The sequence below is a fragment of the Gymnodraco acuticeps genome, unplaced genomic scaffold (assembly GCF_902827175.1).
Source record: "Gymnodraco acuticeps unplaced genomic scaffold, fGymAcu1.1, whole genome shotgun sequence".
In the NCBI taxonomy this organism is placed as follows: Eukaryota; Metazoa; Chordata; class Actinopteri; order Perciformes; family Bathydraconidae; genus Gymnodraco; species Gymnodraco acuticeps.
In genome coordinates this window covers 376,541-448,629 of record NW_022989790.1, presented here as the reverse complement: position 1 = coordinate 448,629, position 72,089 = coordinate 376,541, and the positions used below count along the sequence as shown (strand labels likewise).

The window sequence follows — 72,089 nt, the reverse complement described above, 5'->3', positions numbered from 1 at the left end:
AATAAAGCATGGAGATAAACATTGATAAGATGTTATGTAAGACAGCAGAACAGTGACCTTAGAAAAGAAGAGACCAATATATTATATATTATATTATATATATTATATTATCTGAGTTTACAGAAAATGCTCCATTTTAGTTGAACACACACAGTTAAGCTCACACACACTATTTAATGCACATATCGGTTCACCTGCTGAATTAAACATTTAGGAATTTCTACCTGGCCTTGTCGGTGTTTAAAATGGCAGGAATCGCCCAGGTTTGTACCCGTTTATATACACCTGCAAGCGTTTCTTATAACAGTAATGCAACCTGATATCCATTACTTTTGGATAAGCTCAATATCGAAGGCAATCTAAATAAAGACATATCAATAATGCTCCGTTTTAGTTTAACACATACAGTGAAGCTCACACACACTGCTTTATGAACACATAGGTTCACCTGCTGAATTAAAACCAGAACACATGAAGCAAAGAAAGTGAAAACCATGAAGCAGATTCAGGCAGTAGAAGATTCACTCTGAAAGTATTCTCCTACAGAACAGAACCGCTCACAGAGAAGAGATAACATCAGATCCTTTTACAACAAACACTATATGATGTTTTTAGTAACTGTGAGGGAATAGAATTATCTTCATGTATCCTGATTATCGTGTTACATGAGATCCGTTAAGCATCAAGCCTGCAGACTATACACACAAACAACTATAGCATCTGTTCTTTAAGCTAAAGTGAAAACGGTGAATGCACGCTGAGCGACTCCTGCTCCGAGAGTGACCCGTGGTCCAGGTCTGACAGAGCGGCCATCTGTTAGCTGTGGACCTCCAGCAGAAACCCCCTCCTGCATTCAGCCTCTGAAGATAACCTGCCTCCATGTTTGCCGTTCTATTAAAGCATAACTTATAATGCAAATATGTTTTGCACGCTGCATATTTAGTTGTTTTTGTCATCTGGGCTGTTAGTGATACATTCATCAACACATGTCTACAAGCCACGTTCAAATGGTATGGATTAAGGTGCCTTATAATTCTCTGCAATGACACTTCATCTATAGGCACTGCAGGAAATGGCTCAATTTAATTTAATTTAATTTTTCAACAGCATGAACAGGCCTTGAACTCTTTTAAAATGAACCATTGTGCTCGAGTATTGTAGTAAAGTACACACTTGATGCAGAGAACACACCTTTATATACGAGCTGAGTTTGAACATCGGCTTCAGAAAAGTATGAATGGTTAAGAAAATAACATTTATAGTCGTCTTTTTACACCCCAGTATGAATGTGTTCTATCGACAGTTAACTGGGTAATAAATGCAATCATAAAAACGCGGAACATGACGAACAATAATGACTTCATAGACCGGAGTCAGGTCAGCTGCATGGATATTGATTAGAGACTCGAAGCTGCACAGCTGAACACAATCAGGCTAATTACCCATTCAATTACAGCCTCTGATTGGCCACGTCTCCACGACTCGAGCAGAGAGCCAACTTCACCACGTCCCCGAAATCCACTGAAGCTGTCTTAGAGAAAAATGCAGCTCAGAATAAGAGATTCAAGTATTCTTAAATGAACCCAACAGAGCTGCCGAAACATTTAAAAAGCCATAGAGCAATAACAGGGCTTCGTCTTTAGTGCTGACAATAGGCCATCGTTACTTTTCTCTATTTCAGTCGCAACCTAAGAAGCATAATCAAACATTAGTGGTCTTACTCTTGTCCTTTTCCGTCCTGAGACAACTCATGTCGTACTGTCTCTAAAGTTGTATCTGTTAAACTCAGAGAAGCTAACCAACCTGTGACTTACAACAGGTTATAATACTGTTAATAAGTTAGCAACCTCAAGAGGAACTATCTTCACCCTCTGCGGGGAACACAGGGATTTTAGCCTTTGCAGACCATTTACATGCACTAAAACTTATATAACACACTACAGGAGCGGAAAACCCAAAAAACGATTAATAGGGACGTGAAAAATATACTTAAGTCAACTTTATTGTCAATCTTTCAGTTTGTGTGTACAGACAGAGAGATCGAAATACCGTTTCCCACAATCCCGAATGCAAATATATATAACAACATGCATACAAATATGTATATCCTATATACACAATCAACACAACACATGTATACATATGCACACATTAAGACATCAATTCTTTCACACACACATACGGGTATTGGGCCGAGGGCGACACCGTACTTCCAGTATCCGCCATTTTACGCGAGGTGCAAGTAGGCCGAGGGTTTAGCCGTACACCGTCTAGGTGTTGCTAAGCTTCCTGTACTGAATATCATAGTCTATTGCCTTAATCAATATCTAGTCAACTCTAAAATACCACATATATGCAATGGCATGATAATATTATTGTGACAAGTGGGGTATTCACCTGGTGTTTCCAGAAGATAGACGTAGATGCTGCCAAAATCGACCGAAGGCCACTTTCGAGGGTCGTTTTTCCATACATCTGCAGGCAGTCTGTAACAACCCACACAGCTCTAGTTTACGCTGGTAACGACCTAGAGCACACCCCTCAAGTCCAGAGATGTAATCCGAAGACATGCAGCGATTTCTTCGGTCGTTAATTCAGAAAAAAAACCTAGTGCGCTCTGCCTAGCTACGTTAGCTAGCTGTTTATATTAGCACCTCCAGGATATTTGCATCTCCATGAAAATGGCGTATTTATATATATATATATGGCGCGCGTTGCATTGTGGGTAGCTCGTGACGTCACTGTGTGTGAAAGAATAAAAGCACAACAATCAATGTATACAAAATAACAGTCACGTCACTTTAAGTGGGCTTCTTATTTCTTTTAGATTCTTACATTTGTCATGTTTGTTGTACAATTGTGGATTAAAGGGGACATTATTCTGTAAGCCTGACTTAGTTGACTGCATCTTTTCCACTTTAACGGTACGTCCACACGGCGGCGTGTGTTGAAGCTTGCAAAGCGACCACAATGCAGTTCGGCAAAACATTCAATGTGAATGGGCAGAAGCGTTGAAGCTTGAACGCACGCCGCCGTGTGGACAGGCCGTAAGTGTCAAGTAAGGGGTTCAGTTTCAAAGTACATCCCATTTCTGAGAGGTCATAACCAGGAAACATTTACATGTTCATGCCGAGTCCAATAGTTAACATGTCTTTCTCTTTCTTTGAGGATTTAAAACTGTTCTAGGGACACAGAGCACAGTTATATATAATGACTAACTCAGGTGATGTTTGAAGTCTTTTGCCATGAAACCAGAGAGTGGCAGTTCATAGTGGGAGTCTGCATCTGATATACACAGTTGGATTAAAAGCACAGTGAAAGCTTACTTCTGTCCAAAGCAAACAGTAACTGCATATTAGAGCTTGAGCAGTGAAAACAATAAATGAAATGAAATGTTTTCCATCTTCTCTGCCACCAAAGAAGAAACCTTATGCCCCTCATTCTCCGATTGTGAAAGGCAGAAATAATGATGTGCTATTTGGTATGCATTTTCCCGCCTCTCTGGTGGGATGTTGATTCATGGGGGGGGCAGAGAAGGCAGTGCCTTATTAAAAAGCCAGCTCTGCGTTCGCTATCTTATCAAATACAGAGACAAAATGTACGAAAACAAGCCGCTCTGTGCGTGAATGGCAAACAGGTGAATAATTAGCTCTCCCTGTCGATATTTTCGGTCTTTTGTAATGTAAAGTGTCTGAGCACCTCTGAGGGAAAGGTACTGCGCTGCTTCTGTAAACATCATTCCCTCCATTGCTCCCTTCCCTGGGACATCCAGTATTATCTCAGCGGCATTAAAAGTAAACGCCAGCTTCTATCATTCAATAAATGATGGGAGACGTTCGATCAGCTGAATCTGGCCTTGTGGAATAAGCTAGCTCTCATTACCATAGGAGGTATAACTGCAGTAAACACATTAATACAGCTGCCTTGTTGCCTGGATAATTACACAGTTAATTAAGCCTTGACTTCAATGAACCACTGATGATCAAAAGTAGAAAACACAATATGTATTTGTAACTGAATTGTACATCAGTGGAAGCGACAGTTAAAAATGTTCATCCATTTATATTTCAATGACAAGCCTTTCCTTTTCCATACTGATTTATAATTGAAGACGTATATCAGTATGTAGTGTCTCTACTTTAAAGAGTCCTCTCCTGCTGATGTTCAGGTGTATATCAGTATGTAGTGTCTCTACTTTAAAGAGTCCTCTCCTGCTGATGTTCAGGTGTATATCAGTATGTACTGTCTCTACTTTAAAGAGTTCTCTCCTGCTGATGTTCAGGGAGGCGTTTTTGGTACCTGGGTCAAACTCACATGGTTTGATGTCCTGAATTGAAAAACCATTACATTGACTTACATTGCATTTCCTGGAGACTTACCCTAAATCTTATCAAGTCTTCACCCTAAAATGAACGATTCCCCTCATGGGGACCTCCATTATGTCTCCACACGTGACTCTGTAAACAGATTCAGGTCCCACAAGTATAGTAATGCTAGGCCACACACACACACACACACACACACACACACACACACACACACACACACACACACACACACACACACACACACACACACACACACACACACACACACACACACACACACTCACACACACACACACACACACACACAATGGTGCGCATTTGTAAGATTAGTGGGTGTTATTAAAGAAAAGAAAAACAGGAAGAGCGTCTGAGCATAACTGCCCTATAAGAGCGTCTGTCTTGACATTCATTCTGCAATTCTAACTGAAATTACAGCACACATTCAAGTGAGATGCATATTCAGGTTCACGGAAAACAAAACCATTATAATGACCAGAGCAAAAGGAGCTTTGATTTAAAGCATTCATTTTACGACCACAGCAGCTGTGTTTCTGTCAGTCACATTCAACCTGTAAAGGAAAGTATTTGAATGAACTCTTAATGGCCTTCTAACATGAATGAATTGATCAGTTCATTTTACATTTTTGTAATAACACAAAAGCACAAGGTTACATACTGTACGGTACGCAGATGCCACATATTTCTATGGCGGCCACATCATTGAACCTTTTAAGATTGTGACTAATTGAAGTGTTTCTAAGAAGTTCACTTGGAACATTGAATGTAAAATGTATTCCTTATCCACGCTCAGTTTAACATCCAAACATGGGTGTAAATAGTAACTAATTTAGCTTTTTAGTTGTGTTTTGTGGGGTTATGTATTGGTTCGTTCCTAGGATTTGACTGGCCTGTTTAAATAAATAATGCAGAGACATTGCATTTGATTGAACGAGTGCATGGCTTGATAAAAATCATATATTTTCGATTGCTCGGACTAAAGCAGCTCACAAGAACTTCACACTCAACTCTGTGCTATCCCGGCGATACACCTGCCAATATAAGGTTGACTGAATAAACTAGTAGAAAGTAGAAATTATGAAGAAACACGATTATGTTTTCGTCGTAGTACCAGCTAGATGATTTGCATCCCGAGCGAAGCACAGCCCAAAAACTGGTGTGTGATTAAATAAATAAAATTCAGAGAGTTTGTTTTTTTTAATACCAGAATGAAATTGTGTTGAGCCAAACCTTTCTTGGCGCCGACAACGCTGTAGAGACTAGTTTATTAAAAGACACTTAGGCTTGATACTGAATTCTTTACATACTGTTGATGTTATTTTACATGCTGCTTAATTATTTATCATCCCTTTTTAATTCATTTAAAGCTTATAAACGTACATCTGCTCCACGGTTTACAGGCTGTACTGCAATCATTAGATGATGTTGCTGCTCGTGCATCGAAAGGATGCCAAGTTTCAGACTCCTGATTGTAAATAGAAAGTTCATAAATAGTGATTTCTCCTATCAATACACAGATCCATAGTTAAATGACTTTCGGTCAATAAAGGGGTTTAACTGGATGAATACGGTACATTTTTGCATAAACACAGGGATTATTTCCAAAGACAAAGCACTGTAGTAGTATATACTGTATGGATCATGTAAAAGATGCTGTTTTACATTATGATTCTTCTTTCTATGCCTTTTTTAAGTTAATTTAAACCTGCCTACCTACATGTATTCAACATTTACATCAGGGAGGTCAAACTCAAACACACAGTGGGCCAACATAGAAAAAATGGGTATAGTCGAGGGCCGGACTGGTTCAATGTTTATTACAGAGCTTATTGAAATGAACTTATTGCACATATTAAACCTGGAACTAACAAAGCTTCAATGATTGCCTATAAAAACAACATTAAACATTAAATAATCAGTTGCATTCATTTCTTATGGCTCTATTTGCAGCTTTTCCAGAGTCATTTCTTATGAGTACATTTCTCCACAGGCCAACAACAGCTTCAACAAAACTATTCCCCTCAGAGAGAAAACCAAACATGCCCTGTTGTCCTGAGAGAAAGTGCAGAAGGAAGCATCCATTGAACTCAGTGTGCTGCTCTGTGATGCTAGCTCAGATACCTGGCATCTCATCTTGGGTGCAAGGTCATCAATGTTTGGGGTCAGGCTCTGAGCTGAGGAGACCCTCAGGATGGAGTGAAGGTGTGAGAGCAATATACCGGAGGGCCAGATCTAATAGGAATTAGAAATTATCCTGCGGGCCGAAATTAAATCCACCAAGGGCCGGATTTGGCCCCCGGGCCTTGAGTTTGACACATGTGATTCACATTAACATTCAGTTGCTACTTTCTCTCTCTGTTTACTTCTTATACTTCAGAAACTCAAGGCATATCTAATATGAATAAATCAATGTGACAGTCAACAATGATTCCTTAAAAAGAAAACCGAACTGTCACAGCGACATGAGGGGTGGAGATAAATTAAGGATTAACAGACTATCGTTCATATTTTCTTTAAGACTTCAGTGACAGGACTCCATCTGTTCCACAACGTTACGCCACGCTTCAGTCCTTCGATGGATTCCACCGCACATCCTCAAATCCCACCGAGTTTGAATGACAGGGACCATCTTAGGAAACTAATACAGCACATGTTAGTTACCTCTAAAATGTAAAGTACATTTTAAAATGACGATATATCATTTGTTTAGTGTCGCAATACGGCTCACACACAAAGCAAGGTGGTGAGTTAAGTGTGGGATAACATTCAGGAGTCAAGGATGAGGATTGGAGCCTCAGGAGTTTCATTTCTTCTTGGAATTTCGACTTTCTTTCCCAGAATTCCGACTTTTTTCTCAGTAATTTTGACTTGATTTTTGATTACTCGAAGTCAAACGAGTAAAGCACATGTTAGTAACCCCAGAAATTAAATGATATGATATCATTTGTCTAGTGTTGCATGTGGTGAACTACCTTTGGGATAACATTTAGGAATACGGAAGAGGATTGAGGTCCTTTTTTGTTTCTTGAAATTCTGACTTTACTCCCAGAATTCTGACTTTTTTTCTCAGCAATTTTGACTTGAATCTAAAAATTCTGACCTTTCTCCGAGAATTCTGACTTTGTATTGTAACACGACATTAAATAAAGACTTACTGTAGTGTAGACACGCCACAGTATTATAAAGCTTATGTGAATTTATGTCATAAAACACATTGAAGACAGCGGTTAGTTTTTATTGTTATGAAAGCGTTTACGTAAATAATCAGTGCCATTATGTTGTCTTTGTATGCCGTGCTGTGGTCGTAAAATGAATGCTTTAAATCAAAGCTCCTTTTGCTCTGGTCATTATAATGGTTTTGTTTTCTGTGAACCTGAATATGCATCTCACTTGAATGTGTGCTGTAATTTCAGTTAGAATTGCAGAATGAATGTCAAGACGGACGCTCTTATAGGGCAGTTATGCTCAGACGCTCTTCCTGTTTTTATTTTCTTTAATAACACCCACTAATCTTACAAATGTGCACCATTGTGTGTGTGTGTGTGTGTGTGTGTGTGTGTGTGTGTGTGTGTGTGTGTGTGTGTGTGTGTGTGTGTGTGTGTGTGTGTGCTTGGACTGTACACCGCATTCTCTTCATTAGCTGCAAAAAGGATGTAATTGGAAATCTCAATAACAATAATATCAACACAGGCCTCACATCAGCAATATGTTCCAAGCTCACAATAACAAGTGTATCATGGCGTTTATATCCTTGGCAGCAACAGAATCCTGGTAAATTGCACTGCAAAGTCTTGTCATCTTGATAGCTTTTGTACTTGCACACATCTCTGTTTTTTTGCTCTTCGCTGGCTGAGATTAATTGCTCCAGCAGCCGGCACTGACAACAGCGTTTATTGAAGGAGGGCTACGGATATGGGATGCCTGTTATTTCAGGATATCTCCTTCTCTTGCTTTTTGTCATTCTCCCTGTGTCCCTCTTATTTACCACTTTGCTGTGCGCACCAGAGGGAAGGCACACAGGGAGCATGTGATGGGAATAAGGTAGATATGGCATGACAGGCCTGCAATTGGGATGTCTCAATTTATGATCCACCTCCAACATTCTCCTTAAATTCATCGCCCTAATACCGATTATTGCCATCCTACCACTGATAATGCCTTTGATGCCCACACATGTACACTGACTGTAATACTTAATAATAATAATAATAATATATACATTTTATATAGCGCTTTTCTGGACCCAAAGACGCTTTACATTTGGGAGGGGGGGTATACAAACAAAACAAAAAACAGAGACAAAGCCAAAAAGAAACAAAACACAACAGAAAAGCAGTCAGGAGGAAGTTGATTAAGAGGGCTTATAGATAAAGAGTTGAAGAGGTGGGTTTTGAGGCGGGACTGGAACAGGGTGAGGGACTCAGACTCACGGAGGTCTTGGGGGAGTGAGTTCCAGAGCTTCGGGGCTGCCACAGAGAAGGCTCTGTCCCCGAAGCTCCGGAGTTTGGCCTTGGGGATTGAAAGCAAACCGGCTGAGGTGGATCTGAGGGACCGGGGTGGTTGGTAGAGGGGTGAGGAGGTCAGTGAGGTAGGGGGGGGGCAGATGGTGGAGGGCTTTATAAGTGAGGACCAGGAGTTTGTAATTGATGCGGTGTGTAACGGGGAGCCATGTGTGGGTGATGTGATGCCATGATTTGGTGTGGGTGAGGAGTCTGGCGGCTGCGTTCTGGACACGCTGGAGTCTACTGAGGGAGGTGGAGCTGATGCCGTAAAGGAGGGAGTTGCAATAGTCAAGGCGGGAGGAGATGAAGGCGTGAATGAGTCGCTCAGCTGCAGGGCGGGTGAGAGAGGGACGGAGTTTGGCAATATTGCGGAGGTGGAAAAATGAGATTTTGACAACATGACGGATGTGGGGCTCAAGGGAGAGGGTGGGGTCAAATATCACGCCAAGGTTGCGTGCCTGGGTGGAGGGGGAAACAGGGGTGCCATCAATGGTGATTGTCAGGTTGGGGGTTTTGCTGAGGGTGGATTTTGATCCGATGAGGAGGAGTTCAGTTTTATTGCTGTTGAGTTTGAGGAAGTTGTGTTGCATCCAGGATTTTAATGCAGTCAGACAGGATTCGATGTGGGTGAGTGGGGGGTTGTTGGGGGATTTGGTGCTGAGGTAAATCTGGGTGTCGTCGGCATAGCAGTGAAAGTCCAGGTTGTATTTGCGGAGAATCTGACCAAGGGGGAGGATGTAGATGATGAAGAGGAGGGGGCCGAGTACTGAACCTTGGGGAACACCTTGGGTGACTGAAGCTGTGGAAGAGGAGTGGTTGTTGAGGGAGATGAAGTGGGATCTGTCGGAGAGGTAGGACTGGAGCCACCTGAGTGCAGTACCATCGATACCGATGTCCTGGAGTCGGGTAAGCAGGATGGTGTGGCTCACGGTATCGAAGGCTGCACTCAGGTCGAGGAGGATGAGGATGTTGAGGGAACCGGTGTCAGCAGAGGTGAGGAGGTCATTGAGGACTTTGATGAGGGCCGTTTCTGTGCTGTGGTGGGGACGAAAACCAGACTGAAGGGGTTCAAAAAGCTGGTTGGTTTGGAGATGGCGTGGAGTTGTTTGGAGATGATGCGTTCTATTGCTTTTGAGAGAAAGGGGAGGTTGGAGATGGGACGGTAGTTACTGAGGGAGGAGGGATCCAGACTGGGTTTCTTTAGGATGGGAGTGACAGCAGCAGTTTTGAAGGCAGAGGGAACGGTACCTTTAAGGGAGGAGCAGGGAGGAGTTGAAAAGGTTGACAAGGTAGGGGCAGAGGACGGGGAGACAGGACTTCAGTAGAGGGGTGGGTAGAGGGTCAAGGGAGCAGGTTGTGGGTTTGGAGGAGCTGATCAGTTTGAGTATTTCAGGGGGGGTAACCAGAGTGAACTGGGAGAGGCGGCCGTGGGGAGGAAGGCTCGGGAGGTCCAGGGAGATGGGGGGAGAAATTGTGGCGGTGGATGCTGGGGGAGATGTATGTGTGTCAGATGCAGTGGAAAGGGAGAGATTAATGGCAGTGATTTTGTCAGAGAAGAACTGGAGGAATGAACTTCATAAAGTGGAAGTAGAGGAAGGGAGGGTGTCGGCACGGGGTTTGAGGAGCTTTTTGACGGTGGAGAAGAGGGTCGTGGGGTTATGGGAGGGGTCGGTAAAGATGGTGGAGAGGTAGGCAGTTTTTGCGGCAGTGAGGGCGTCTCTGTAGGTAGTGAGATGGAGTTTGTAGGATTCATGGTGAACTGTGAGGGATGATTTATTGGTTAGGCGTTCAAGCTGGCGGCCGGTTTGCTTTAGCTTACGGAGTGCAGGGGTGAACCAGGGTGAGGAGGTTTTAAAAGTGACATTTTTCCTTTTGAGGGGGGCCAGGCTGTTGAGGGAGGAGAGTAGGGTGGAATTAAGGTGGTTGAGTAGTTCACTTCTCGAGAACTGGTTGAAATGCTTAAATTCAGCTTCCTTACCAAGACGTAGAGACAGTATGTGTTACAGTACAGCAAGTGCAAAAGGTTGAATCAAACCAAGTCCAAATTCTTCCTAAATGTGTCGCCCTAATACCACCGATTGCCATTATACCACTGATAATGCCTTTGACACCCACACATGTACACTGACACGGTTAAAATGCTTAAATGCAACTATCGCACTAAGACGTAGAGAAAGGATATGTATACAGGAAGTCCAAATTCTTCCTAAATGTGTCGCCCTAATACCACCTATTGCCATTATACCACTGATAATGCCTTCGACACCCACACATGTACTGACACGGTTAAAATGCTTAAATTGAGCTTCCTTACCAAGACGTAGAGAAAGTATATGTAACAGTAGCAACAAGTGCAAAAGGTTGAATCAAACCAAGTCCAAATTATTCCTAAATGTGTCGCCCTGATACCACCTTTTGCCATTTTACTACTCATAATACCTTCGACACCCACACATGTACTGACTGTAATATTTATCGAGAACTGGTTAAAATGCTTAAATGCAGCTATCGTACCAAGATGTAGAGAAAGTATATGTAACAGTACAGCAAGTGCAAAGGATTGAATCAAAAGACGCCCAAATGTGTTCCCACAGCAGTCAGACTGGAACGGTTAAAATGCTTAAATGTAACTGTCGTACAAAAACGTAGAGAAAGTATATGTATACAGCAAGTGCACATTCTTCCTAAATTCATCGCCCTAATACCACCTATTGCCATCCTACCACTGATAATGCCTTCGACACCTACGCAGGTGCACTGATTGTAATACTTCTCCAGAACCAGTTAAATGCTAAAGTTGCAGCTTCCTAACCTAGACCTAGAGAAAGTTCATGTTACAGTACAGTAAGTGCATAGGATTTAATCAAAAGAAGCCCAAATGTTTGCCCACAGCAGTCAGATTGGAGAGTAAAGGTTATAAAAACGGTCAGGATTCTCATAACGGTGACATTGACCTCATCTTCCTGACGCCATGGTGGGAAATCAGATTGGACAATGGAGCGAGAGTAGAGCCGACTACTCTCTGTTAATAATTCATCCATCGCTCCCAGGTGGGACTTAATCCGAGACACTGAAAGGTGTCTTTGGACCTGAATAGGTTTCATTCTCATCTGAATTAATTCTCCTTGAGCATTGTCCTGTTGTACGGTTCTTGAGAGGGACTCAGGGGATGAGGACTTTTTAAAATGCTTCAGGAATTCAATGTGCTTCAACATTGAGCTGATGATAGTATTGTGTCCTGCGTTGCCATTGAGCTGCGTGTTACCAGATGACTTAATAGACACGGCTTTAACTCAATCGACCTCTCCTGGCTGTCAGGTAGACGGCCATTGACAAGCTTAACAATGCACTGCTGCAACACTGATTAATTTTTGTAATCAGTTTGTCTTTTCAAATGTTTCGGAAAGCTCTTGAGGAAAGAAAATAATAACAATGCCGAAAGCAAAAGCAATTATAAGAGATTGAAGCAATTAACGGTTGTTTTTTGCTAGCTGTGTATTTGTAGTAGGGTTAGGGTTAGTCTGTCTTCCCCAACGGTCCAGTTTTCCAATTTGACCACCCATCTACAGCCTCACTCTCCAAATAAACATTTTGTAAGTTTAATAGAAGTGCTATAGTCCTGTCTTCAAGTATTTGTTAAAAACCCAAGCTGCGTTTTTTCGACATAGTTGTTAACCCTGAATACAGCGAGTTAGAATAATTTACCCGATCAGATTTCGAAGCATTTATGACCTGCTAGAGATCAGGTCGAGAGTGAATAGAAGGGATTTTGAAATGCAGGATTTGTACACCGGTGGCCAAGGTGTCATCGTTAAATTGGGATGACTTTGGAGGAGCAAAAAGAGTTGTTTTTATTTAGCTTGAGAACTTTTTGGGGACATCCAGCACTTTATTTCAACAACATAACCTATTGTTCCATGTTTTTTGTTCAGACATACATTCCTCATCTGCATAGCATTGATACTGAATATTGAATTAGTGATATATGTATATCCCAGTGGCTGCATATATAGACACAAGGATGGAGCCTTGGGGAAAGAAGTTTCAATGACCACTAGGAAAAAAAAGATATAGATAAATAAGATTTAAACTAGTCTAAGGTCGCATTCACAGCAGCCTAGTCCGGTTGAATCGAACCCTGGTGCGTTTAGCCGCTTGGTTCGTTTGGGTCGGTGTGAACGCAGTCCGAGACCTCTGAAGTGAACTAAACAACCGGACTCTGGTCCGCCTAAAAGAGGTGGTCTCGGAGCGCTTGCTAGTGAACTCTGGAGCGGTTCATTGCTGGTGTGAACGCAGTCCGCACAAAACCATAGGAAGTGTAGTATTTACGTGTCACAAGAACGCGGATGTCTTCAAAAATCTTTAGCGAAAGAGTCTTTCAAGACATCCGCGGTTGTTTAGTTAAAGAGTGAAGCAGAATGAAGTGTTGAACAGTGTCGTAACAATACAAATGCTCCGTCAACTATAAAAGTCCGAGCCACCTGTCGTCTGTGAAACCCCCTCCTGACTGCAGAACGTCTCATTATGTTATAATGTTTTTTAACGGACGTTGTCTGATTATATAATCATATGCGCGGGCCGCTAGAGTCTCTTGATCTCCAGATTAACAGCCGCATGAGAATAACCTGCCGAAAGTGCCGATGCTCCATGGCGGAGGCTCCGGGAGAAATTGTCGGGATTTGCGTTTTTACCCCCTTAATGTCTGACCAATGGTTGAACAGCATTTCCGTGCACATGACTTGTGTTTAAAGTTTATAGTCCGTTTGAGTGTTGCCCGTGTGAACGCAAACCGAACCTTCTGAAAAATGTAACAATGTGACAAACTGTCGTCTGGTGCCAGAGAAGCGGACTATTAGGTGTGAATGCGACCTAAAGCAGTATCTCCAACGCCAACCCACTTTTCGTCTTCCGATATGAAATAGTATCATCTTCCAAGTTTTTAATGCAAAGTTCCCATTTACCTTTGTCTTTGATATGAAACTATATATTTTTGGAAGTCATCTTCGGATCCGGGAACCTGTGTCCGCCATTTTAATCTATATTCTGACAATTTCGGCAAAAATCTTGTTATCCAAAGTTACATATATAGTTAATATTGCAGACATTATGTGGGGTTAAGTATCTTTGGGGGTGGGGTCGATCTTGTGACTCTGTGATTTTCACATCAGGGCACACCCAAGCTACAGCTGCTATTATTGGGCAGACTACTACAAAGTAATGGTTTGTTGCAGCCAAAGACTTTCTTATTTGTCGAGTCAATGGTCCCTCAAAAAATGTGACAATGACATCAAACAGAAAGAAGAAAACACTCACTTTTGGAAGTCTTGAATTCATCGAAAGACAAAATTGGTGAAAGACTCAACTTCAATTAAACACTTAATGGAAGCTCTTTCAAAAAATGTTACCGTTTCTTGCTCGGATCATAAGTCTGGCTCATGTTAGTCATTCACAGCGTCTTCAATATGACTCAGTCACCAGGATTTGTGTGCTGATTCAATATTGTGAGAGCAGTGCTTGTGTCGCCGTCATTTATCAGACACAAAGAGCCGGATGAGAAGCAATTCCCTTCCTTCGCCACCTGATGTTGTCTCTTAGGATCCGCAATTTTGGCAGATAAGTGTCCTTATCCGGTGACAGGGTCCCTCCTTGAGGTTAACAATCCCTCTTATTCTGTTGTGCCATCCAGAATCCATCATATATCCCCGGACACAAACACAGAGAAGATGAAGCAAGCCTTCTCCATGACCATTCATCTCCTCTTCCTCTTCCTCTTCCTCTGATCTTCTTTAGCGCAGGACGAGCTGAATAACAATTCTCTTTGACAACCGTTTCCAACAATTTCCCCCTCTTTTACTTCTGACACCAATATGTTTGAATATCCATATTGTGGATTTAAGTTTATGGGCCTTTCAATTTATGTATTCAAAGGGAGAGGAGAATAAAGTCAGTTTTTTACGCTTTTGTTATCCCAAATTGTCACTATGCCTCTCGGAAACATTTATAGATTAGCTTTTTATTAGCAACCCCCCACTTTAAATGTTCTTCTTTCGACTCAGTTGTCTTGTGTCTTCTCTGTCAGAGAGAAACCATTATTAATGTTATTTGTATTATCATACATGTTACCTCCTTGTGTCTATTAACCTGATCAAATGTTATATTTTGCCTTTTTAAAGTTCTTAACACAGTGGTTCCCAACCTCTGGGCCGCGGCCCCCTAGTGGTCCGTGGAGGCATTGCAAGTGGGCCGCCAAATAATTTGCAAAACATTATGATTTTACTTTCTTGATCCTCCTTAGTAAAGGTCATTGCAGTCCTTGACAGCAGTCTGTTCTACTGGATTAACAACGTGTCACATGTTCTGAATGGACCAATCAGAATCGAGTATTCAACTAAACCATAATACATTACATTACATTGCATTTAGCTGATACAAATGTCAATTTGTTACTGATAGCCAGCTCCTTGTCTAATTAAAATAAAAAGTACTCTGAGAACTTTATTTAGCCTCCGTATTGTTTATGGTTGAATGTGGGCCGCGAACATTTTTTAGATTCTTAAGGTCCCTGAGTTGAAAAAAGTTGGGAACCGCTGTTTTAACAAATAATCTGAGGGGAATTTCTTGTTTGTTTTTAACTTGTGATGTGTCATTTTGTAAAGCACTTTGAGCTGTATGTGTTGTATGAAAAGTGCTATATAAATAAAGCTTTATTATTATATACTTCATTTCTGATCAGTAATTCGCTAAAGGCTCCGGCATGCAGCCACATTACGCCATGCTGTTTACCCCCTCGCCTCCTCACACCCCCACACCCCGACCTGCTTTCAAGCCCCAGTGGCATTCCTCTATTCAGCTGATGAAAGAGATTGCTTGGGTCTTGCACTAATGAATTGGTATTATTATTAAATGATGTTCGTAAATTATGACCCAGTTTGCTCCCAGTGAATGGCGCAGGAGCTTTAAAAACCCACATCGTCAATTAGGAGGCGCAGCGAGCACTAAATTGTGGATAGATTTTGGATGCAGGTTGGAGTTTGGGAAATTTCATTTATAGCTCACTGGCGCTGCCTTGTGGTCTGAAGTCAAACATCCATTGTTTTACCCTTTAAATAATAGCTCTCTCTTGCAAGCAACGCATTATATTATGAAACATTTTTAATTAAGCATGAGTATCAAACCAACAGGAGGGTTTGTGTGAAAAAAATATATGTTTTCATCATACAAGGAAGTATCTTGTTGGCTTACGTATCTAAAGGCATGGGATAACACATTTTAAAATATACATGGTTGAAATGGAGTGTCTCCTTCATTAGGGCTGATGGGTCCCGTCCTCAGCCACAAGGGGGAAGAAGAACGGACAAGATTCAAAGCCGGGAGCTTCTCATCTCACTGATCAAATACACTTCTGCTTTGTTGTTAATGATGTTGACAAGAACTTCAGTCAACTCTTGATGAATGAGCATTTGACAAATGCAAATGAGCAAATGTTAATTAGGCTTTTGATCCAAATGGTTTTTCAGCAGCATATTTTTGTTTTAATCTCTCCCTGAAATGTGTTGATTATCTGGCAGGAGGATTGTGGGATGTAATGCCTGCTGCACATCTGCTCAGGGTCATCCTCGCAGTGACACCTGGTGGAGGATGGCAGACAGAAGCATCTCAGACTTACAAGATGACATTTTAAAACACTCACTATAGTACCGTCTTTTATTTGATTCATCTAGTTTCTCTACGTTTATTTTTATCTAACCATTTACCATTAATATATCCTGTAACTGTGAATTAAATCATTTTATTCCACCTCTTGTTAGACTCACTTTGACCCCAAACAACTATGAACAAACAAGCAGCAGCATTTCAATGTGTCCATTTTTACGATGTTTAAAACACACACGCCAATATTTCTCTCTTGCCACGTTCCCTCCGTTAGCTTGGACAGCTGTGTCGACATTGCTCACATAGCTGTATTTTTAGTTATGCAGCCAAGAACAAACATGCAGCGCTGGTTTCAGTAAACTTGGATATTAAATTGAGGTAATGGCCAAATAAAGTATGTTTAAACAATCTCTTGAGATGCATTTGAAACACTGTCTAGTATAATCGGAATTGCAGATGTGAGTTGCCTCAAATGGATCGAAACAAGCCGGACATTAAGTGCGAAACTATGGTGTTGCAGGTTGTATTAATTAGTTTAGATTGTATAATGCAGCTGGGACTAATATGTACATTCTCCCATTTGTGAAAACAACATTACAAATCCCTCCCATTTGTACAAAGACGAGGCTGATGCTCTTCCTTTAGGCGGGTTTTTCGGTCTATAACAAGGAAATGCATTTTTGTACATGTCTCATATTTCATTTACTCTCTATCTACCCTGCATTTCATCCCCTGCGAGTGAAAGTCTTACAGTGTAGCCTGATTGGAGACATTCCAGTCCCATACTTCACTGACCAGATGTCTGTCCCACGCAGCAGAGAGGCTCAGTTTCCAGCCATAATGTATGAATGCTTGCACATAATCACAGGATGTATCTGTCTCCATCAGCTCTGCGTCACCATATCTATGCGCGGGAAGTGAGGAGTAAAAGACATCTTTTGCTGGAATCTTCTCAGTGAATATATATCTCCCCAATCCCCTCGCCGTTCACTTTCATTTCTGCATCTGCGACATGGTGCCATTTAAATTCCCCGGTGTTCATCAGATCGCGGTAATAACACCATTCAGCTTTATGTTCCACCCATGCCTGGGACTTAATGGGCGAAAAGAAACTCACTTAATGCCTATTATTGTGGCGCAACCCTGCAATTTAACAAGGCTGGATTACAGCGAGTCTCTGTAACTAGCAGTCCGGGAGAATACAGAAATTATGCCGTCATTTAAGGGCTTTTATTATTTTCCTCAAAGCAGCTTAAAGGTGGAATTATGTGATCATAAATCATCCTTATCTGTGGAATTACGGGGTTTCTGCTTTTGTCATATTTTACTTTCACCCTGACTGTCTGCGCTCGTGATGGATTTCACAGCGCTGTCACATCCAGTGGCTGAAGGGGGGGTTATAAAGGGGGGAGGTCAAACTCCAGACCCACTGAGGCTCGAAAGGAAATGATGTCATCCTTAACTGGACTACCATGACTCATTATTTGCCAGCTGTGCTTTAAAGCTCCATTGAAACCCCCTGGCAGTGCCATGGTAACTTTATGAGGAAAAAACCTCGGCCCTTGCATGTCTCAGTCAACACCTTCTCCAACAAAAACCTCTCCATGTTTTTGCCTGCATGCTCTTGCCTCTTAACTGAATTCTTGTTCCACTTTCATGCTAAACACATTTACAGAGCCTTGTTGCAGGCGGTATTTTCCTTTCTGCAACAGTGAAATGTGGCAAAAGTTTAAAGCCGTATGCAGGATTTATTATTCTCTTTTTGGCGCAGAAGGCAGTCCTGCAGTGCAAGCTGAATGTGTTTCATTCCATCACGGCTCACTGGAGATCCAGTTTAGATCATCTCCTTGCAAAACCTCTACGTGCATTGTGAGTTTAATGCTATGCACACAAAGTCATGAAATGATTAAGGATGCAGGTATACACACATCGCAAAGTAATTAACATTTTATTGACTTTGTTGCAGTGATTTACATTCTCATCCCGCACACCGGAACAGATCAGCAAACCGCTAAACCTACACACCGTATATGCAGCAATAAGGAACGTCCTCAAAGTGTGGGACTGTGAGATTTCAGCAGCACATGGTGGGTGGGACAGAAGGTAATCAACACTGAGTCTGAGTACACAGCTATACATAGCAGGGTGGCCATATGTATACATTTAGCCGGCTTCCTGTGCAAGTGAAAATTATGGGAAATTGTGTGTGAAATATGCACGTAGGCAAACACTGCAACCACTGATGACCCCGGTTATTTCAGCCCACTGACTACACAAAATGACTGCTTTGAAAGAGTGTGTGTGTGTGTGTGTGTGTGTGTGTGTGTGTGTGTGTGTGTGTGTGTGTGTGTGTGTGTGTGTGTGTGTGTGTGCAGAATTGCCTGTCTGCAGCGTATAGCACATTATCATGCCTGTAAACAGCCACTAATGCTCACGATCTAATGATATGCTCAAAAGAGTAACGGTATATTTAGGATTTTTGGCTCGAGGTTTACACAAACTGCCTCGTGTGTAGTTATTTTGCACATGAGAATATGCACGATATCCATACTCGCTGTGCTCATTTATAAACAAAAACGGATCATCTAGAGTCCTCGAATAATTGCAAATCTCCTGACAATAACCCGTAATACTAATCACACCCAAAGGATTTAAAATGCACTTGGGAACCCCTCCCAATGTGTGGAAGACATCATGTCAAATAAACGTGTGATAAAGTATTTCAGACTTTGTTTTAAATTGACAACTGTCGAGTCCTTACTATTCCAGCTGTTTTATTATCCTTACATGCATGCCAGCATAAAGACGAGCAATGAATTATGAAGCTATCTCAAGAGGCGTTATGTCCTTGTTCTCAGGGAAACCTAGACTCCCCCACTCTTTACAATCCTAACAATGGCATAGTGAAAATGTAAGTAGTATGAATCCAAAAGACTTGTTGTTATCATTTCTTTGCATGCTAGACCTTGAAGCTGGGTGCAGCTCAGAATAAAAAGGTGTACCTGAAGGTGTCTACAGATGCTACAAGGGTACATTTGGTGAGTGAAAGAGAGATAGCTTCTAGAGAGATACAGTACCGGGCGGTTAGCATCCCTTTGTGTCAGGCTTTGCATAAGTGAAGTTGTACATATGGACGCTTGATGCTCGCAGTGTGCACGTTTCCTGCTATACATCATAGATATAGTGGAATCCTGCCACATGAATGAGCTCACTGTCTACTCCCCAAGCCACACAGCAGAAGACATCAAACGACAGGCTATTTGTGCCATGTTGAATCAGTGGTGTCTTAATGCTTTTAGAGCACTAGTTAGAGATGAGAGGTGGTCAGGAGGGGGGATACAGAAGGAGAGTTTTGACCTCGTGAACCGGTTCCTGGGAGGTCGCGTTACTCAAGAGACTTGTGTGATTTCTAGCTTTCACAACTCCCCTTGGTTTCTAGCCTCGGTGTGTGTGTGTGTGTGTGTGTGTGTGTGTGTGTGTGTGTGTGTGTGTGTGTGTGTGTGTGTGTGTGTGTGTGTGTGTGTGTGTGTGTGTTGGTGGGATGGAGGGGGTGGGGCTCTCCCATGGGTGCTCCATAGTGACCAGCACTTGACTTTGGCATTGTGCTCCGCAACTGGTTTCTTAAACCAAACCCTGACCTGACCTTCAGAGGCTAAATTTACTCCATCTTCCAGAGACGACCCACTGCTAAGTCCGGCTTTACTCAACTCTGATATTAAACTGAGCTGCACCTGCTGATCCAGCAGCGCCAGATTATCTCCTGCCACCACAAACATTATGAAATCACCGACATGGGCAATAAAGTCATTTTCTGAAAAGGGGAAATACACTTTCTGTATAAAACCTTTCCCTGTATGCAGTTTTCTTTTACTTCAATACAAAACTATTGCTTTCTGACTTGTGGCACTCTTGCAAATGTAATGCAATTGGTCATGGAAACGCTCACAATTGGATGTGTAGTTAATTTTGATATTCTCCTTGCAAGCTTGGTCCTTGTTTTCAGCCACTATGAGGAGGACAATAATTGTCATTTGACTTGAATATAATTTTCATCAATAGCAGCTCAACGTTTGAAATATTTCCACATTTACTGGGTGGATTGGCACAGTTGTTGTACAGACATTCATAGTTTCCAGAGGATGAATACTCTGACTTTTCCTCTCAATACAGATCCATCAGCGTGGCTATAGACACTTGTCTACTTATTATGTATCCTATATGATCAAAAACAACGACAATGTTTTTTTAGCTTCCACCTCTATCTTGAGCATGTTGTGTTAAAAACCTGGACTTGATACTAGCTTACCTGCACTGTTTACGGAAAATCAAACGGTGTGTTGTTTATTTTAGGGGGGAATGGGGAAATAAGGTAAATAAATATGAAGTGAATTGTCTTGCGTTAACTCCCTCACAAATACAGCGTTTGTATGCCTATCTAGGAAGATCCCAGTCGTGTATGATCATATTAAAGTATCGCATGACCAGTAAACTTGACCTAGATCATAAACGATCCCTCTATGTAAACTTGTGAAAGTCAAAAACCAGGGGAATAAGAAGTTGCCACGCTACAACACTGAGCTACAAACCACACCGTCCACTGGCTAGGTTTTGTGTCCCTGCAACAGAGAGAAAACCCTGCTTGTGGTTGGTCTTTTAAGTCGTAGCCAGAGAGTCCATTGAAAGGATTAGTCTGGATCACCTCTGGTTTTGTCTTTTGTCTCCGCTGTGGTCACTGGATTGAGGGCAATGAGTTCACTTCTAAACAAACACGCCCCTCCTGAGGGATTCTTCAGCATCCGACGGGTCTCGAAGAAGAAGTGCTAACTACAAATCCGAGAGCCACACAACTCTGAACCATAGCTCTGAACATACAATTATATCCTACCAGTGGATATCTGTCTATGGCATGAGGTCAACAGCGAGGATGGGAACACTCTCATGTTTTCTCTCTTAGTGTTGGAGCACAGCCTGCACTGATGCCGCTGCTCATCCACCATTGAGTTCAGGAGTGGCTTAAATATAGACTGAGAGAGTGGAGGAAATATATGTGGTTGATTCATTTTGAGTTCTTGGATACGTCTTGTTTATGCCTTGTGGCACATTCAGATCAGTCGTTCTCACACTATGTCAGTGAGAGGATTGTGAGGACGTCTTCAAGAAAACCTAATATATTCAAAAGCATCTTCTTCGTTGGTGCAGTCAATTCTTCAGGTACCTGTCCAGCAGACAATACACCTCTTTAGCGTCACCTCAAAGTCTCCTTTTATCTGAAATGCATATATAGAAATGGCCATACTGATATCCTCTATTTCAACACTTGCATGCCTTCTTGTTATAGATGGTTTGGATATGGTTTGTTAAGATTAAAAGCAAGGCTTAGTAGGGGTAATAAAGTGTCTGAAACAATGAGCGCCTGCGTGGACAGGTGCTTTGTTACCATTAGGGATGTCCCGATCACCTTTTTTTGCTCCCGATCCGATTCCGATCATTTGATTTTGACAATCTGCCGATACCGATTTTTCTCTATCCGATCTTTATGCAATGCATTAAGAGAAAAAAGGTAACAGATAACGGCTGGTCATCTAACGCGATGAACTCAGCTATCTTGGCTGTTGTTTGTTTGGCTTTTCACTGTTCTGGGGCTGTTTCTCTTTCCTTTTCAAAGTCTCTGAAAGTGTCGGTTGTGACAGTGCCGTTACCTGAGTGGCCGCTGTGTACTCGTTGTGTTGTTGTTGGTGTTTGTTTCTCAGGTGGCGTGTTAGATTGGTCGTGTTGAACGTAGCTCTGTTCTTTCCACCACGCGGAACCTCCTTCTTGCAAACATTGCATCTGGCTGTTACACCGCCTTCGCTTTCAATTTTATAATACTTCCAAACTCCTGACATTTTCTCTGTCTCGACTCCCGAGTCACCAGCTGAACGTAGCCTCTCGTTAGCTGCTACTATTAGACACTGCGCTCACTCTGTTGCCAGCTTTGAGAGAGATAAGCAACCAGGTCTGAAACCAAGCCCAACAGAAGCAACACATACATGATGTTGAGTCATTTTAAACCACAACTAAGGCCTCAGGATAACTTTAAGATGTGAACATGGTCATTTTTGTTTTGTAACATTAAATAAAAATAATAAAAATATTTTATAAAAAAAAAAATTCCCGATCCCCGATTTTTTTCTCCTGATTCCGATCTTTTGAAAATCACGTGATCGACTCGGGACATCTCTAGTAATACTGTGAAAAGAGTGCATTATTTATATAGTATCATTTAAAGCCATAGTCCCCAAACACCAAGACTCCCATAATGCATCATGGTTGTTGTGATCGTGGGTGGGCATCCTGAACTCTGCGCCAAAAATCACAATCTAACACCGATGCAAGTAGCAAGGAAACTGAGTGCATGTATACAGACTGTTACAGATGTCAACAAACATTTTAAGCATCTGACCGCCGAGATATTTCACTTCCTGTCTAAAAACAACAACATTGTGAGAGACATTAAAGAGGCCCTAGTCTGCTTTTTGGGGTTTTCTGTAGTGTTTAATATAAGGTTGTGTGCATGTAAATGGTCTGCAAAGGCTAACATTCACACATTCGATTGGAGTGAGCAGGCTATTACATCCAGACTTTGGAATGTCACTTTAATGCTTCCTGCGGGCCCATACAAGTTCTCTCTTCATTACACCACAACACGCACTTGTCATATAAAAGATAGATTTGTAGATATGTGTCTCTTGATACTACGATATTGCATCCAGTCTCCTCGCTTCAAAACTGGAAAACTGTGCCCACACGGGGGCTCTGGGGGTCTGAACACAGGCCTCCTGTTGCTCCTTTCTCTACACCCTTATTGACCTAAGACACGTAGCCTACGCACACACACACACACACACACACACACACACACACACACACACACACACACACACACACACACACACACACACACACACACACACACACACACACACACACACACACACACACACACACACACACACACACACACACACACACACATACACACACACATCAAAATACCCCACTCTCCCATTCTGTCATGTGCAGTTTGACTTGCAAAGCCCTGATTGGTGGAGCTAAACCAGACTAAACACACCAAAGGATCATGCATAAGACCCCGAAATAGCTCATAAAAGGCACGTTGTGACCCTCTCTCCTTACGCTAAACTGCGCTCCTGTGGCTTCTGACGACTCCCCCGTCTCCCACTCCGCTTTTGTCTTTTCCATAAATCAATATCTGTCTGGGAGTGTGGGGCTGCTGATTGCTTTGACAGAGCGTTGCTGTGTAATTTGGCTAAATGGCACTTGCATCAAGTTTACTCTGAGATGGTAAACAGTCTGGCTGGTAAAAGTGTGCTGATAGGCTGCAAGCATACAATCAGCTGTAATTGGCATTGTGGACTGTGGACACACTTACCTGGAAGATAGGCATGATGGTGGGTTCGTGATAATATGGATGACATTCATTACCCCGCCTGACAAGTCTTAATCTATTTTTAAATCGCACTCAGATTCTAGTCTAATACTGTATGAGAGGTTTCCAGCACAAGAGACTTGGCATATATTCCCGTGGCCGTTTTAATGACTGAGTTTTGTTGGGTTTTTTTAAAACAGGAGAACTTTAACGAGGTGTCAGGGCTGCTACTGTTGCCAGAGACGGTGGTTTAGGGTTGCTCAAATTAAAGAATACAAGAATCCTTCTCTTCAGCTGGGAAAGCACTCTGACTTACAGCCATCTGATGATGAGAATTTAATCAAAAAGTAGATGTATTCGCAGTGTAGTAAAATGTAGATTCTTGTAATTAATCTGCAATCATAGCAGTTTGGTATTTGGTGTTCTCTTTGCTCGCTTTTTCACAATCTAAAACATGTTCGATGTTGAACTTCTCTTGATTTGTTACCTTTTTTAATGAAGTATCAAAACAACAGCAGGCCTCTTAATTCATCATCCCCATTTCTCAAGGAATGTTGAAAAACGGAGACTCTCACTGCCAAATGACACAGAGGGGGTCTTGTTTCAAGCTGTCAAGCATTCCTGTATGAAACACACACACACACACACACACACACACACACACACACACACACACACACACACACACACACACACACACACACACACACACACACACACACACACACACACACAGATCCTAGACGGCTTTGTTCCCTGAAGTCCCATTTGTATGACATGTTAATTCTTATAAATTTCACATCCTTCGAACTGCACACACTAGCAATATTAACGGACACCCACCCATTAACACACACACCCACACACGCCCACTAATACACGCACGCACACACACACACACACACACACACACACACACACACACACACACACACACACACACACACACACACACACACACACACACACACACACACACACACACACACACACACACACACACACACACACACACACTCATCCAGCTGTATTGAACGTTTCCTCACTGTTTTATCGCGGTACTTTTCCAGTAATGTCTGACTCACAGTTGCACTGTGCCTGAACCCACCACCCCCCCTCCCACTCCTCCAAATGTAAGTGGGAACAATGCACAGTTATCCGTGCGGTTCATTGTATCACTAGCACACAGTTGGCCTTTTAGATGAAGCTTTGTGGATCAACAGGTTGCATTGTATTCTGCACTGACGGCTTATTTATGTAGTTATTTATAGGACATACTGTTTATGTGTACAGCTGATGATACTCTATCGTTTTACTGTCAAAACATTCCAGAAAAAGAGTTGATACTTCAATTAAATCAGTCAGTTTAGCAAAACAACAGTGGCTAGCTATTTTCAGGAAATGAAAGGAGGGAACTAAAATAGAAACTATAGTTTAAACAAATTGAAACGTTATTTTTGTGACCCGTCTTTCATGTCTTCAGGAGGATCGGATAGCCACAGATCTGCTTATCTCATATCCTCAGTAGGATCGGATAGCCACAGATCTGCTTATCTCATGTCCTCAGTAGGATCGGATAGCCACAGATCTGCTTATCTCAAGTCTTCGCCTCCCTAAGCGGATTCTAAGACGCCAAAACAAAAGTGGAAACCGCTCATGATGGCCACATAGCTCGATGGGCACCAGGTCTGACCACACACTGACTGGCCTCAGGCACTTTCTCTCTCTCTCACATCATTGTAAACACTTGATTTAAATCCTTTGTTTAGTCAGGACCAGAGTGTGTGCCGCAGTAATGTCTAAATCACTATCTGTGTGTTGGCACCCTGCAGTTAGTGGCACACTCATTTACTTTGGGACAGGATCACATTTAGTTTCTCTTAAACCAGTGACCCTAAGCATGGCTGGATCAACACGGAGATGTAAGGCTCCATGTGTGTTCAACTCTGAGGTGGAAATTAGAGCTTTATAAGTTGTGATCATTTGGACTAGAATTGCTAGAGTATATGATTCACGATATGGAGGGAATAATTATAATCATTTATCAGTCTAATTTTCATGTGATTTTATTATATATTATTATTTGTATCTCTGAAGCACAACAACACCTTAAAACAAATTCTGACGTTTTTAACACATATTCCCCCCCCCCCCACACACACACAAACACACACACACACACACACACACACACACACACACACACACACACATATACCATGTATACATCACTTCAGGGGACATTACATTGACTTACATGCATTTCCTGGAGACTTATCCTAACCTTAACCCTAACCAACACATGCCTAACCCTAACCATTACCCTTACCCTTAACCTTACCCTAACCCTAATCCTAAACCTAACCAAGTCTTCACCCTAAAATTAATGATTCCCCTTATGGGGACCTCCAATTTGTCCCCATAAGGGAAGCCAGTCCCCACACGTGACTATGTAAACAGATGTAGGTCCCCACAAGTATAGTAATGCTAGACCACACACACACACACACACACACACACACACACACACACACACACACACACACACACACACACACACACACACACACACACACACACACACACACACACACACACAGCTGTATTGAACATTTCCTCACTGTTCTATCCCAGTACTTTTCCCTGTGCACTTTAAAGATGTCACTAGTCCACACTGCCATTTCAATGAAACTATGATAAATGATTCAGCGCTGTAGTGGAAAAGCCTCTAACAGGACCTGACTTTACCTTTCATGCACCCGACCTGCTTTGGCTCTCTCTGACTTTAGAAATACATCAGATTTAAGAAGAAATCCTGCCTTTTTGATGGAGCCATTCTTGTGAGAAGCCGCTAGTTTAGCAGGTATGCGGGTTTTCCTGCACGCCTGGCTGGGATCAATGTCACCTTTCAGAGCGTCTGAACACAGGGCAGACCGGGGGAAACGAGGGCCACAAAGGCCTCTTTCAAGGAGAGAGCCTTTCCCCCCGTGTTGACCTAAATCTCCTCCTCCCCTCTCCCCTCTGCCTTACAGCAACTACTCAGACATTCAGCCTTCATCCAGGCTTCACAGGGAACGTGCTCCCAGTCAGGGAGTCAACCTTTCGGGGTGAAAACACGGTTCTCCAGAGACTGTGGGTGCTAAAAAGTAATGAGATTTGATAGGAAGGTGAGACCCGATACTGTTTCTGGGTGGTTCCCAGTTAGAGGCTTGGGGAGTAATGGATGACTAGCAGGATTACAGTGTTAGTAACAACCATTTAGTGTTTGTTGTAAAAGGATCAGATGTTATCTCTTCTCTGTAAGCTGTACTGTTCTGTAGGATAATACTTTACGAGTGAATCCATACGCCTACTGCCTGAATCGTTGGCTCATTTGTTCTGTTTTATATCGAGCAGGAGAACCTATATGTGCATTAAATAGTGTGTGTGAGCTTAACTGTGTGTGTTAAACTAAAAATGGAGCATTTTCTGTCAGCTCAGATTTCAGAACTGCTTTTGTAGACTGCAGTATGTGCTCATTGTTGGTGTATGGGCTGGATATGCTTCATGAAAGGCGGGTTTTCCTATAAATAACATCTCTGAGCAGAGGACACATTCTTGACTGTGTGTCTTATAAGATCAATTTGTTCTGTTGGCTTACATCAGTACAAAACATCTTATTGATATCTCTTCTCTTATTCATTGGCATTGCATTTGATATTGAGGTAGTCCAAAAGTAATGGCACGTAATCAGGTTACATCTGATACTCAGGTTAGACTGCATTTATTTGCACAGGTAACTACTGTAGTAACAGATTTACATTTTGAAGTTGTCTTGTCTCCAGTTTCACAATCCAACTCCCTGATTGAAATGGAATATAGCTATAAATCATTTTCTGTCGACCACACCCCCCCCCTACTTTCCCCTGTCACTGTTCTGTCATCGTTCTCACAGCCGCCATCTGTGCACTCTCATAAGTTACGTGTACATGTTTACACTGAGCCCCCAAAGTAAACGGAACTACATTTGCACCGATGTACATCATCTCACCAAACGGTACACACCCCGCCGCCTGGTCGTTTCAACATGTGACACGTTTCATGGAGAACCACTTGACTGACTTTTAAGACCAACTGATTCAGTGATAACACAATGAAAGTCTGTCTGCGGTGGGGAGGGATCTTTTCCAGACTTTTCTTTGTGTCTGCCAAGAGACACAGAGGATTCCTGGAGCTCCTTTGTGTAGTTACCGTACGCGGAGTTTGTAGAAAAAAAGATATTGCGTTCTGTACATGCACAATTCAGTTTTGACGATGCAGACGACAAGAAAGTATTTCATTTTTTATAAAGACTTTTATTACATTTTGACAATAAGTTAAACAACTTGCTAAATTTCAAAAACCATTCACACATATCTCTCGGGAAAATAATGCAGAAATGTCTCTAGAAAAGCTGTTGGAAATGTACAACAACTTTTACTTTCAAGTAAAAACAAAACTTCAATAAAACAGAATTCATATTGAACTCTGCTGTTTTTTTCTGGTGTGCAAAAATCTAAAAATATATTCATCCTCCACTGGTGGTACGTATGAAACTTTAAAGTTAAAATCACAATTGTGACCTGAACAATTTAAGGGTAGAAAAATACTTTTAGAAATATCAGAAGCAGAGAAATGGAGGGTTGATAAGCACCGGTCGTCATTTTCCTTTAAGACTTTTTACCTGAAATACGAACAACTGCATGTTAGCACGGTACAGCTAGCTGCTATCAACCAGTGTGTGGCAATGACGGTTACCATGACGATGTTAATATTGTGAAAATCATGACAAGGACCAACAAATCCAGCTAGGAAGTTGGTTTTGAATCTAAAAAAGGTATGGTTTGAATGGAAGCGTAGAACATTATCCCGAGTGGAGGTGTGTGTGTGTGTGTGTGTGTGTGTGTGTGTGTGTGTGTGTGTGTGTGTGTGTGTGTGTGTATTTCTGTACACACAAACTGAAAGATTGACAATAAAGTTGACTTTGACTTCACTTGTGTATCTGAGGTGTTGATTTTCTCTTCTTTCCACTCGTCACTCTGTTTGACATAGATTCCTGTAATGCAATTACTTATTCCTTTTTTAAAAGCTTTTTGCTTTCTTAAACAGAATATCATCAGCCAAACATCCAGGGCACCAAACATCAAAGGACAACGCAAACATGACAGAATAAAAAGAAAAGCACGGTCAAATGTACAGTAGAGGGTCAGTTCAAGGGTCGATGAAGGACACTGCGATGTAGCGGGTGCCGTTGGTGGTGGGCAGGCCTTCGTGGAGGTGGGTCAGGCGCCCCGGGTGCATCAAGCTCCACCCTTTCCTCTGTGAAGCTACGGAGCAGTTGTACCTGTGGAAACGGCAACCCCCACCCTAAAACAGGAGAAAAAGGTTACGATTTCAGAGAAGATTATGTACAGCAGGGGTGTCAAACTCAATTTCAGCGCCGGCCACAATCGCATTATGGCTGCACTCAAAGGGCCGGCTATAACTTTAAGACTATACAAAAATATACATACAGTACCAGCACAAATTCCAGGTGACTACATCATGAAGCTGACTGAGAGAAGCCAAGAGTGTGCAAAGCGGTCATCAAGGCAAAAGGCTTTTTTGTTAACCAGATAATTCCATATGTGTTCTTTTATAGTTTTGATGTCTTCAGTATTAAAACCATTGAATGAGAAGGTGTGTCCAAGCTTTTGACTGGTACTGTTTATTATATATAAAATGTATTGTATTACATTATTGCCTCTGCATTGGATTATTATCGGTTTGGGTCATAACTTTATAATTAACTGAAAGCAGAAGTCTATAGGGCAAATAATTGCAAGTCTCTTCAGTGCATATGTCACAAATGAAATGCATTGTGGGACATGTAGTTTATGGGCAATGTCCTTTTGTAAAGCGGCATGTAACCGTGTAATAGACGTATTATATTCTTTCAGAGCTCTTGCGGGCCACAGAAAATGAAGTGACGGGCCTTGAGTTTGACGCCCCTGATGTACAGTATGTGGGCAATCTCATAGTAAATCATTCAGGCTTAGCGCTCTAATGTCATCATGCCCCCCCCCCCATGAACAAGTCCTTACCTGAAAGTCTGTGTCTTTGGCATTGAGGGCGATGTTGATGGTGAAGGTGGAGGAGTCGTGATGGGGCCTCAGGTACGCCTGCCTCTCAGGTGTGTATTTCACCACGAAGTTCATCACAGCGTATCCCTGTGATGAAGAGCAAGTCAGCTGACAGTCTATCTTTGAAGAGGCATTTCTGTAGTGTTTCATAAAAGTGTGTGTGCATGTAAATGGTCTGCAAAGGCTTAAATCCCTGGGTTCATCGTGACACTACTTAACACTTGTTCTTCTCTTGGCTAGAGCTCCAACACATTGTACGTGATAGGCTAAGGGGCGGGACATATCTTAATGGTTGACCAATTACAACACTTAATAAAGCACTTTTTGAACATTAAGGTGTCAGAGTAGAGCCACAAAATACAAATATGATCCTGAAAATGAGCTGAATGTCCTCTTGACAGACAATGGGAAACATGTCAGCTACTCTAAATCACACATCTCATAAAATAATGTGACACTCACCTTCGTGAAGTAGCCGGAGAACACTTTTAACGTGACGGGCGATATGAACTCCCGGATGAAGTGTAGCCACTCTTTCTCGTAGCCGATCTGCTTCATGTGGATGTCGTCCGTCGGCACCGTCTCGTAGCCGCCGGAGATGCGCTTGTCCTGAGAAAAAGGATAGAAAATAAAACACACTGTGGTTAACGACCCATGATGATGATGATGATGATGAGGATGTGTGCATGTGTGTGTCTTTAAATCCTCAGGCTGTACTTCAGTCTGACTGCATGAAGCTTAATAGCCCATTCGAAACAGAGTTGGTCGAAGTATCCGTACATATTCACGTTAATTACCAATTTCAAACTGCATAAAACAGGCCACTTGAAATAGACACCATAAACATGATTTATTTGGTTATATTTAAATGATGGAAATAAAATGAAGCACGAGTGCCCTGACTCAAGTCATGCCTTTCCTAAAAGGAAGTAGAAGAAGTAGCTAAGAAAGGAAAATACTCCAACATCTCCTTTTACATCTGGCTAACATGTAACCCCCACCCCACAAAAGGGTGTGAAAGGTAGCTTGGAAGTGACAGCCCACCCCAACATCAAAGACAGCAGACAAGACGTGTCTGTTATCGTAAAGTCTACATGTCTTTTTATTGGTGCCTGGCTTGGATTCATTACAAAAACCCACAAGACACTTCATCTTTACTATCATAATTATGTAACTCAGGCAACTGTTGTGAACGTTTTTTAGGGTTAGGGTTAGGGTTAGGGTGGCATCTTTTGAAGGTTAGAAATGAGCTTTTTTAAAGAGTAAATGTTGATTATATAAGCAGGATACAATAATGAATCACAATGGGTTATACTCTCTGCTTTACAAGCCTCTTAAATTCAATTTCTGACAGTAAATTGTATACACTGGTTCTTCAGAGTGTAATGAAAATAGGTAGGTATTTGGAGCCATAATATTATCCTTCACACATTCTTGCCCTTACAAAGAAGTGTGAACATAACCCCAGAGAAAATACATGTGTTGACTAAAGCCCTGTGTTCAGTAACAGCACTAACCTCATTTTTCCCCCCCGACCAGGAACCGTAGTGCTCCATCTCCTCCACGATTTCATCACAGGCCTTCTGTGAGAAGACTGGGAACCAGAAGACATCTGGGCAAGGCTGCGACACACACACACACACACACACACACACACACACACACACACACACACACACACACACACACACACACACACACACACACACCACACACACACACACACACAACACACACACACACACACACACACACACACACACACACACACACACACACACACACACACACACACACACACACACACACACACACACACACACACACACACACACACACACACACACACACACACACACACACACACACACACACACACAATGAGACCACTGAGAGCTGCAGACTTGATTCACACCTTCACCTTGAGCGTGGCGGGCTGTAATTTAATCCCTGCATGTTAAAAACAGATGTAGGCGACATTATGTCATTCTTTCACTTTCCCTCAGTCTAACACAGATGCAAACGAATGAAAACGAACCTCCTCCATGACGTTTTCAGTGAAAATTCGAGAGTAGTTCGAGTGGATGTACTTCTCCTTCCAGTCCTGTAACGAGAACACTTTTTACTTCTTTTGCTGACCTACATACCTCAGTGAGCTAATCCCCTCTCCCACAGGGCAGGTCCCAGCGTGATAAATACAGTAGTGAATCACAGAGCCTTATCAGTCAGGAGTCTTATCACGCTGAAGTCATTACCTCACTATCGTCTCACATCTCTAATCCTTCCATTATGGCTAATAACCTTTACAGGTGGCTGCTGTTTACCTCAGCCATTCGGAACAATAATAGGTTTCTTTGTGTAACGAGAATAATGCGAGATCATAATGACTTACCGTGGGGTTTTCAAATATCTGCCACAAGTCATTGTTATAATGAGAAGTGTTATAATTGGCTGTGGAAATGAGCCTTCCAAAGTCGTGACGGTTTGTCATGTACATGAAGACTCCCTGCAGCAGACGGGGGGAAAAGTTCAGTCAGTTTCACACAAAGTTAAAATCTCTTTAATGTCTCACAGGCAGGATGTACATAACTGTAATACATGCACATAAACGCTCTGCAGGTAATAGCCTTATTATGCTAACTCATCAATGCTAAGCACTGGCATTAAAACTGACAAACCGTTACTCGTGGCAAACTACTCTAAAGCTTCATTTGCCCAAAAATTAATATGATTTAAGTGTATTTTAACACACTGAAATCAAGTGGGTTGAACTTGGATAGAACCAAAAGAGAGATAAATAATCTAGGATTATTTATGGGTTTGGGTGGGAGGGGAACAGGACAGGGTCGGGCAGTGGGGTGAGACAGGGGAGAAGCTTGGGATGAAGCAAATCCAGGAATAATATTCCCTCTACAGTGAAGCACGCTGTGTTCGGGTGGTTTAGACTCTATCAGACTAGGCTTTGAAGAGAATAGATTAATAGTACTTTTGTTTTCTTTGTGCATGTTTCCAATTTATGTACAAATGAAAGCTGTGATTGGGGCCAGATGGTTTACACGAGTGAAAGGAAATGTGGTTTGAGCCTAGTCTGAGATCAGTCGGTGCGTTCAGGGAGCAGCTGGTTACATATGTTTCCTGTTTGGGGTAAAGCATCAGGACAGGGGACTCCAACCTTCTCTCTACTCCATCTACTCTTGGATGCCATTGAAAATACAGGATATAAACCAGGTTTTTATAAATGTTTTAGCTTGGACAAATATCAGATTTTAGACCTAGACTAAAGTCAACATGTGTGTTGTCTATGTCAACATCAATTTCCAAGGAGCTGCTAGGCATCCTGTTTTCTTATGTAAGCATATAGGCAGCGATCACATATTGCATTTGATATGTAACTGCCAAATCTGAAATAATGCTAGTTTTTCTTCCAATGGAGAATACAGACATTAAGAAACATTCATTCTTAGCGTTCTACTGAATAAATACCCTCTCTCTTTCAGAATTGACCGTAGACAGGGCCAATATATTCTCATTCGGTTACATTGCTTTTGCAAGAGTCTGCCTGAAATGAGCCACTGCTTAGAGTGGCTCTTAGTTGCTAACCCATTGGAAATGTATGTTTCAGAAAGCAGAATAATCAAAACAAATGGAGAACCTTTGGGGGCCTGAGCATATGGAATGATTCCGGAGAAGGGGAGTCTTTTTCTCTGTGACTGGTCTAAAATAAAGGAGAAGCATTGGGTAAATAACAAAAATATCGTTGCAGAATAAGAGACAGGGTGACTCATGAAATATTCACGTACATGCGCCTGACAAAAGAGCAAGGTTCCCTCTGAAGCTGATGTTTTTGTGGGTTAACATGGGCAACATGCATGCTGGGAAAAAGACCAAGCGATCCAGATGTACACCAAGTTTGGATCCGGCATGGTAGTTGTTTATAGCAGATGACATGTGAGTGATAAAAAAAACCATCTGGAAGATTAGTTTATAAGGGAAAAGAAGACAAGACAATCTTTTTTAAGCATGGCTGTGTGAGGACACGAGCAAGAGAAAGTGAAGGGTTCTGGGATAGAAGAGAACATGAATGCACCATAGAGCAACAGAGGTGGTTCATGCCTTGACTTTAGACAAAGACATTTCAAACCACTCATACTTGCCAGACTTTGGTTTCCGTTGAAGCGTTGACTTTGTCAGGGTAGCAATGCATCGTCTAGTATAAATACACCTTACAGTAGCTTTGCCTTTCATGCAGACATGTTCTTATAAACGCTACTATAATATCTGATGCACATATCCCTAAAGATGGAGGTTGAGTTTTCTTACCATTTCTCTGGAATTTCTACAAAGAGCCATATCTGGGTCTAGTTTCCCCAGCACAAAGTAGTTCCTCTCCTTCAGTTCATTCCTCAAGGTGCTGCCTTTGACGAGGTATACATGGGCCATGAAAGGAATGTTCCACAAACCCCTAGAAACACCAAGACAGAGAGAAGAAGATGTTACATTGCTGTTAAAAGTGGCATTTGTTGTGCTTTTTACTGAATCCCGAAGCTATTCATGACTGCAGGTGTTTTGCAGGACTTGTTAGAGAACTATTTGGTAAAGTAAAGCAGGATATCAAGTGTTTTGAAATACCTTTTTAATCTTGTATCTGTTCGGTTAACATTAGCTGACTATTTGGGGGACGTTTGGTTCCCCTGAAATGTACCCCCTCGGTTTGACACGACCAATTCGACTTGCTTCACCCTTTTTGTCTTTGAGGTGTATGCTATCTCCAGGTCCTGACCCTCTGCCCACACACACACACACACACAGGAGGAGACTGAAGACTGTCTTCCTGCCCACAGGGTCGCGGGTGATTAAATCTGGGTTTCTCCTGTGGTGGGGGAACGTCTAAATGCGCACCATCTGGGCACCATTTCAACTTATTTTTAAACACGTAAAAAAGGAGAGGAGAAATGAAACGCCTCAGGCTTTAATGTACAGTACTGAATCATTGATTGTGGCTTTAGTGACAGGACTCCAGGATGTTGCTCCTATAGAAGGGATCATATGTGGCTAAGCATGATCATACTGGTGTGTGAACCATACAAATGCATTGTGTGTATCCTTCTGCACTTACACACGTTTTCTCTGCACAATGTCGATGTAATCTTCGGAGCGAGCGTAATAACCATCCAGACTCAAGCCTCCCCAGAAGTTGGACCACAGCTTGCCGTGGCGGGTGACAAGGGGACCAATTATTTTCCTGTAGGGAGGCGGGAGGCAGAGTGTGGAGATGGTAATTCTGTCAGAGCAGATAAAGATCAGTGACTTTGCACAGAGAGGTCTTGCCGCATGGAGGAGATGAACCTCTCTGGAAAGATATAATCGCGGCCAACATATCATAGAAGTGCATAATGAAAACCATAGCTGCAAATCACGCTCGAGCGGATCCAGTATAACGGTGTGCTGTTTTTCTAAGCCACGAATCTACTCTGTTTCTTTGAATTTGCTTGACATAGGCCCAGATTAACAATGTGTTTTTCCACTGCTCTTACGAACCAAAACCACAATGGAATGGATTTTCCTTTATGAAATGAACTTGGCTGAGTAGAAATAATGGAACCATAAATCACAGTGTTGGTTGATATGAATGCACTGCAGTATAATAATGCATACATTTATTTTAGTTGAGACCTGGCATTTCCCTCCCATAACATGAGTGCCAGCAGAGAGTTCTCATGCACTCTTTAAATAACCTGAAGGGGTTTTACGCTGCATGCCTTCAGGTCACAATGCCATGCCACTGGCACAAAGACATCCAGTTTATGGGAAGGTTTCTTTAAACTCACGAGCTGCAGAAGGGAAAAAGGGTTAGCATGTGTGTTTTTGTGTATATTGCAAAGTGGCATTTCGAGGTTAGTGCAACAGACTCTATCACGGTTTCCATGTGTCCGGTCGAAAACAGGAAACCAGAGCGGCTGTTTTTAAACTTTCATTCACTCGCCTGTAATGTTTCTGTGGTTCTGCCACTTTCAATGGTTCAACGATCACAACAACTACTGCACCAGGGAGGCTCGTTGAACCGGTTCCAGTGCGGTTTCTATTCCAGCTACCATATGATTACCTGTTCTGCTCCACGAGGAGCTTCAGTGTCTGTCTGTTGGTGAGCATCACGTCTGAATCCATGCTGAAGTAGAAGTCGCACGTAACATCCGTACGGCAAATATCCCTAATGAAACCCAGAAACACAGACATAGCAGAGAAAGTAGTGATTATTGGATCCACGGCTGATTACAGTCAATTAAATACTTGGTAGTAATCACGCTCACAAGTTAGAGTTTATCAGCTACTAAGTATACGATGTCATCTTCAATTGCAGACCTAGACTCTTGTGCTGACTCTCCTCAAGCCTCCAGCGGATAATGTGATTTTTTAGAAGATTAGAGACCGGTAATAAACCTTTGACTTCTTCATTATAGGGCTGTCCTCCTGACCCAGGCTTTTTAAGGCATGCTGTGTTTTTGATAGGATCTCTGTGATTGAATTATCACTGTAGCAACAGACCTTCACTAAACATTGAGCAAAATACTGTCGGAGGAATCGGGGAGAAAAGCTGCAATATTCAAATGGTTTGTATTATGTCACTAACTGTGCACAATCCTGTGGGCTTGAGCCAAGAAAGGACACATTATCACAACTCTGCAGATGTTACTAGTGAGCCGACAATAAATAACGTTTAATGGGAACATCTTGGGGTCAAGAGAGCCTGTCGTAGCCACCTGGAAAGCTATGCATTAACATTTGTTTGGATCCTAAGTGGTTTGTTTTCAATAAATACCCACCATCTAGGAACGAGTCATTTAACATGCAAGGTTTCCTTCTGGGACCAAAAGCACCATCATCTGGTTTCATCATGTGTTCTTTAAACCACAGGTTCCTAGAGATGATGGATTTAGAGACATACATGCCCATGTTCCTGGCCTCTCCTTGGCTCAGATTTTCCTCCGGTCCCACAACCTTGAAAGTGTTGAACACATTCCGGTTCTCTTCCCAGAACTTCTGGATGTGCTTCTCGTGGTAAACCTCCTGGATAGAGAGACAATATTAATGCGTTAGAAGCCAAATGTAAGGACCAATGCACGGTAGAGGTCTGCAGCTGCACACACTCACATTGTTGTGGACAAAGACTTTGAGTTTATCTTTGGGATAGTCCAGTGTCAGCAGCCGGTGGAAGAACTCAGGAAGGAACGGGGTCGGCTGCTCGATGAACACTCCAACCAAAACATTCGGATATTCCTGTTTACATTAGAGAGAAGACAAATTAGCATTACTTCACACAACAGGTCTTGGTGTAGGAACTCTGTTTAAGATAAATCATGGAGGGTTTGATATTTCCCTTCAGACAGAAACAAACTTTAAAGTTGCAGCAGATGTCGTCCATTACCACATTCTGTTTGCTTTAATGTCACTTTCTCTGTTATCACAAAAAACTCAATTGTTAACATTTATGAGTGGTGCAATATGTGCAGATAGGACAGTTGGAGTCTATCAGGAATTCCATCCAAGTTGCCACGTATCGCTCTTTTCAGAAGACACTTCATGTACAAAATAATGGCTCAGACAGGCGAAGAATACTCTTTAAAAACAAACTACAGCAAGCGACACAGAGAAGAAAGGAGGAAACATTTTCCCATGACCCTCAGCTCCAGCCCACACAGCTCAGTCTGCTCTCCTCATCCTCTTGACCAGTTCACAGCAACGGTCTGGACCCGGGATGAAAAGGGATCCGAGCCGAACCGTCTAATTTGCAAGTTCCACAATTACTGTGTTTCATGCACACGAAGAGGGATGTCAAGCATCTTGCCAATGTGAGCCTAAATTGTTACGGACGTACGGTGGACAGGCAGCGAAAGGAAAGGAGTGGCAAAAAGGGCAGGAAAAGCACAACTAAAGCATCTATTAAAGCAGACAGGAGTAAGTTGAGAGTGGCGACCGCAGTATATAATTGTGTTGCAAAAGGCTCAAAACCAAAGTACACAAAGCACCAAGCTAGTCAGTAGGTGACCTGGTTTTACCCCAAAAGGAAGGCCTGGACACTGTATGACCAGTGTTTCCACTTGACCTAATCTTACAGACAAACACAGAGAGGCACAGTGGAGTGAAACGTCCACACTAACTTCCCTATTATTGCAAAGCAGCATTTTTCTGCATTCATTATGGAAGGTCACTGAGAGCAGCGTTCACAGAGATGCCTTTCATGTAAAGGGAATAAGATACAGGATTCAGTAATATGTGATAGACATTGTGTTTGTAAAGTGCATGGGGTACATTTTGTGACACTGAACAGGATTGTACCAAAGTCATTTGCAATAAACAGAAAAAAATGAATTAAAGTTTCACAATATTGTTGACAGAGACATATTCTAGTGCCTGCCATTCCTGCAGCTATACGTCCCAGCCTTTGCTGAACCCCGTGTCAAATGTCCAGCGTAACCACTTAACTTACTATGGTGGATAAAACCCATACTGAGAAGCCCACTAAAAGGCAGGCTGGTTGACAGTGACACCCCTTTAAATGAGCCCTTCTTAAAACCCCAGAAGCCATATCCTGCACCACAGCACTGCACTGCTTCCTTTTTCCTCCAAGTAATTTCCCCTGGCACGTATGCTCTTTTAAAAGGGTCCAAAAGGACCAACGGGCACGTAACCTATTATTGTTGGGAAGGCAGTGTGTGCAGCACCGTTTGAAAGAGCATATCTGTTGAAATGGGACAAGCTGGGCACCACCCCGACTGTCTAGACGGCCACTGATAGATGGATGGGTCATGCTGGAAGACCAAGACATATGTGATCCTTTCCTGTGCCTGCAGGGAGGTGGCCTGATACACAGTTTCAACAAAGCAAATAGAGGGGAAATTATTTAATTGAATCGCCCTTACTTTTAACTGAGATAAATCCAGAATGTCGTCGTCACAGTGGCTGCAGCCATGCTCATAGTTCCATGTGTTGGGGACGTAGTTGGCCAAGTGGTTCAAGTACATCTGTAGGCAAGGCAAGGCAAGTTTATTTATATAGCACCTTTCAACACAAGGCAATTCAAAGTGCTTTACAAAAAACGAAAGACATTAAGAAAATGGCATTTAAAATCATTAAAAAGATAATAAAATAAACATTAAAATAAAAAATACATGGATAAAAGTTACAGTGCAGTTTAAGATGTAAATAGTTCAATTAAAAGTAGCGGCAAAAAGAAAAGTCTTTAGTCTGGATTTAAAAGTAGTCAGAGTTGCAGCGGACCTGCAGGTTTCTGGGAGTTTGTTCCAGATATTTGGAGCATAATAACTGAACACAAGGAAAGAATTAAGAGCAGGTCAATGCCAGGTTACACTGCATTTATATCAGCACAAGCAAAGATATTTTCTGTGATTCAGTGGAGCTCTCTTATCTCTTAGGATTTGTTTGGATTATCCTAGGTTGGAATATGTGGATATTCAACAGAGTAATTTATTGTTGAAATTTGATCAAAAGAAAAGTGCCACATGTCTATCCTAGAGAAATTGAGACGACTTGTGTAATTATCCCTTTTTTCTCGGTTGTCTTCATAATTCAACAAACTATTATTATCTATGCTCTGTATTTAGTGTGAACCAAAAGTTGCACATTCATCTGGAAGATAGTTTCCATGCATTACTGCTAACAGATCTCAGTATCAGATTGTTTCCAAGATGAACTCTGCATTATAACTGGAAAAATAAACGAATGGTTGGTAATCCAGCCAGGCAGCTGAAATGGTCAGAACCACAGCTAGGCTAAGGAGTCTGTGAACTACTGGCATGTTGAGCTTCTCCGGGAATAATGACTCAATAGTTTGTCGGATTTGATTCATTACCAAGGAAGGCCAGAGAGAGGCAGCTGGTGGTGGTGACGTGTGAAGAGATGGGGGAAGGAAAGAGAAAAGCTCCACAAGTTCATGAAGCACACGGTCATCCTGCATTTCAGCATGCTAAGACCAATATGTCATTTACCCAGAGGGATGAAGAAAAGAAAATGGGGCCCACATGGCTTTGCAGCCTATAGTTTTAGCCAAACCTCCACTGAATAAAGAGCTGGCTCCGTACTACTGAAACTATCATATGCAAAGTTTTGATATTTCTTGAAGTGGTGCGCTGAAAATCTTTGGTAACAGAAACTTGTCTGCAAATGGAAATGATAATGTCGTAGAGGAGTAACTTGAAAGTATGTAATCTTTGCCATACGTACTGTGTTAGGTGTGCCTGAGTAAGGTGTACCGTTTTACTTACTTTAGTATTTCCGTTTCCATGGACAACCACTGGCAGAGAGTCGTACACTGTGTTTCTAACTCTTACGAGGTTTGTTCCAAACTTCAGAAGCACTTCGTCTGCCAAAAAGAGGAACAAGATACATTTCAGGTTAGGAAATGTAAATCGACTCACCACATGGGCTGATGCTGTGAAGGTTTATAACTTAGAGGGTAGACTGCCAAGCCTACAAGTACTCAGATTTGTTTGTTGTTGCGTTTAACAGAGTGTAGGAGCAAGACAGTGCCAAGTTGGTTGAAGTTAGCTCAGCCAAATAAAAAACAGATAAGCAGGACATTTATTTGAATTTAATGTCTCCGATTTCTCACCAATGGCCCCGTTCAGGTTCTGGAAAATCTGGCACTTGTGGTCCAAAGTCATGTTGAGAGTGTGCTGGGAGACATGAAAAGGTAGATTATTATGCCATCCAGTTCGTAATATGGATATAATCTCTTATTAAGTGTTGGCTTTGACATGGGATACTTACTCGCTGTAAAGGATCCACGTATATTTTGGTGTAGAAGAGCTGGTCGTCATCATTGTCATGGAGGTTCCACTGTGTAACAACCTTGTTTATGAACGGGGCGTATCCAATTATACCTGAAAGCAATAAACAGCGTCAAACGCATATCCTGGGGCAAAGTATACGCTTGAGAAACGTTTACAAGGTTATACACGACTGGTAGACTGTTGGTGACAATTACAGTATACTGCCTGGATGCCTTACATTTTTTGGCAATAATCCCAAACACACAAGAAATGGGCAGAAACGCTCTTTTCCCACAGTCTGTAGATAGAACAGAGTGCAGTAAGAGAGTTGTAATCTATATGTTATAACTGTCTGCCAGCGCTGTGTGCCAGTATCTCACATCCTCTTTAAATGTACACTCTCATGGCAATCTACAGTTACACCCGGTCACCTCTCTGTCCCCTCTCTTGCTCTTGACCACACTGACAGATTGCAGGGTTTGCTTGTGTTGCTGGACATTTTGTATCCCATCATTTCAAGCAAAAGAAAAACTCCCAGACGCTGGGAACAAGTCAACGGATGACATCATGTAAAAAGCAGGAGCAATAAAAAGTTAAAAGGAAATCATGACATTTTATGCAAATCAAAATTGTCGGTAGTTTAGCCACAAAATGAGGGCTATATAAAATCCCGGAGAGTGCTGGGAACGGCATGCATTTTTGACCCAAACAACTATTGTGTGCTCTGCTGGACACTGTGCACAATATTCTATCTGCAAAGCAAAACAATATGACTATCTTGCAACTCTTATTGCTAAGCCCCTCATTAGTTTCAGGTTTACAGTTGTATTACCTTGGTTTTCGAGTAGACTTAAAACAACAAAAAGACACACTCAAACACAAACCAACTGTCTCTTGATTCATTCGACAAAATACCGTTGTCTCCGTGACACAGTAGTGTGTGTCTGGTCTCTATAAAACTCTACCAATGGTCACTTGGGCGGTAGCTTTAGCAACACAAACACAACCGGCAATTGTATACACTCTGTGGCACAGTCTAGGGTCCGAGACAAATGTACATGACAAGTCGATGACAATGAATGCTAAAAACATTCTCTGACCGGCAGCTACGCTCCAGCATGGGAGGTCAGGCCAGGCCAGCGACCACAGAGAAACCAGTCATTTGAAGTCCTAGACAGATGGCAGGATGCAGTCCGCCATGTCATCTGGATTATGGATATGAATGTGCTGTTACTGTCTGCTGTTGTTAATAATCGTTGGATGTATTCAGTTCAGAAATGAGGGTGACCTATAGAAATCTAGAGTAACATTCCTTAATCACGTGAATGGGCTTCTGTCCCCTTCTTGGACAGGAAATACCTCAAGGAGACAGTTTACAGGACAAATATACATCCAATTTAAACCAAGAGATACCAATAAAGGTCCTGCGGTTTTATATTTTAAAACCAACTCCAGTTTGTTATTCCTTGAAGCCGTCCCACCACTCTTTAACAGCGAGGCCTCACGGCTGCTCAGCCCCCTGAATTCCTACAAGGCCTGCATGTCTTCAACGTTTGACAGCTAAAGGGGGAAAGTATAAACCTTTTCGCACCCACATAAGTTATGTGTTTACCACCAGGTTACCCAAACAGTGTCACCTACCAGTTGAGTATTTGAGGATCACCTTTGCACTATACAAACAATGTGTTTAAAGCCTGTCTTGTCCGGTGATCTGTCAAAACATTGTCCTTTTTCGAATTTGAGAAACCCACCTCCAGAGTTGAGGTAGCGTTTTCCACTGCGGACTGACGGGTACTTGTCAGCTAGCTTCTTATCCGGCCAGATCAGCCCGTCTGCAGCGAAGAGCACTTTGTGATTGGCCTGCTGGAACTTCCTGAGAATCTCTTCTGGTCCCCCAGCAAAGATAAGATCATAGCTAAAAGGGAGAGGTGAAGGGGAAACAACACAAATCATTCCTTTACCCTTTGAGATGCCTTATCTTCATCTGACACACCCTAGGTTTCTACTTGCTTCTGCTTGAGATCTAAATCTTACCTGTAAGCATTGAACATTCTTCATGAGTGAGCCAATATTCGTGTCAGGTATTTCAAAGAGTCCTGCTTTTAATGGATATAAATACTCAAAAACGATGCCAGTGTATGCATGGTCTATAAAGAAAAGTGCCCAACCCTTTAAATGGACATGGTGCTGACTGTTTAAAAAGCACTCTGCTCAAAGGGCAGATATTTTAGGATGTGGAAACTTCTAATGTTCTTCATTTCCACAGAGCTATAAAATGTCCTCTCGTGGGTGTGACTTTGATTCTCCACATGTGTCAGTGAACTGTACACACTAGTCTGAAATGGACCAATCCTCTCCTGTATACATATATGAGGTGGCAGGAAAAGGGAAAGCCACCTCGTTCAGGCATGTACAGAGAGGAGGAGAAGTGTAATGTAGGTGAGGAAGCCTGTCTGTCCTACTGTATCCACATCTGGCTGACACATGTTCCTCCACGCACCCCCTGACCCTTGTTAACCCATCAATCATAGTTACTGCTTCTTGTAACTTCTTGTAACTTAAATGAAATGTTGATGATAAGAAAATAAATGTAATGTAATAATTGGAATGAAATGGTCTGTTTTTAAAGGGGCCCTATTCTGCTCTTCTTCATGTTCATATCAGTATTCAGTGTCTCTACTGGGACATGTCTCGTTCAAAAAGCTCTTTAATTGTATCATACTGCCCGTGCAAAAGCATAGGGCCTCTTTAAAAGAAGGACCTAACATATTTTCATACAGACGTGTGGTATTTAGCAATATGGGGACACACGTAACTGGTTCAATGTTTCAAAAGGCATTTCTATACACATGAACGTCCTGCCCATTCGTAATGTGCTTAGGCATGCAATCATTTTCTCTTGGGAACTTCAGCCTGCGCTCAGAAGCCCAGCAACACAGTGAATGAATTTAAATTCCACTTATCATTTCAGTGAGTGAATTACAGTAGGGACACAATGTAAGGCTGTGACTGAAGCAGACACTGTCAGAGCATGATTATATTTAAAATACATTTTAAAAGCCTCATAATCTTCCGTGAAGTGCAGATGCAGTTTCTTCCAGGAAAACATTCCAATTACCTGTTTCAAGGGTGTTTGCGTTTGCAGAGCAATTATAGCTCACATCATCCATGTGACACGGTGCACTAAGTGTCATCATCTTGAGCTCCATTTGAGGAAATATGGCCTGCAAAGCTGTTATTATTCTAAACCACTCACATTAACTCAGTAAAACTTTCCATCGGCTTTGAAAAGTCATAATTCAGCTACCTGCAAGTGAACATTACTCCCCTCATATACTTGCCGACGCTCTATGCCTTTACATGAATGAGTGGGATGGGCGGGTTAAAGCCGAATACAGGTGAGGTATCTCCTCTCAGTGGGGAGGCATCGCTCTCATGGTAATTATTATAGTCTGTGATTGTGAAAATTAGTTGAATTTCTAATGTATAGATCTGCACGGCAATTCAAGGTGTTCTGCATCTCACACAAACCGACAGACAGACAGACAGACAGACAGACAGACAGACAGACAGACAGACAGACAGACAGACAGACAGACAGACAGACAGACAGACAGACAGACAGACAGACAGACAGACAGACAGACAGACAGACAGACAGACAGACAGACAGGACAGACAGACAGACAGACAACAGACAGACAGACAGACAGACAGACAGACAGACAGACAGACAGACAGACAGACACACACACACACACACACACACACACACACACACACACACACACACACACCACACACAAACACACACACACACACACACACACACACACACACACACACACACACACACACACACACACACACACCCACACACACACACACACACACACACCACACACACACACACACACACACACACACACACACACATTACATCAGAAGAAGGCAATGAACCTCCCTACAGTATTTTAAGGTGAACAGATAGGCTTAGGTATTTCTGTCTTTAAAGGCAAGGCAAGGCAAGTTTATTTATTTAGCACTTTTCAACACAAGGCTATTCAAAGTGCTTTACAAAAAATGAAAGACATTAAGAAAAAGGCATTTAAAATTAGTCATTAAAAAGAAAAGCTAATAAAATAAACATTAAAAGAAAAAATACATGGATAAAAGTTACAGTGCAGTCTAAGATATGAATAGTTCAATTAAAAGCAGCGACAAAAAGAAAAGTCTTCTTGCTGGATTTAAAAGTAGTCAGAGTTGCAGCGGACCTGCAGGTTTCTGGGAGTTTGTTCCAGATGTTTGGAGCATAATAACTGAACGCTGCTTCTCCATGTTTAGTTCTGACTCTGGGGACAGAAAGCTGACCAGTCCCTGAAGACCTGAGAGATCTGGATGGTTCATCATTTAGCAGGATGTCAGAAATGTATTTTGGGCCTAAACCATTCAGTGCTTTATAAACCAGCAGCAGTATTTTGAAATCTATTCTTTGACACACAGGAAGCCAGTGTAAAGACTTCAGAACAGGAGTGATGTGATCCACTTTCTTAGTGTTAGTGAGGACTCGAGCAGCAGCGTTCTGAATCAGCTGCAGCTTCCTAATAGATGTTTTAGTGAGACCTGTGAAGACACCATTGCAGTAGTCCAGTCTACTGAAGATAAAAGCATGGACAAGTTTTTCCAGATCCTGCTGTGACATTAGACTTTTAATCCTAGATATGTTCTTTAGGTGATAGTAGGCTGATTTAGTAACTGTTTTAATGTGACTGTTGAAACTCAGGTCAGAGTCCATGACTACACCTAGATTTCTGGCTCTATCTGTTGTTTTGAACATTGCACACTGAAGCTCAGCGCTAACTTTTATACTTTCTGACTTGGCTCCAAAAACCATTACCTCAGTTTTATCTTTGTTTAATTGGAGAAAGTTCTGACACATCCAGTCATTGATTTGTTCAATGCACTTACTCAGTGTTTGAATTGGAGCATAGTCTCCTTGTGAAATTGTTACGTACATTTGTGTGTCATCTGCATAGCTATGGTAACTTATTTTGTTGTTTTTCATTATCTGAGCCAGTGGTAGCATGTAGATGTTAAAGAGAATGTTAGGGAAACTTCCGTCTTACATCTGTTCCCTGATCTCACAGCGTATTGTAAATGGCTACTGCCTGAGATCTAAAGCTGTGGTTGTATTACATGTGCCAACTGCTAGGACTGTATTAGGAAATACAGCTTTTAGATGCGCAGCGCCGCTAGCATGGAACAGTCTACAAAAGGAATGGAAGCTAAGCAGTTTGATTCCATTTCATGTTTTTAAAGCTAGGATAGACGCTATACAATCAGAAAATATTGGTGTCTGTAAATGCTACTAGTATACAAACTGTAGTATCATATAATGTCCTTTGTTTTCTGTCATGTTTGTATTAATGTTTGGAACTAATTGAAGCAGGTCACCATTGTAAAAGAGGTCTATGATCTCAATGGGTTTTATCTGTATAAATAAAGGTTTTGAATTGAATTGAATTGAATTGAGAAGAGGCCCCAAGATGGAGCCTTGAGGAACCCCACATGTCATATTTGTCAACTCAGATGTGTATTTACCTATAGAAACAAAGTTGTTTCTGTCCTTTAAGTAGGATTCAAACCAATTCAGAACTGTTTCCGAAAGTCCCACCCAGTTTTCCAGTCGGTCTAGTAATATGCCGTGGTCAACAGTGTCAAACGCAGCACTGAGATCTAATAATACTAACACTGAAGTTCTGCCACTGTCTGTGTTTAAGTGGATGTCATTAAAGACCTTTACAAGAGCAGTCTCAGTGCTGTGGTTTGGACGAAAGCCTGACTGGAACACATCAAAACAGTTATTTAAATGCAAGAAATTACTCAACTGTTGAAAAACAACTTTTTCAATGATTTTACCTAGAAATGGCAGGTTTGATATGGGCCTGTAATTGTTCATTACTGAAGCATCTAGATTATTCTTTTTTAAGAGCGGTTTAATGACTGCAGTTTTCAGGGCCTGTGGAAAAACACCTGAGTGAAGAGATTTGTTTACTATATGAAGTAGATCTGAGGCCATGCAATGAAAAACATCTTTGAAAAATCCTGTTGGAATAATATCAAGGCAGCAGGAGGAGGATTTCAGAAGTTGAATAATGTCCTCTAGGTTTTTATCATTAATCTGATGGAATTGTGTCATGGTGTTTGAATCGATGTTAAGTGGACACAGAGACACATTTGCTGTTCCTGATGCAGAGGCACTGACTGCTTGTCTGATTTTCTGAATTTTGTCAGTGAAGAAGGCAAAATCATTGCACATTGCATTGTGGATAGAAATTCAGAGGCTACTGACACTGGGGGGTTAGTTAGTCTGTCGACGGTAGCAAACAAGGCACGTGCGTTGTTTTTGTTTTTGGTAATGATGTCAGAGAAGAACGATTGTCATGCGTTTTTCAATTCCAAATTCTAAAGGCCAAGTCTCTCTTTATAGATTTCAAAGTGAACCTGGAGATTTGTTTTTCGCCACCTGCGTTCAGCTTTTCGACATTCTCTTTTTTCTGCTCTCACGCTCATGGCCTTTCTCCATGGAGATATTTTCTTGCCAGACACTTCCTTTACCTTAGTTGGAGCAATGGCACCTATAACATTTTTAATTTTTGAATTAAAATGATCTACTAGCTCATTTACTGAGATGTTAGCAGGGGCAAGTGTGGAAGAGAAATTCTGAGTAAACATTTCCCTAGTATTTTCAGTTAAATATCGCTTTGTGGTTACCTCTTTTTTAACATGTTTGTGAACAGAAATAGAGCTCTCAAATAAAACACAGGAATGGTCAGAGAGTGCAACATCAGTCACCACAACCTTAGAGATATTCAGACCCTTTGAGATAATTAAGTCCAGAGTGTGCCCCTTATTGTGCGTGGGCTCCGTCACATGCTGAGTCAGTCCAAAGCTATCAAGAACACAACACAGTTCTTTAGCCCCTCTGTCCTGGGGGTTGTCAACATGGATGTTAAAATCACCAACAATGACCAGACGGTCAAAGTCAATACACACTATAGACAGCAGTTCAGTAAAGTCATCAAAAAAGCTTGCACAGTATTTGGGTGGTCTATAGATATTTAGGAACAGAGCTCGAGAGGAGCATTTCAGCTGAAGGGCCACATATTCAAAAGAATCAAAGTTCCCATAAGATGTCTTCCTGCATTGAAGCGAATCATTGAACAGAATAGCAACTCCACCCCCTCTCTTATGCATTCTTTCCTGACTCATAAAACTAAAGTTGGGAGGGGTTGATTCGATAAGAACAGCTGCACTGTTATTTTGTTCAATCCAAGTTTCTGTTAAAAACATAAAATCGAGGCAAGGCAAGTTTATTTATACAGCACCTTTCAGCACACGGCAATGTAAAGGCGCCCTGTTGTGCTTTTTGGGGTTTTCCCTTTCCTGAAGTGTGTTTATTTAGGTTGTTGTGCATGTAAATGGTCTGCAAAGGCTAAAATCCCTGTGTTCCCTCCGTAGAGAGCTTCTCATTTTGTCAACGTACCTGTCCACGGTAAGGACAACCAGATCCTCCTGGTCAGCGAGCGCCTCCATGGCCTCCTTCAATAGTCTGACTTTTTGCCCTCCACCAATAGAACGGCCCACGTCTCCACCTTTCCACGGCTCTCCCATTCCCAACACCTGAGGCAGGAAATATGTTTTAATCTCTAAAAATCACGGCGGGGAGACATGTTTCACCCATCTTCTAAAGTGTAGTAAGATTGGTACTTCAATATTTTCATACAAAATCTAGAGCTTTGGAAAATAAGGCAATTATGTTACCCTTTTGAACCAGGGCTAGAACATTTTATAAGCTTGTGTGTCAGTGCTGCCAAAAAACAGAACCGCACTATCTCAACAGTAAATGGAAAAAAGCTCTACATCATAACTAATTTGCTCTCATTGGTTTTTCTGGACGAAGATGAGACACACCAAGCCTGGAGAAGCAATATAATCAAGCAAAGCATAACAGGAAATGGACAACATTAAGTCTTATTTAGAAAGGTCGGCCAATGAGGGCTCAAACAGGCTAGAAAAGTAGCTTGAAGTGAGCGCCTAACTCTGACCTCCAACAATGTTTTCTTTCACCGCTGGTTTCAACCTCAGAAGGGAATTCTGGACCCACATCGGGGAGTATCTCTTTAAGATGGATGTTTTTGCAGCTTGGTGCACTTCATTGTTTCCTTTAAAGGCCTAATCAATCTTGGGAAGTGTGGGATGAAAACATTTGGCTGGTCTGTGTGTGTCTATGAGAGAGAGAGCAGCCTCGTTAGCTGGGACACTCGGTGGGTGTAATATTAGAATCTTACCTTCACATTGTACTTGAAGTAGTTTGCAGACTTCATGAAGCGGAGGAATCCGTCTGTCTCCTCTGTTGCGACTGTTAGAACCAGCAATTTCTCTGCAAAGAAAAACATTTCCACAAACTTACTTATGGGTCTCATAAAGTCATCACATATTTTTTGCAGACCAAATGATAGGGATGTGCGGAGATACTCTTGCAGCTGGAAACAGTGACATTTTAGTTTGTGAAATGAGAGCAAATTCCTGGTTTACATCGAAGGGTATCCACCGAAATACGGTTAGTGTTTGACGCTTATATAAGTCTTGAGATTCCCTATTCTGTGGAACGAGTTCCTTGTAAACCTCAGACCTATGTCAACAAACCGGCAGCTATTTGGTTTAACAGTCCAAACCTACATCTCAAATTACTGCCGTTTTGATCTCATTCAAAAGAAGAACTACATTTTTAAACTCTGACCAAATAATTGTTCCTCTTCTTTGGTTAAAAGAACATCCACAAACCTGAGTGCTGACATCTGAGGTTTGACAAAGGGTAGACCAAGTACAAATTAGCACCATAGCCTCATGTGCAGCTACAGAGAGGCAGATTACACCCACTAAGCTAGCTTTCTCTTGTACTGGTTTGTTTTCTCAAACCAACTGGGAGTAGCCTTGATTAGAAAGCAGAATCTGATAGTGAGCCAAGGAGGGAAGTCCTCTGATCTCTAGAGAATCAAACTCCATACTGGTTCATTACCATTGAGCAAAATGCAGTTCTGTGCAGGCCAACAAAAAGTTAATGACATTTTAATATTTCTTTATTGAACCACTTCAATACTAATCCTACTTTTTATTGTTTCAAGAGCCAATCTGCTCTCTATTTAATATGCAGCAGTATGTGTCACCGAAGCCTCGTAAAGGAATTATTGGACATTGGCAAGTAGCGTTGGAAGTGTGACAGAGGCCAGAAAGAGTGCAATGTGTCCCAGTACACAGTTAAAACGCTGGAATACACAGATTGGTATTTCTTTATCGTTTCATTTGTGGAGATTTGAAAGTGTTGTGGTGTTCATTGGTTAGTAATATTACTAGGAATGTAACGATTTAAGGAGAGGATATGTGACGTGACTTTCCATCCGGTACAGTTCCATCACGACAGCTTGCAGAGCGGACATCAAAACCTCTATGGTGGCCATTGAAAGGGGAAGTGGCAAAGTGGATATAGACGTCTCCTAGAAATGGACATCTGATTCCAAAAACACTTAAAAGTTGGGCTTGAATTTACTTTTCGAACGTCCACTGTATTTTCTTCTTTATTCCAACACCGAAGAAGTACATTGAACAAAGCCTGAGCGTGCAAGAACATTTTCTTAATAATTGTGTTGCCAGAATAATTATAATCCTCCACCTCCCACCCACTCGTCACACTTAAGTATATTACAGGCAGCCTCCTGACAGATCTTTTCCATTCATTTCCAGTCAATGAGACTTAGTCATGGTCTCATCCCGTCTAGCCTGTGGCCCTGTCGTCACTTTAATAGCCTTTCCAGGTCTTCTCCGACACAGAGGTTCTGTTACGGGTCACGAATAGTTGTCTGTCTGTCTGCCTCGTTCCTTACAGCATCAGGTGAGCCATCGCGAAGGAATTGGCAGATTCAGAGAAACCTGGGATTTAGATTAAGCTGCGCTCAGAGGGAGGGGAGTCTGAGGAACAGGTGTGTCCATGTTCTTGTTCTTCGCTTGGGATGATGACCCAGTGCAAGGGTTAGCATCTGGGATTCACATTTTCTGGCCAATCACAGCTTGAATATTGATTGATTTTTGTTTTTGTAAAGTAAAGGAAATAGTTGGAAACAGCCTCTTTAATTTAATATGTGTGGGTGGAGGGTATCTGTGTAATTTAACGGTCCAGTAAGCAGTTCTGATAGAGTATTCTTAGGGATTTCTTGGCAATATTTGTAGGCGTCATGGAAAAATCATTATTTTCGTAATGCTGTGAAAACTCCCAGGACATATGTTTTATATTTCTCTTTGCAATGAACTCGAAGCTGCCTGCTTCGAACCCTATTCTGACTACATTTTCAAAGACTTCCTACACATGAGAAGCTGGGATTCTGCCTTTGTCTTGCACACCCATTGAACACAGTAAAACTGACTTGTATTTGATGTCAGGGACACGTTTGATGTCAGGAGGAAACGGCTCACACGATTTACCCCTCGCTGACTTTGTGACCTTACAGAACCTCCTCATCTTCCTCCTGTCGTAAACACGCAGGCCACATGAGTGCATCCCAACAAGCAAGCTCCCAGTTAAGTACAGTCTGTCGACGCTAACCACCTTTGATTTAAAGGAGATGAAAGAAACACTTTTATTTCTTACATCAAAGTTGTTATTCCAATACTTAAGCAGATCTCTTCCTGGGCTTTTCCATACACAACGTTTCCCAGTGGCCTCATGTGAACTCAGGCTGGAAACCTTGGCTAGGTATTTTGATATGTTCTCTAAACACAACGTACCTAGGGAACAATCATCTGCTAATTATATTTCAAACCAAGGCCATACATCTGTTTTCATATCAAGTTCAATCAACTGGGGGCTGCTTTGACTTCATATTTAGATTCTCTTCTTAATAACAGAAGAACATATACTTTCACATTTAAATACACAGTTTAGAACCGGGCTAATTATCAAGTTCGTAAATCCCTCTGATAATGAAGCGACACAGATGGCTACTCTGAAAAGGGAGACAGCCGTGTTTATGGAGGATGAGTGTCTCGTCAGAGTAAACAGTCTCATGTCGGGACGGTAAGAACAGCCCACAGGAGGAGAGGAATGCAGCTCAAACTGCTGCTGTAACTCCTCTCCAAGAAAGGCATTTCTCCCTGTTTCTCTGAACCACATGGGACCGGCCGTCTCGGTACACTTTCACACTTCGATGAGCAAAATCTCTGACTCGCTGGCTCGGGCGAAGCTTGAGTAAGCATTTCTTCCAGAGAGGAAAGTGGTACCATGGGAATATTCCCCGGCCTTGAGCTGAAGGATAACGGGATCTTTCCTCTTTGACGAGACGGTTCTGGACAGGGAACCGCGACTCTTTCTATTTTGGTCATCTAAGTAAACAGTTTATAGAAAGTTGTCTGGCAAAGGAAAGCAGTTCAGTTAAAGAGGCCCTAATATGTTTGTTTTTTTCTTTTCTTTTCCTGTAGTGTGTTATATAGGTTATTGTGCATGAGTAGGGTATGATAGGCTAAGGGGAGGGACATCTCTAAGCGGTTGACCAATGACAACAGAGCCGGCCAGCTAACCAATCAGAGCAGACTGGGCTCTGGTTTCAGACAGAGGGTGAAAAGACGTGCTGCAGCACAGACAGTATGAGAACAATAAAGAGCTTTTTGAACATTAAAGCACGGAGACATGAAGAGACACTACATACTGATATACACCTGAACATCAGCAGGAGAGGACTCTTTAAAGTAGAGACACTACATACTGATATACACCTGAACATCAGCAGGAGAGGACTCTTTAAAGTAGAGACACTACATACTGATATACACCTGAACATCAGCAGGAGAGGACTCTTTAAAGTAGAGACACTACATACTGATATACACCTGAACATCAGCAGGAGAGGACTCTTTAAAGTAGAGACACTACATACTGATATACACCTGAACATCAGCAGGAGAGGACTCTTTAAAGTAGAGACACTACATACTGATATACACCTGAACATCAGCAGGAGAGGACTCTTTAAAGTAGAGACACTACATACTGATATACACCTGAACATCAGCAGGAGAGGACTCTTTAAAGTAGAGACACTACATACTGATATACACCTGAACATCAGCAGGAGAGGACTCTTTAAAGTAGAGACACTACATACTGATATACACCTGAACATCAGCAGGAGAAGACTCTTTAAAGTAGAGACACTACATACTGATATACACCTGAACATCAGCAGGAGAGGACTCTTTAAAGTAGAGACTCTACATACTGATATACACCTAAACATCAGCAGGAGAGGACTCTTTAAAGTAGAGACACTACATACTGATATACACCTGAACACCAGCAGGAGAGGACTCTTTAAAGTAGAGACGCTACATACTGATATACACCTGAACATCAGCAGGAGAGGACTCTTTAAAGTAGAGACACTACATACTGATATATACCTGAACATCAGCAGGAGAGGACTCTTTAAAGTAGAGACACTACATACTGATATACACCTGAACATCAGCAGGAGAGGACTCTTTAAAGTAGAGACACTACATACTGATATACACCTGAACACCAGCAGGAGAGGACTCTTTAAAGTAGAGACGCTACATACTGATATACACCTGAACATCAGCAGGAGAGGACTCTTTAAAGTAGAGACACTACATACTGATATATACCTGAACATCAGCAGGAGAGGACTCTTTAAAGTAGAGACACTACATACTGATATACACCTGAACATCAGCAGGAGAGGACTCTTTAAAGTAGAGACACTACATACTGATATACACCTGAACATCAGCAGGAGAGGACTCTTTAAAGTAGAGACACTACATACTGATATACACCTGAACATCAGCAGGAGAGGACTCTTTAAAGTAGAGACACTACATACTGATATACACCTGAACATCAGCAGGAGAGGACTCTTTAAAGTAGAGACACTACATACTGATATACACCTGAACATCAGCAGGAGAGGACTCTTTAAAGTAGAGACACTACATACTGATATATACCTGAACACCAGCAGGAGAGGACTCTTTAAAGTAGAGACACTACATACGAATATCAACATGAAAAAGAGCATAATAGGGTCCCTTAAAGCGTTACATTCCTTTCCGGGAATATCTAATCAGACATGATTTATACTTGCATGGTTCGCACAGTTATGATTGACTGTGCTTTTCTTTGTGCAATCCAATGGGCCATGCCTGAACTTGGAATTTGCCCGAGGATGTGCACCCTCCTGAAAGTCACCCCCCATCATATGAAATGTGATTTTAACTCAAGTCGTTGAACTGAGATCGGGAAAGGGGAATCGTCAGGGTACATGCAGATTGGTAAGAGATTATAGAGTGTAACAGACTCAGGAATGTAACCTTCATAGCTGGGCATGAGCCTTGGAGCTGTGCCAACATTTCAGCCCATTATGCAGCTGACATCCCTCATTGTTTTATATAACGTAGCAAACACCCTTCCCATCCTGGTGACTGTTTTCTCTAAAAGGGAATGTTGTAGAATTCCTAACTCCTGCCTTGCCTCAGAGGACATTTATTAAAGATACAATCATTGTGTAATCTGTTGGTTTGTAATGCATGATTTATGTCAACATTGGCCGCCTGAGTGAGTACATGAAACACTTTAGGAGATTAAAGTGAAAAAAGCAAAATAGTCAGTGTACTATTTATTACACAACAGCTGAAGAAGGAAACACAGAAGCATTTTGAAGAAGTCAGTGTGTAAGCAGAGACAAATATATAGCTTATCCCTATCCACAAAGACCTGCGAAGAGTTATTCACATCCATTTTTGCTCAATACAGTATAAAAGGGCAAGTGTCATGTTCTTGTGTACGGTGAAGGGTACGTTAACGCTGCATTTGCTGATACTACATGGCAAAGAAATGGCTTCATTACTTGGATTAGTTGAGTGGAGATAATCCTGCTAGACACTCGTTTAGTATCATAAATGTGTTGGCCACAGAGCTTCATTTTTGCAATAGCAAACAGCTGCTTCTCCAGCTGTGATGGATTATCCTCATTATCCATTTGGAGTCCTGTTCATGGACACCTGGTGAATATAAATCTAATGTTCTCTTACGGCTCTTGTTTTGGTGAAATGTGTTTAATCTGTCTACCATTTGATGCTAAGCTTGTTGGGTTTTTAAAAGATTTTCCATTGAAAACAACAACGTTGTTGGGCGTACGGCTAAACAGGGATTTAATACTGTTATTAAAAATAAGGCATATTATCAGACCGTCCCTCCAGGAAGGCATCGTAGTGTTGCACATTAAATAGTCCCCCCTCAAATCTGGTGGATAGATCCAGGAAGCAGACCTGTTGAAGTATACTGGTAGCTTTATGTCTGAGATCTGCACAAGGACTTCTAAAACCCATCTGTGGATTTGTCTATAAGACCGAATCAATAAAGGATGGATATAATGGATAAGGAAATCTATAAATCTCCCTTTTTGTATTCCTATTATCCTATTTGACTGCTCTACTAGTAACTCCGCCATCCATCCAACTCTCAGCCCTGAGCTAAACATAGCGTGCTCGCCAACCTTCAATTACTTCTTAAGATTGTCCAGCTTTCAAATGCATTAGTGTTTAATATAACAAGCAGCTTCAGCTAAGAAATAGCTCTTTCGATAACTAAAAGCCAGGATTCAGAGGCATCTCGACCTGTAGACATACATTTTCCTTTAAAAACACATTTACCTCTTGCTAGGTGTTAACTCCATGTGTTTGTTATTAGCTTAAGTCTCGAAATTAGAGATACAAAAGGAACCAGAACACTTAATGCTCACAGTCATTATTTCAAATGAGGCTTATTTTCTATAATAGACACAACGCACCGTTTCCATCACAAAAAAAAAAAAAAGCCTGTCTTTAACGACACATGTCCAACCGCAGGTCCTTCTGCCTAGGATGTGGCATGATGTCACCCGCACTGAGCCAGGAAACAATTTAGTCCTCACGTCATTTTGATTCAAGAATAGCTCTTTTACAAAAAACACCTGTAATTTATTATGAAATGACAGATAATTGGTTCTAGTTTATGGCATGCTGTTTATTGTCAGGGGAAATAATTACACTCAGGGCGTCCATTTCCTCTGATGGGAACAGTCCAGCGCTACTGAGTTGGTCCTGTCTTTACTTCTGATGATTGTTAGCTTGTTTTTTACTGCAATAGTGTCATTGTCTTACAGCCATTTTCAAAAATGGTGTCACAATTAAATATTGCAATAAATATCCCAACGTTTGTATATTTAAAGAGGCCCTATTATATTTTGTATGACATATGGATGGCGCTACAACACATTGTGCGTGAGAGGCTAAGGGGCGGGACATCTCTAAGCTGTTGACCAATCACAACAGAGCCGGCCAGCCAACCAATCAGAACAGACTGGACTCTGGTTCCAGACAGAGGGTGAAAAGAGGTGCTGCAGCACAGGCAGTATAAGAAAAATAAAGAGCTTTTTGAACATTAAAGCATGGAGACATGTAGAGACACTACATACTGATATACACCTGAACATCAGCAGGAGAGGACTCTTTAAAGTAGAGACACTACATACTGATATACACCTGGACATCAGCAGTAGAGGACTCTTTAAAGTAGAGACACTACATACTGATATACACCTGAACATCAGCAGGAGAGGACTCTTTAAAGTAGAGACACTACATACTGATATACACCTGAACATCAGCAGGAGAGGACTCTTTAAAGTAGAGACACTACATACTGATATACACCTGAACATCAGCAGGAGAGGACTCTTTAAAGTAGAGACACTACATACTGATATACACCTGAACATCAGCAGGAGAGGACTCTTTAAAGTAGAGACACTACATACTGATATACACCTGAACATCAGCAGGAGAGGACTCTTTAAAGTAGAGACACTACATACTGATATACACCCGAACATAAGCAGGAGAGGACTCTTTAAAGTAGAGACACTACATACTAATATACACCTGAACATCAGCAGGAGAGGACTCTTTAAAGTAGAGACACTACATACTGATATACACCTGAACATCAGCAGGAGAGGACTCTTTAAAGTAGACACACTACATACTGATATGAATAATAGGGCCCTTTTTTAATAATGTGACCTAAAAGAAAGGTTGAAAATACTTCTCACAGTAGACCCTGCTCGCTGTATCACTCCTGCCAGAAATCAACAGCTGCTTAAATCCCACTGTTGCACATCCATCACTGAAAGCCTCGCTAGCTAACACAATGAGATAGCTGTACTGTAACTATAGTCCCGATAACCTTGCTGAAATGCCATCTGTTTTCAAATTGCTTAAGAGAAAGACATTGCATCATGGGAACTCTCCGCTTGATATCCTGCTGACCCTATTTTGGCTATTTGATAGTTGGCAGAATACTTCAGACAAGGCTCAGAAAAAGAGACACAAATGACATATTTGGTTTAAAGGAGGCACGGTACCAACGCTGTGGTGACATAGTGACAATGTTCGGAGGCCTGATTGCATGTTCGGACTGCCAGCAGGGTTTGTTAGTTTGTTAGACTGAAATGATATAGGCATAGACAGCGCTATTATACAGAATGCAAGTGTAGGTGGAGTTTCCTTCTCTTCTCTCTAAAATTCTCCCTGTTGACACGTCAGTGAGTTCTGGGAAAGGTCTCTTCTAACATTTTAATCCTGCTAGTAATCACCATATTTCTAAATATCATTTGATAGTTTTGATGTTACTAAGGGAATACAGTGAATTGACCCTAAAAGCAACTCAGTGGTTTACACTCGCACCACAAGAGCTACATGTAAACCTAATACACAGCCTGTCAGAAGTGCTGTTCACGCAGTCAGGAGTAAGTGAAAGGCTCCTTTCAGGTGGCGGGACAGTGGGGGTCTGCACCGCCCAATTTTTGTAACTTTCCGAGCCGACTAACAGCCACGTCCGCTGCTCGCAGACTGGCAAGATGGTGAGATCTGGGCAGAGGGCTTTCTTTCTCTCTAATGCCCCCTTTTTCCTGCTGAATCAGGCCTTTCGCGTCCGTGCTATACAGTTGTGGTTTTTCAAGAGGAGTTGGCGAAGCTGTATCAGAATCTGAAGGAAGTGTGAACCAACACTAACTTGCACAGGTGGCATTCAACACAAATCTGGACATTTGAAATCATTTATAGTCATTTTGGTGCCTTGCTTACCATTAGACTCCAAGAAAGTGCAGATAATTGGTGAACTAGAGAGTTTATTTTATTTTTATTTATTCATTTATTTAACAGGGACAGTGCTTGTGATTAATGAACATTTCTGTAAACGTGCCAGAGTTAGCCAAGAGGCTATTTTTCATCTGTAGTCCCTGGACAGATTTTAAAAGTCAACCTAAAACACATTTTGTGCTTTAATGCACCGATGTTTTCCTGCACAAACTGTTTTATTGAGTACTCACAAGTCCTTTTTTTAAAGCATCAAAATGCCTTTGGTAGAGTAGAAGTAGTCGCTTGTTTTTACATCAAGAAATTGCAAAAGCTTGATCACAGTTTTGCGTACTGGAGAAGTTGCTTGCTGAACCATCTGTGCATGATATTCCTTTTGGAATTATAAGACTGGAACATTTTACATTAAATGTGACCTCTTTTTCTCTACAACAAAATGAATCATTCTGAATTTCTCTTGTTTCTGCTATTTTACTATTGCATCAACGTGGCAAGTTATAAAAGTCTTTATTTTAGTTAAGGCAGTGCTTCATATACTTAAAACTGTTCTTTGTACTGTATGGCACCTGGTTATCTTAAGGAATATAGCAGAGCTGCAGGAACACATTTAAGCACAATCGTATTAAAATAATTGATTATAATAAAGTGTGCATGGTCATATCAAATCTGCTATTACATTACATTACATGTCATTGTTAGACGCTTCTATCCAAAGCGACTTACATACATTCAGTACAGTGGACAATCCCCAGGAGCAATTTGGGGTGAAGTGTCTCAGGGACACAACGACATGCTGAGCGCAGTGAGACTCGAACTTGCTATCCCCTGATTCAAAGTTCAGCACACTACCCACTGAGCCACAGCCTCCCTTATACCTCGAATACCGTTCATTAGAGATTAAGTGGGTTTACTGTATAAATCCCAACAATCTGCATCACTCTTACCTCCTGATATAATCCCCCCATGCAGGTGAACTAACACAGCTTTCATAAGCAAACATTGTGACCCTTGTAAAGTTAATGTGGACACTCTGGGTGTGTGCGTGTGTTTGTGTGTGTGTGTGGACCAGAGGACAAAACAAACCTGTGGGGACTGAAGGCAGCTGTTGTGCCCTTTAGCCTGCCTCCCCCAGCAACATCCACCATTTAAACTACATTTCAAGACTAAATGTATAAACCCACAGCACTTATGACACTGGTATTAAACACACACACATGTACCCACTTAAGTTGTTGTTTGCAACTCTTTACAAGACGCCACGTGACTGTATAAATAGATGTGTTTAACTTAAATGATTTGAGGGTAATTTGGAGTAATTTAGTATCAGGGACATCATGGCAACAAGTCAATAAAACCGTGACATATGATACATAGTGTTTCTACAGCTGTGTATCAACTTTCAATTATCTCGCTTTCTCAGGCACGTAATTGCGTGTTTGCGATTCAAATCAAATAGAAAACCTTGTATTCTGATTCATAGGAAATCATCCAAAAAGAATTGCATGGTTGCTCAAATTCAACAAGTGGAAGTCTCCAAGTCTCGCCTCCAGTCGGTTGGTTATTTATCTCTGACATTTTACAGCCTGCCATGTAACGCATAAATCGGAGCTGCGCGCAGCCAAAGTTAAACAAATAAAATCAGGATTGTGAGAAACCGCAGACGGTTCATTATCTTGTAATTTACTCACCGACAGCGTTTGACAGATTCACGCACAGGGAGCCACAGGCATGCAACATGCGCCTCTTCGAGCCCAGACAGTAACTTCATGCGACTTTCCAACATTATATAATCCTACATATGCACAACAAAAACAACTCCGATTAAAGTAAAAGTATGTGTGTGTTTGCGCAGAGTGTCTTACCTTTAGGAATAGCCGCAGGAGGTTGAGGAGTATCAGTAGAGAAGACACAAAGTGCAAACTTCACCCAGCATGAAAACACAAAACAAAACTTGAGGTACTCCATGTCTGTTATTGTGCGTGTGTTTCCCGGACAGAGTGCGCGTGACCGTCCGGAAAGCCCTGCAGGCTCGATATGTGCGCTCTCGCGGTATTCAAAATTAATAATGAAATAAAACTCTCCAGTGGATGTGAAGTTCAGGCTGAGCTCCGGGAGTTTGAGTTCTGCGAGGCGTGGTTCCTTTATGGTGAGGCTGCTCCCGGTGAGAGATAACGGTGTTCACCCTGACACAGGCAAGTCCTGCGCAAAGTGTGACTAAGCACAGCTGTATATAAATCCCCCACCTCCCCACCCCCCTCCACCCCCTTTACTGTTTCACAGCCCTCCCCCAGGCTGCCCTCCCCCTGACCAACAGTACTCCCCTTTACATGCTCATAAGAGACTTTTCATTCAAACTCATCAGGGGAAAAGGGTGGTAAAACTACTAAATATGCAGTTTTCAATCATTTCAAATGCGATATTTTCACACAAGTTATTTTGATATTTGTTTTGTAGTGTTTTTTTCTTTTCAGTATATGGATATTTAGCATTACATGATTCGTATGAGTAGTAAATCATGCATTCAGATAATTTAAAGTAGAAATACCACTTCAGTTTCAAATCAAATTACAAAATGTAAGGTATCAGAAGCAGCATGTCTCTTTAATTAAAAAAAAACCGTAATATTATATAGATTATTGAGCATTTTTAGTTGTAAGCTCCTTTTAGCGTGTCATAAATCACATTTCATTTAATTCATACATTCATATTCATATTTTTCTCAATTACAACTCACATTTTCGTTCAATTAAAGCCCTATTCTGCTCATTTTCACGTTGATATCAGTGTGTAGTGTCTCTACTTTAAAGAGTCCTCTCCTGCTGATGTTCAGGTGTATATCAGTATGTAGTGTCTCTACTTTAAAGAGTCCTCTCCTGCTGATGTTCAGGTGTATATCAGTATGTAGTGTCTCTACTTTAAAGAGTCCTCTCCTGCTGATGTTCAGGTGTATATCAGTATGTAGTGTCTCTACTTTAAAGAGTCCTCTCCTGCTGATGTTCAGGTGTATATCAGTATGTAGTGTCTCTACTTTAAAGAGTCCTCTCCTGCTGATGTTCAGGTGTATATCAGTATGTAGTGTCTCTACTTTAAAGAGTCCTCTCCTACTGATGTTCAGGTGTATATTAGTATGTAGTGTCTCTACTTTAAAGAGTCCTCTCCTGCTGATGTTCAGGTGTATATCAGTATGTAGTGTCTCTACTTTAAAGAGTCCTCTCCTGCTGATGTTCAGGTGTATATCAGTATGTAGTGTCTCTACTTTAAAGAGTCCTCTCCTGTTGATGTTCAGGTGTATATCAGTATGTAGTGTCTCTACTTTAAAGAGTCCTCTCCTGCTGATGTTCAGGTGTATATCAGTATGTAGTGTCTCTACTTTAAAGAGTCCTCTCCTGCTGATGTTCAGGTGTATATCAGTATGTAGTGTCTCTACTTTAAAGAGTCCTCTCCTGCTGATGTTCAGATGTATATCAGTATGTAGTGTCTCTACTTTAAAGAGTCCTCTCCTGCTGATGTTCAGGTGTATATCAGTATGTAGTGTCTCTACTTTAAAGAGTCCTCTCCTGCTGATGTTCAGGTGTATATCAGTATGTAGTGTCTCTACTTTAAAGAGTCCTCTCCTGCTGATGTTCAGATGTATATCAGTATGTAGTGTCTCTACTTTAAAGAGTCCTCTCCTGCTGATGTTCAGGTGTATATCAGTATGTAGTGTCTCTACTTTAAAGAGTCCTCTCCTGCTGATGTTCAGGTGTATATCAGTATGTAGTGTCTCTACTTTAAAGAGTCCTCTCCTGTTGATGTGCAGGTGTATATCAGTATGTAGTGTCTCTACTTTAAAGAGTCCTCTCCTGCTGATGTTCAGGTGTATATCAGTATGTAGTGTCTCTACTTTAAAGAGTCCTCTCCTGCTGATGTTCAGGTGTATATCAGTATGTAGTGTCTCTACTTTAAAGAGTCCTCTCTTGCTGATGTTCAGGTGTATATCAGTATGTAGTGTCTCTACTTTAAAGAGTCCTCTCCTGCTGATGTTCAGGTGTATATCAGTATGTAGTGTCTCTACTTTAAAGAGTCCTCTCCTGCTGATGTTCAGATGTATATCAGTATGTAGTATCTCTACTTTAAAGAGTCCTCTCCTGCTGATGTTCAGGTGTATATCAGTATGTAGTGTCTCTACTTTAAAGAGTCCTCTCCTGCTGATGTTCAGGTGTATATCAGTATGTAGTGTCTATACTTTAAAGAGTCCTCTCCTGCTGATGTTCAGGTGTATATCAGTATGTAGTGTCTCTACTTTAAAGAGTCCTCTCCTGCTGATGTTCAGGTGTATATCAGTATGTAGTGTCTCTACTTTAAAGAGTCCTCTCCTGCTGATGTTCAGATGTATATCAGTATGTAGTGTCTCTACTTTAAAGAGTCCTCTCCTGCTGATGTTCAGGTGTATATCAGTATGTAGTGTCTCTACTTTAAAGAGTCCTCTCCTGCTGATGTTCAGATGTATATCAGTATGTAGTGTCTCTACTTTAAAGAGTCCTCTCCTGCTGATGTTCAGATGTATATCAGTATGTAGTGTCTCTACTTTAAAGAGTCCTCTCCTGCTGATGTTCAGATGTATATCAGTATGTAGTGTCTCTACTTTAAAGAGTCCTCTCCTGCTGATATTCAGGTGTATATCAGTATGTAGTGTCTCTACTTTAAAGAGTCCTCTCCTGCTGATGTTCAGGTGTATATCAGTATGTAGTGTCTCTACTTTAAAGAGTCCTCTCCTGCTGATATTCAGGTGTATATCAGTATGTAGTGTCTCTACTTTAAAGAGTCCTCTCCTGCTGATGTTCAGGTGTATATCAGTATGTAGTGTCTCTACTTTAAAGAGTCCTCTCCTGCTGATGTTCAGGTGTATATCAGTATGTAGTGTCTCTACTTTAAAGAGTCCTCTCCTGCTGATGTTCAGGTATATATCAGTATGTAGTGTCTCTACTTTAAAGAGTCCTCTCCTGCTGATGTTCAGGTGTATATCAGTATGTAGTGTCTCTACTTTAAAGAGTCCTCTCCTGCTGATATTCAGGTGTATATCAGTATGTAGTGTCTCTACTTTAAAGAGTCCTCTCCTGCTGATGTTCAGGTGTATATCAGTATGTAGTGTCTCTACTTTAAAGAGTCCTCTCCTGCTGATGTTCAGGTGTATATCAGTATGTAGTGTCTCTACTTTAAAGAGTCCTCTCCTGCTGATGTTCAGGTGTATATCAGTATGTAGTGTCTCTACTTTAAAGAGTCCTCTCCTGCTGATGTTCAGGTGTATATCAGTATGTAGTGTCTACACTGTGACATGTCTCCATGCTTCAATGTTCAAAAAGCTCTTTATGTTTTCTCTAAATAAATGACATACACACTACCGGAAAGGGAAAACCCCAAAAAGCAGAATAGGGCCTCTTTAAGTTTCTGCCAGTGGAATTACACATTGCTTTCCACACAGCACAAAAGAAAAACCATCCCTCTTCTAACCAACGACAGAATATTGAAGTGGCACCTGATGCTGCAGATGTTGGTCCTGCTTCCTTACAGTGGTGAAAACACAGAGAGAGAAGTGAAGAGGAAAACAGAAAGCCAACATTTCATTTAGCTTCCATCAATGGTTGCATTGCATGTGTCAGTATATCCAGCATTGAAACCGATGCTTTGTCTCATGTGTGTCTCTGAGTATATCCAGCATTGAAACCGATGCTTTGTCTCATGTGTGTCTCTGAGTATATCCAGCATTGAAACCGATGCTTTGTCTCATGTGTGTCTCTCAGTATATCCAGCATTGAAACCGATGCTTTGTCTCATGTGTGTCTCTCGGTATATCCAGCATTGAAACCGATGCTTTGTCTCATGTGTGTCTCTCAGTATATCCAGCATTGAAACCGATGCTTTGTCTCATGTGTGTCTCTCGGTATAGCCAGCATTGAAACCGATGCTTTGTCTCATGTGTGTCTCTCAGTATATCCAGCATTGAAACCGATGCTTTGTCTCATGTGTGTCTCTCAGTATATCCAGCATTGAAACCGATGCTTTGTCTCATGTGTGTCTCTCAGTATATCCAGCATTGAAACCGATGCTTTGTCTCATGTGTGTCTCTCAGTATAGCCAGCATTGAAACCGATGCTTTGTCTCATGTGTGTCTCTCAGTATATCCAGCATTGAAACCGATGCTTTGTCTCATGTGTGTCTCTCAGTATATCCAGCATTGAAACCAATGCTTTGTCTCATGTGTGTCTCTCAGTATATCCAGCATTGAAACCAATGCTTTGTCTCATGTGTGTCTCTCAGTATAGCCAGCATTGAAACCAATGCTTTGTCTCATGTGTGTCTCTCAGTATATCCAGCATTGAAACCAATGCTTTGTCTCATGTGTGTCTCTCAGTATATCCAGCATTGAAACCAATGCTTTGTCTCATGTGTGTCTCTCAGTATATCCAGCATTGAAACCAATGCTTTGTCTCATGTGTGTCTCTCAGTATATCCAGCATTGAAACCAATGCTTTGTCTCATGTGTGTCTCTCAGTATATCCAGCATTGAAACCAATGCTTTGTCTGTGTGTCTCCCATTCCTTATTAGGCGTAACAGACATGCCCCCCCGGCGCAAAACCATTCCCGTCCGACTGCCAGTGAGCAGATTGTTTTACTTAATGACATCACCGGTTTCATGCAGAAAGAGCAGAAGCCAGAGTTTATGAGATGAATTTCTTATTTTCCAGAGGCCCTGATAAACCTCCAAAATGTAGACCCAGCGCCAGAAAACGCAGCATAAAGACCTTGACTTGTGCTTACAGTGATTCAGCATTTAACTGACTCTAAAGTTAGTGGGTCATGAGAAAATGACCTCTTTAAGTCTTGGGCATCGTGTCTGTGAAGCTCGGACAAACACAGAATGAGCCAAAGTATCAATCCTTTTGCTTGCACTCAAAATAAACCTTAAAGAAAGTGTAATTTCACGACTAGGTGACACACATCTAACATTTCATTTTTGCCCCGTGGGTTAGCGGGAACTCTCGACAGCTGGAAAATATAAGTGTTAGTGGCTGCATGTTGGCAGCGCGTGGTAAGAATTAAGCTCACTGGCTGAACACCCACCAAACATGTGGAAATGTCCAGAGTTTATAGGAACAGTTTAATATCCCATCAGATGAGAAGCCTCTATAAATATGAGGACATAATGTCATCTTGTATCTTTCCAAGTCAAGATTTGCAAAGAAATGTGACAAGAACCGAGTGCATTGATGACATTTTAATATGGGATGCCTGTGGTGTGGGTATGCTGCGTACCTGGACTCACATTCAGGTTCAGGTCCGGACTCAAGTCCAGAGGTTCAGGTTCAGGTCCAGACTTATAAGTCCGGACCTGAACCCAAGGCTTGTGTCAAGTTGTGTGACTAAAGTGAACTTATTGTGAGCTAATTATCAATTGAAAATTAACTCATAATCAACTCAAATTCAAACTCATCAGGTTTATTGTGCTCCCTTCCAACTTGTGTCTACATTTCTCTACAATGTACAAATGTAAAAAAAAAAACTTTTTGCCACTTAGTCTACAAATGACTTATGACAGCAACTACAGTGAACTACTACAAAGTTCAAACATTTATTTCATTTACCAAACTAAAGTAACCAAACAGTCCCTGAGCTGACTGAGCCTAAATCCCTAAAACGTTGCTGAAAGGTAGAGTGTAGTGTAGACTATATGCATTACACTGTTACACACCTACTATACAGTCAGAGTGTACTGTACTGTCTGTGTACACCAGTGACGTGCGGTGAGGTTCATGGCTGGTGAGGCACTGACTCTTTCAGAGTCAGATTTACAAATATTATATTTTGACCTTAATCGAAATATTCGGTTATTTTCAAAAGCTTTTTTAGTCTGATGCTTCAATTCATTTTAAACAGACCGTTCAACAAAAGGATAGGCCTACCCACAATTTAAATATTGGATTGTTCTTTCTTCGTAAGATTCCATTTGCATTACAATTGTGGTCTTACATTGACTTGAAGATGAAGTCCATGCTATCCTTCTGGACAACAATCTCTATTACTTTTTTGTAAAAGTCCTCCTTATCTTCCTGTAGTTTCAAAAGTCTAGTTTGTTGTTCGCGTCTACCGTCTCTGCGTAGAATAACAGTAGCACCAAGAACCTGTGGGCTCACGTGCGCCCCCTTCAGTGCGGCAGAGGTTATGGCTGCCTCCCCTGGTGCTTTTTTCATTGCCGTTGTATGATGAGACCAGCGGGCCTAAATATCATATATACGTGAAATAAGTTATTTAGAGACTATGGATGGTGAGGATAAATGTAATAAAGGGATCTACAAACATTACATTGGTGACCTACAGTGAGATGGTGCAGGCATGCGCTTAGGGCCCGCTTTCCAGCCAGTTTCTGTGGGGTGACGCATTCTGAGGTGAGGCAGAGCTCATCTGTGCCTCACCTCACCCCACAGTAACTGGCTTGAGCGCGCTCACAAAATAAGTGTCCGCGCTACATTAGTGCCCGCGCTCCAGCCAGTTACTGTGGGCTTACGAGAGGCAGAGCTCGTCCCTGCCTCACTTCTCATCGCTACCCGTAGTTTTAGCGGAGCTCGGCAAATTAGCTGATTTTGACTATAAAAAGCGATTGGAATCAAACATAAATCACACTTACAACACAGATCAGTGGAGACATTTTATTATTATTACTATTTAGTTTTTCTTTAGTTGTTTTCCCGTTACATTGATTGGAGTATGACAGGTGAGGCTCTGCCTCCCCTGCCTCCCCTGACTGCACGTCGCTGGTGCACACCATGTATTTTCTACAACTCTACATGTGTACATTATACAGTACATACTACATACATAGTGATGTACATACATACTGTTAGAAATTAAAATCAATGTTGATATGGCGTAATTTTGAATTAAATACACTATTTAATTTAAATCAGTTTTATTCTGAAAAAACCGGAAGTTCACACTTAACTTAATACTTTTATTCAGAAAATTCTTCACTTCCGGTTAGCATTAGCATGTGGCGAAATGCTACGTTTTCAAACCGTGAATCGAAGGTGAAATGACATGTGATGTTGTACACTGAGCACACTGGGATTAGCACTCATTTATTGACGCTGAATAACGTTTATCAGGGAATGTTTAAATAACCACAGACACCAGTAAGTGCTAGTTTTTTTGCGAGTCCAAGTACCGGTTCCCGACGTTCCGGTTTTAACCGGACTTGAACCGAAACTTTTTACAAGTCCAGTACCGGTTCGGCGTACCGGTACGCAGCACTAGGTGTGGGTGAGTGAATTACATGTAATGACACAAAATGGCACATTCAGAACTGATCAGGACACCTGCGCATAATTACCCCGTCTCCTCAGTCATTCTGCAGAAGGTAGCAGACTTTGGACTGCTGCACACATTAACTCACAGCTAAATACTGCTGTTTATCAAACCTTAAAAGGATGCTCAGACGCAGGTGGTGTGCGCTGGAGCCTGCTTTTTTAATGTTGGTTTATTTCAGAGCTAAATAAAACTCCTCCAGCCCACACTGTCCTCGCTTTAGTAGAAGAATAAACAGTGACATCAGTAGACCGTCCTCTATTTGAAGCACTGTTTTGGAGACACTGTGCACTTTTTATATTTAATTTAAGCTGGAATTAAAATAACAGATGATTCATTAAGGAGGCAGACTATAAAGGAAAGCAAATATTAGAGTACAACTACATTTTTCCGATGAGGAGGGAAAAGGGACACATGGTAAAATAAGGCTGAAATTGTTCCTCTACTCATTCACTGACCCGTCTTAATGGCCGCCATTACTACTTTGATTTCTCTTACAGTAATAGCGTGTTTTAGTCGAAGGAAACGTCATTATTTTAGTAGAGTTTTATCCAATGGAAACTTTATTCAGATGTATCACAGTCTAAATATCGGTTCCTTTCTCCATAGCACTGTTTAAAAAACATTAAAAAAAGTTACTCCAGGGGAAACTGAACATTTGAGGACATAAAGAAAGACAAATACGTTTTTCATTGTGCAAACTACATTGTATTCTTCTCTTCTTATCCTCAACAGCATATTGATAATGCCAACACTTCTTGAATGACATAGATGCCACTTCATCATCGTCTCCTCTTGGCCGTAAAGTGTTAGTGGACTGCTCGAGGAGATACCGTAGCCAAAATGACATAACTGCCTGTGGTCGGGACACACCTTAGATTTCCTTCTATTTCCGAAGCAACCCTCTGTTGGCGGTGCCACCGGATGGTTTTGCAATTGCACTGGTGAGTCACAAATCCTAGACATTTCGTCCCCTCAACCTTGCTTGGAAAACCCACAATTGCACTATGATTGTTAAAGAATGGGTTTTATTTTTACCCCCGCTTTGATCGCTCGGCAAGAAGTTAAATTACTAGTCCAGATCAATGGAGAGGGCAGCGCTGCTTTCCCCCACATCAGATCCTCTTCCTGGGAATTATCTTGACGTCATCCTGTCTACGTGGTCCCACTTACGAGACCATCAGCCCGGGGTGTGGTCTAGGGTTTTCTGGGTGGGGGTTTCATCAACACCACGTTCAGTCTTACACCAAAGAGGCACATTAACAAGCACAGCAAGTACATTTTTTATTCCACCCCAGAGTCTGGCCACAAAAGGAAAAAGAGATTAACCATGGTTTAATTCACCTTCATCGTGGGCGGGCGGTCTGCCTTCCTTTGTCTCAGACTACAAACATTATTTTACCGTAAACACTTGAGCAGGATGTTTTATTGACTGACGATTTACAAAACTATGTGATTTTCATGCTTGCAAAATGGCTTTTTGTGGGCAGTGCTCCTTGAAAATGACACATAATGACCACGTCTGCTGGCCTCTCATTTGAATGTCATCATTAGATGGCCTTGTTAAACCCACAAGGCTTAAAATGAAACCCAGTAGGTTGAGGAGAAGAGGATGCAACCTTGCATTAACTGTCCTTTTAATGCCGCCTTTATCGCCTTCAAAAATAAGCTTTCACTCTTCTAATTTGCATGCAGTTGGAGGCAATATTGTGGCCTACGTGGTTTTTCTTTCATTTGAAAAGGGTGATATCTTTATAAGGCCATTAAATTAGAGTTTGCTGGTCAGGATTGACGATTAGACGGTAAGCTCAGAACTATCTCTTAATCAGATCCTGTCCATTTGTTGATATGACTATCCCCTTAAACACCACATTCAAAACCACCTGAGAAAGTGACCACTGAAGACACAACGGGATGAAGAAGAGCAGTAGCCCATGAAGGGAAGAGGTTAGTACACTGGGCTTGCATTAGTTGGAGTTATTTGATTAACAAAAAGGTAAATAGCTATTGTTTTTATCTGCAGAGCGACCTCAATCCATGTAACCCAATGTGCAGCTACCTGGTTTTAGCTGAAGGCTGAACCCTGCCATGTTGCTTTTACGATGCTGTGTGTGTGGGGTCTTTTGGTGTCTTTAAAGCCATTCGTTTCAAAGGGAGGGTCTCACTCGCACTAAATAAACATGCAGCCGCCGGTTACCAAAACAAAGGATCTAGAAGCTCCGATTGCAACAAACAAAGAGGGGTTGTGACTTCTTTGCTGCCAGATGTCCTTAAGCTCAGATATAACACTTTACCGTCAGATGTGGCATATTAATAATTACCCAGGAGCATGCACAGCAGGTTAACAAATGTTGTTTGCAGTTGCAATTTAGGCAGCAGTATGTTCCCTACAAACTATTTTTGAGTGAACGAGCATCACTTTTAGGACACCGTGTTGATGGGGTGAACGGTGCTTGATTTGTTCTCGGTCAAAGTAAACAACCACCGCCCCGTTCTGTACTTTACATCTGCTTCCCCTCCCCCCATTGTGTGTGTTTCTCGAGGCTGCGTTTGCACATGTGTTGTTGACCCTAGTGAGCAAACCACTCTCTGTTTATCTCTCGCTGTGTGCCGGGCAATCAGAGGAGTTTATTTTTCCTTCCATCTTGGCTATTAAACATTGTTTTTATAAAGACTGGTTTCACTGATGCATCGTGATAGTTACAACTGTCCAGACAACAATCAGCCTTTACAATGCCAACGCTATTCAACCCAGCAATTACATGAAACAAACAATGACAGTTTCAGCTCCTACATGTGTCAGTGTGAACACAATACAGCAAGAAGCTTGGAAGTTACTCCTTTAATCACAGAGGCAAAGCATGTCCAAGTTGTTTGTTTGTGACTCCAGATCGTCAAACTAACCGATTCTGGCATTTTGAAAGACGTGCAGTTATTTTAAATGACCACGCATTAAGGCTGATATGGTCTCGATTAGAAAGGAAGTCTAATACACGGGATGTTAAAGCTAACCCTTGCATACTGAAGCTGTTGAAAACATCTGTGACTTCCCAATCGGTTACTTTGCAGCCAGTAAATCTCTGTTAGGATGACGGCAGTGACATTTCTGCTCTGGAGGATTTCTCAGTTATATAATAATAATAATAATACATTATATTTATAAAGCGCTTTTCCTGGTGCTCAAAGCGCTTATATCTGCATATTATATCTGACATTACAGATTACCACTCGGGGTGAGTCCTGAGGAAGTCTCCACGGTCTATTCAAAAAGGAGGAACACACTGCAGTTAAACATTCATCTTTGTCCACCACAGCTGTTTCTGTACTCACTTTGAGTTGGGGAAGGTTCCCAGTGAAGTCCATTTAAATGTGGGGTGTGAGAGGTACCATTGCAATTGAAGAAAGCACCCACAGGCAGTCAATATACAGATGGTACAAAAGAAAAAGTGTCTTTTAAGAGTATGCATGTTGGGGTTTTCCTTTGGTCGTTTGGTTTGTTTAGAAGATCAACTTATTGCCAGCAACGACTTTGGTATTTCACCATTTAGTGTCATAATGGCCCAAATGTTGTCCTAGAAACACCTCAGCAGCGTTTATGAGTAATTAGCCTGTCTCTCAGTGGACAGATTTTATGAAGGGGCCATTGTTGCCCAACTTTATGCCCTTGGTGCGATTTAGCATCAGTGCTGGTGTGATCCAACGGTTTGTCGTTTGATATAAATTCAAACTTAACTTTGGACCTTTTTAATCCATTTGTAACATATAGTGAGAGACCTGCATTGAGCAACTCTGTTACAGGACGGAGACATTACAATAGGTGTGAGTAATCCTTATCCATCCTCCCTCTGGCCCTCTATGTACAAGCTGTTCATTGTTTTCTAACCACAGCTTGATTAGCAATCAGTGCAGCCACGTCATATTTCCACTGGCAATGTGTAAAACTATCGTTATCACCCAAAAGAGGCTTTGCGTAACTCACAGAAACTCGGGTTTGAGGTTGAGAATTGTAAAACTTAGTGCGATCTGTGGCCACAAGTATGTTGTATATGAAACATCCCACAATTCTGAGGACATGATCTATGAACCCACTGACACCAGCCTGACAAATGTAGCATATTTCTACAATACTGAGATTTTGATCTTCCATTAATCAAATAAAAGAACGGTCACAAGTCTAAAAAGATAAGGATTAAAGAGGGTATGCACCTTTACAATCTGCAGCACTTCTATTCAAGCCTCTTCAGTAGTTACTCTTTTCATTGATGTGTGATTTAAAAAAGCTTAAAGGGCCGTTTTTAATGAGACTTCTTTAGGTTGCACCCAAGGTTAACTGCTGCAGGTTAATAGCTTCCTTAGAAAAAGCTGAAAAATAATGGTACTAATTTCCCTTTTCATGTTGTCCTTCAAGGACATCTGTGTTTGACGTAATCGGCCCAATCAATCACCCTGCGGGCTGGATTTCTGCAGAGAACATTGCTGTAAAAAAAGGTGAAGGTAGCCATTAAAGCAGCTGGCGAACTCCAATAATTAACAAGCAAACCAGAGTGGATTTACATGCACATTTACAAGGTCTGACAATTGTAAAACTCACTGTTAAACTGTATAGAAAGGCTTGTGTGCACTA

At 41.6% G+C, this 72,089-nt stretch overlaps 1 protein-coding gene across 3 annotated transcripts; it reads right to left on the bottom strand.

The window, feature by feature from the left end:
• Positions 1-26,471: 26,471 nt before the first annotated feature.
• Positions 26,472-60,334, bottom strand: plod2 (procollagen-lysine, 2-oxoglutarate 5-dioxygenase 2). Of its 3 annotated transcripts, XR_004569547.1 has the most exons (21): positions 59,988-60,334; positions 49,209-49,300; positions 48,404-48,540; positions 42,609-42,772; positions 40,856-40,968; positions 40,698-40,761; positions 40,351-40,448; positions 38,989-39,090; positions 37,220-37,345; positions 37,014-37,135; positions 36,174-36,278; positions 35,187-35,312; positions 34,391-34,532; positions 33,723-33,785; positions 32,463-32,576; positions 32,109-32,174; positions 31,588-31,692; positions 30,533-30,679; positions 30,032-30,157; positions 28,900-29,315; positions 26,472-26,530 (listed from the first exon to the last, which is right to left on the bottom strand). XR_004569547.1 is itself a non-coding variant. In XM_034222097.1 (20 exons), exons 1-20 carry the CDS (start codon positions 60,088-60,090, stop codon positions 29,160-29,162), a joined length of 2,271 nt encoding a protein of 756 aa, XP_034077988.1. In that variant the 5' UTR covers positions 60,091-60,334; the 3' UTR covers positions 28,244-29,159. The 3 variants fall into 3 exon arrangements, 2 of the variants coding, with proteins under 2 accessions (XP_034077988.1, XP_034078001.1); XM_034222097.1 differs by lacking the exon at positions 26,472-26,530 and having other exon boundaries at positions 28,244-29,315; XM_034222110.1 differs by lacking the exons at positions 26,472-26,530; positions 33,723-33,785 and having other exon boundaries at positions 28,244-29,315.
• Positions 60,335-72,089: the final 11,755 nt, after the last annotated feature.

What these genes read in the sequence shown, in the direction of transcription:
- plod2 (XM_034222097.1), bottom strand. Translation starts at nt 60,090, where the DNA reads ATGGAGTACCTCAAGTTTTGTTTTGTGTTTTCATGCTGGGTGAAGTTT. An exon ending in AAGTCTTTGTCCACAACAAT is followed by an intron (nt 37,136 to 37,219) that starts GTGAGTGTGTGC and finishes CTCTCTATCCAG; the next exon opens with GAGGTTTACCACGAGAAGCA. An exon ending in CTGAAAACGTCATGGAGGAG is followed by an intron (nt 31,693 to 32,108) that starts GTTCGTTTTCAT and finishes TGTGTGTCGCAG; the next exon opens with CCTTGCCCAGATGTCTTCTG.